At 46.2% G+C, this 72,089-nt stretch overlaps 2 protein-coding genes and 1 non-coding gene across 3 annotated transcripts; all 3 read right to left on the bottom strand.

Moving 5' to 3' along the window:
• Positions 1-12,171: 12,171 nt before the first annotated feature.
• Positions 12,172-15,001, bottom strand: LOC123092528 (ABC transporter G family member 5). Its single transcript, XM_044514329.1, has one exon. It carries the CDS (start codon positions 14,774-14,776, stop codon positions 12,398-12,400), a length of 2,379 nt encoding a protein of 792 aa, XP_044370264.1. The 5' UTR covers positions 14,777-15,001; the 3' UTR covers positions 12,172-12,397.
• Positions 15,002-20,872: 5,871 nt separating this feature from the next.
• Positions 20,873-20,944, bottom strand: TRNAD-GUC (transfer RNA aspartic acid (anticodon GUC)). The gene has a single exon. It is a non-coding gene; the product is annotated as a tRNA-Asp (tRNA).
• A 357-nt stretch (positions 20,945-21,301) lies between these two features.
• LOC123092527 (uncharacterized) lies at positions 21,302-26,264 on the bottom strand. The gene is made up of 4 exons (XM_044514328.1): positions 25,986-26,264; positions 22,307-22,479; positions 21,983-22,169; positions 21,302-21,770 (listed from the first exon to the last, which is right to left on the bottom strand). The coding sequence occupies exons 1-4, from the start codon at positions 26,059-26,061 to the stop codon at positions 21,541-21,543; spliced, it is 666 nt and encodes a 221-aa protein (XP_044370263.1). The 5' UTR covers positions 26,062-26,264; the 3' UTR covers positions 21,302-21,540.
• Positions 26,265-72,089: the final 45,825 nt, after the last annotated feature.

Genomic DNA, 72,089 nt, shown 5'->3' with positions numbered 1-72,089 from the left:
CCCTCCTCCTTCCCCCTTCTCCTATTCCAACTAGGAAAGAAGGGAGTCCTACTCCCGGTGGCGCGCCCCTCCTTGGCCGTCCGCCTCCTTCCCCTTGGCTCCTTTATATACGGGGGCAGGGGGGCACCTCTAGACACAACAATTGATCTCTTGATCTCTTAGCCGTGTGCGATGCCCCCCTCCACCATAGTCCTCGATAATATTGTAGCGGTGCTTAGGCGAAGCCCTGCGACGGTAGAACATCAAGATCGTCACCACGCCGTCGTGTTGACGGAAATCTTCCCCAACATTCTGCTGGATCGGAGTCCGGGGATCGTCATCGAGCTGAACGTGTGCTAGAACTCGGAGGTGTCGTAGTTTCGGTGCTTGATCGGTCGGGCCGTGAAGACGTACGACTACATCAACCGCGTTGTTCTAACACTTCCACTTTCGGTCTACGAGGGTACATGGACAACACTCTCCCCTCTTGTTGCTATGCATCACCATGATCTTGCGTGTGCGTAGGAAAATTTTGAAATTACTACGTTACCCAACAGTATGCTTAGCAAACAAAGGAGTGAAACCTCCAACCGAGAAGAACCGGCATACCCTCCAACATCGAAAACATCATAGAAGATGCATGAGAACTCCGTTTTCGATGAACTCGAGCTTGTCATAAAAATGACCATAAGCTCCAAATCTCACAAGGAGAAGACCCAAACAAGAACCAAAAAGATGATGCAAGGATGCAATGGTTTGAGCTCTCTACGAACGATACGATCAAGCAACTCATCGAGAGCCCCCCTTGATAGTACGGCAAACGATCCTATAACCCGGTCTCCCACAACTACCATGAGACCGGTAAAATAAAAAACCTATCAAGGGCAAACCTTTGCCTTGCACATGGTCCACTTGAGCTAGATGATGACGATCTTGACTCCCTCAAGTTGGACCACCTTTCTTGATTGCATTGGCTCGAAGAAGACTAGTTGATTGCTCCCCATTACTCCACTATGGGTGAGCCACTCTTCTGCACATCTTCACAAGTCCATTGTCGCCACAATGGACGGCAAGCTTCAAGCATATGATCTCTTCGTGATGATTCAACTTGATCTTGCACACCGCAACCTAACCCCACAAAGAACTCTCACGAAGACCATGGGTTAGTACACAAAGCGTAATTGACCATGCTTACCATACCATGGGATCGCTTGATCCCTCTCGGTACATCTTCTATGCTTTGTGTGTTGATCAACTTGATTCATTCTTTGACTTAGTCTTGATCAACCTTGAATCTTTCCAACTCTCTTCATTTGGATGATGTCTTGAAGGTAAACATGAATGATCACACAATCTTCTTCTTCAAGACATGCTTGCAATAAGCTCAACACTCATAAGACCAATCTTTGGATAATTCCTTAATAGCAACTTGGTCATCACAAACTCTCCTTGAAACCAACAAATGGACTCCAAGAAAAGCCTATGGACAAACCCTTCAAATATAACTCAAGGCAACCATTAGTCCATAGAGATTGTCATCAATTGCCAAAACCAAACATGGGGGCACCGCATGTTCTTACAACCGGAAATAGTTCTAGGTCATGTCTACATAGTTCTCGAACTCGTAGGGTCCGCACGCTTAAGGTTTTGATGACAGTTATATTATGAGTTTATGAGTTTTGATGTACCAAAGTTTGTTCGGAGTTCGGATGAGATTACGGACATGACGAGGAGTCTCGAAATGGTCGAGACATGAAGATTGATATATTGGAAGCCTATATTTGGATATCAGAAGTGTTCCGGGTGAAATTAGGATTTTACCGGAGTACCGGGAGGTTACCGGAACCCCCCGGGGGCTTAATGGCCTACATGGGCCCTAGTGGAGCGGAGGAGAGGAGGCAAGGGCTGGGCCGTGTGCCCCTCCCCCTAGTCCGAATAGGACAAGGAGAGGGGGCGGCGCCCCCCGTTTCCTTCCTCTCTCCCTCCTCCTTCCCCTCTTCTCCTATTCCAACTAGGAAAGAAGGGAGGCCTACTCCCGGTGGGAGTAGGACTCCCCTTGGCGCGCCCCTCCTTGGCCGTCCGCCTCCTCCCCCTTGGCTCCTTTATATATGGGGGCAGGGGGGCACCTCTAGACACAACAATTGATCTCTTGATCTCTTAGCCGTGTGCGGTACCCGCCTCCACCATAGTCCTCGATAATATTGTAGCGGTGCTTAGGCGAAGCCCTGCGACTGTAGAACATCAAGATCGTCACCACGCCATCGTGTGGACGGAACTCTTCCCCGACATTCTGCTGGATCGGAGTCCAGGGATCGTCATCGAGCTGAACGTGTGCTAGAACTTGGAGGTGTCGTAGTTTCGGTGCTTGATCGGTTGGGCCGTGAAGACGTACGACTACATCAACCGCGTTGTTCTAACGCTTCCGCTTTCGGTCTACGAGGGTACGTGGACAACACTCTCCCCTCTCGATGCTATGCATCACCATGATCTTGCGTGTGCGTAGGAAAAATTTGAAATTACTACATTCCCCAACACTTGATTCCTCCAATAACGAAGGTGAATATGAAGCACTTTTATACGGGTTGCGTATGGCCATTTCACTCGGCGTCCGTCGCCTTGTGGTATACGGCAACTTGGATTTAGTGGTTAATCAAGTGATGAAGGAGTGGGATGTTAGGAGCCCAGCCATGACTGGTTATTGCAATGTGGTAAGAAAGCTGGAAAAGAAGTTTGAAGGGTTGGAGCTACACCACATACCCCGACTGAAAAATCAAGCTGCAGATGAATTGGCAAAGATAGGTTCTAAGAGAGAGGCCATTCCCAGCAACTCAAGATGTTATGAACGCTTGGCAATCGTGTAGTGATGATTACTCCCTAGTTCAGTGCGGCATGCTTTACAGCTTAGAACCGGGGCTCCAAAAGTGTTTTGAGCAGCACGGAGCATATGAGATGTTCCAAGAGCTGAAAATGGTTTTACAAGCTCATACCCGGGCCGAGAGATATGAAGTCTCCAACAAGTTCTATAGTTGTAAGATGGAGGAAAATAGTTCTATCAGCGAGCATATACTCAAAATGCCTGGGTTGCACAGTCGTTTGTCTCAGCTAGGAGTTAATCTTCCAGATGACTCGGTCATTGACAGGATCCTCCAATCGCTCCCACCTAGCTACAAGAGCTTTGTGATGAACTACAATATGCAAGGGGTGGAGAAGTCCATTCCTGAGTTATATTCAATGCTGAAATCAGCGGAGGTGGAAATCAAAAAGGAACATCAAGTGTTGATGGTGAATAAGACCACTAGTTTCAAGAAAGGCAAGGTGATACATCTCCGTCGTATCTATAATTTTTGATTGTTCCATGCCAATATTCTACAACTTTCATATACTTTTGGCAACTTTTTATATTATTTTTGGGACTAACATATTGATCCAGTGCCCAGTGCCAGTTCGTGTCTGTTGCATGTTTTATGTTCGCAGAAACCCCATATCAAACGGAGTCCAAACGGGTTAAAAACGGACGGAGCTAATTTTTGGAAAGTAAAATCAACGCGAGACGGTGCCTGAGGTGGCCACGAGGGTGGCCCGCGCGCCCACTTTCACTGGGCGCGCCCTTGACCCTCGTGGGCCCCTCATAAGGTAGTTGACGCCCTTCTTTTGCCACAAGAAAGCTAATTTTTGGAAAAATATCTGGGCGAAGGTTTCAATCCAATCGGAGTTACGGATCTCCGGATATAAAAGAAACGGTGCCAGGGCGGAATCTGAGAGCACAAAAACAGAGAGAGACAGAGAGATAGATCCAATCTCGGAGGGGCTCTCGCCCCTCCCATGCCATGGGAGCCAAGGACCAGAGGGGAAACCCTTCTCCCATCTAGGGAGAAGGTCAAGGAAGAAGAATAATATGGGGGGCTCTCTCCCCTTGCTTCCGGTGGCGCCGGAACACCGTCGGGGGCCATCATCATCACCGCGATCTACACCAGCACCTCCATCATCATCACCAACATCTCCATCGCCTTCCCCCCTTCTATACTCAGCGGTCCACTCTCTCGCAACCCGATGTACCCTCTACTTGAACATAGTGCTTTATGCTTCATATTATTATCCAATGATGTGTTGCCATCCTATGATGTGTGAGTAGATTTTCGTTGTCCTACCGATGATTGATGAATTGCTATGATTGGTTTAATTTGCTTGTGGTTATGTTGCTTCCCTATTGTGCCCTCCGTGTCGCGCAAGCGTGAGGGATTCCCGCTGTAGGGTGTTGCAATACGTTCATGATTCGCTTATAGTGGGTTGCTTGAGTGACAGAAGCATAAACCCGAGTAAGGGGGTTGTGGCGTATGGGATAAAGGGGACTTGATACTTTAATGCTATGGTTGGGTTTTACCTTAATGATCTTTAGTAGTTGCGGATGCTTTCTAGAGTTCCAATAATAAGTGCATATTATCCAAGAAGAGAAAGTACGTTAGCTTATGCCTCTCCCACATGAAACTTGCTATCGGTCTAGTAAAGTAGTCAATTGCTTAGGGACAATTTCACAATTCCTACCACCACTTTTCCACACTCTCTATATTTACTTTATTGCTTCTTTATCTAAACAGCCCCTACTTTTTATTTACGTGTTCTTTATTATCTTGCAAACCTATCCAACAACACCTACAAAGTACTTGTAGTTTCATACTTGTTCTAGGTAAAGCAAACACTAAGCATGCGTAGAGTCGTATCAGTGGCAGATAGGACTTGAGAGAATATTTGTTCTACCTTTAGCTCCTCGTTGGGTTTGACACTCTTACTTATCGAAAGAGGCTACAATTATCCCCTACACTTGTGGGTTATCACAAGGGTAAAAAGAACTTTAAGAAGGACGGCAAGGGAGTTGCCGCGCCCGGTAAATTAGTTGCCAGGAAGAAGCCAAAGAATGGACCCAAGCCCGAGACTCAGTGCTTTTATTGCAAGGGAAATGGTCACTGGAAGCGGAACTGCCCCAAGTACTTAGCGGATAAGAAGGCCGAAAACACCAAAGGTATATGTGATATACATGTTATTGATGTGTACCTTACCAGCGCTCGTAGTAGCTCCTGGGTATTTGATACCGGTGCGGCTGCTCATATTTGTAACTCAAAACAAGAGCTGCGGAATAAGCGGAGACTGGTGAAGGACGAGGTGACGATGCGCGTCGGGAATGGTTCCAAGGTTGATGTGATCGTCATTGGCACGCTACCTCTACATTTACCTACAGGATTAGTTTTAAACCTCAATAATTGTTATTTAGTGCCAGCTTTGAGCATGAACATTGTATCTGGATCTCGTTTAATGTGAGATGGTTACTCATTTAAATCCGAGAATAATGGTTGTTCTATTTATATGAGAGATATGTTTTATGGTCATGCCCTGCTGGTCAATGGTTTATTTTTATTGAATCTCGAACGTGATGGTACACATATTCATAGTGTGAATGCCAAAATATGTAAGGTTGATAATGATAGTCCCACATACTTGTGGCACTGCCGCCTTGGTCACATTGGTGTCAAACACATGAAGAAACTCCATGGAGATGGACTTTTGGAGTCTCTTGATTATGAATCATTTGACATATGCAAACCATGCCTCATGGACAAATGACCAAGACTCCATTCTCTAGAACAATGGAGTGAGCAACCAACTTGTTGGAAATAGTACATACTGATGTGTGTGGTCCAATGAGCGTTGAGGCTCGCGGTGGCTATCGTTATGTTCTCACCCTCACAGATGACTTAAGTAGATATGGGTATGTCTACTTAATGAAACACAAGTCCGAGACCTTTGAAAAGTTCAAGGAATTTCAGAGTGAGGTAGAGAATCAACGTGACAGGATAATAAAGTTCTTACGATCAGATCGTGGAGGAGAATATTTGAGTCACGAGTTTGGTATGCACTTAAGGAAATGTGGAATTGTTTCACAACTCATGCCGCCTAGAACACCTCAGCGTAATGGTGTGTCTGAACGTCATAATTGCACTCTATTGGATATGGTGCAATCTATGATGTCTCTTACCGATTTACCGCTATCATTTTGGGTTGTGCTTTAGAGACAGTTGCATTAACTTTAAATAGGGCACCGTCTAAATCCGTTGAGAGAACACCTTATGAATTATAGTTTGGGAAGAAACCTAAGCCATCATTTCTAAAAGTTTGGGGATGTGATGCTTATGTCAAGAAACTTCAACCTAAAAAGCTTGAACCCAAGTCAGGAAAAATGCGTCTTCATAGGATACCCTAAGGAAACCATTGGGTATACCTTCTACCTCAGATCCGAAGGCAAGATCTTTGTTGCCAAAAATGGATCCTTTCTAGAGAAAGAGTTTCTCTCGAAAGAAGTAAGTGGGAGGAAAGTAGAACTTGATGAAGTACTGCCTGTTGAACCAAAGAGTAGTGCAGCTCAGGAAGATGTTTCTGTGGTGCATGCGCCGACTGGAGAGGAAGTTAATGATGATGGTCATGAAACTTTGGATCAAGTTGCTACTGATGAGGATACAGACCTGGGGTTGGGTCATGGGCCTGACCCATACGTCCTACCCAAGGTCACTACCCTGGAAGATAAGAAGCCCAAGAGGCAACAAGAGACCCCCGGTCAAAGATGTCGAGTGCAATCCACTCGACCAGTCATATCACTCGGGCGACCCCCTACCTATTGCCACTCGACCATGCAAGGAATCACTCGATGCTAGCTTTGACACAGACCTGGATGACTCCAAATCACAAACTGGATACGTGTACATTTTGAATGGTGGGGCAGTTAGCTGGTGCAGTTGCAAGCAAAGCATCATGGCAGGATCTACATGTGAAGCGGAGTACATGGCAGCCTCGGAGGCAGCACATGAAGCAATCTGGATGAAGGAGTTCATCATCGACCTAGGAGTTATTCCCAATGCGTCGGGCCCGATGACTCTCTTCTGTGAAAACACTGGAGCTATTGCCCTTGCCAAGGAGCCCAGGTTTCACAAGAAGACCAGGCATATCAAGCGTCACTTCAACTCCATCGTGAAAATATTCAAGATGGAGACATAGATATTTGTAAAGTGCATACAGATCTGAATGTCGCAGATCCGTTGACTAAACCTCTTCCACGAGCAAAACATGATGAGCACCAGAACTCTATGGGTGTTCGATTCATCACAATGTAACTAGATTATTGACTCTAGTGCAAGTGGGAGACTGTTGGCAATATGCCCTAGAGGTAATAATAAAATGGTTATTATTATATTTCCCTGTTCATGATAATTGTCTGTTGTTCATTCTATAATTGTATTAACCGGAAACGTAATACATGTGTGAATACATAGACCATAATATGTCCCTAGTAAGCCTCTAGTTGACTAGCTCGTTGATCAATAGATGGTTGTGGTTTCCTGACCATGGACATTGGATGTCGTTGATAACATGATCACATCATTACGAGAATGATGTGATGGACAAGACCCAATCCTAAGCATAGCACAAGATCGTGTAGTTCGTTTGCTAAGAGCTTTTTCTAATGTCAAGTATCATTTCCTTAGACCATGCGATTGTGCAACTCCCGGATACCGTAGGAATGCTTTGGGTGTACCAAACGTCACAACGTAACTAGGTGGCTATAAAGGTGCACTACAGGTATCTCTGAAAGTGTCAGTTGGGTTGGCACGAATCGAGACTGGGATTTGTCACTTCGTATGACAGAGAGGTATCTAGGCCCACTCGATAATGCATCATCATAATGAGCTCAATGTGACTAAGGAGTTAGTCACGGGATCATGCGTTACGGAACGAGTAAAGAGACTTGCCGGTAACGAGATTGAACGCGGTATTGGGATACCGACGATCGAATCTCGGGGAAGTAACATACCGGTGGACAAAGGGAATTGTATACGGGATTGATTGAATCCCCATCATCGTGGTTCATCTGATGAGATCATCGTGAAACATGTGGGAGCCAACATAAGTATCTAGATCCTGCTTTGGTTATTGGCCGGAGAGATGTCTCGGTCATGTCTGCATGGTTCCCGAACCCGTAGGGTCTACACACTTAAGGTTCGGTGACACTAGAGTTGTTATGGGAAATTGTATGTGGTTATCGAAGGTTGTTCGAAGTCCGGATGAGATCTTGGACGTCATGAGGAGTTCCGGAATGGTCCGGAGGTAAAGATTTATATATGGGAAGTCCAGTTTCAGTCACTGGAATGGTTTCGGGGGTTATCGGTATTATACCGAGACCACCGAAAGGTGTCCGGGGGTCCATCGGGTGGGGCCACCTGCCCCGGGGGAGTTAATGGGCTGAACAAGGGTGGGAACCAGCCCCCTAGTGGGCTGGTGCACACCCCCAAGGGCCCAAGGCGCGTAGGGTTGGAAACCCTAGGGGGTGGGCCGCCTCCCACCAAACTTGGGGGGCAAGTCCCCCCCTTTGCCGCCGCCACCCCTTGTAGATGGGATCTAGGGGGTCCGGCCCCCTTCCCCCTTCCCCTATAAATAGTGGGGGGTGGGTGGGCTGCCACACCCTTCCCCTGGCGCAGCCCCTCCCTCCTCCAACACCTCCTCCTCCGTAGAGCTTGGCGAAGCCCTGCAGGAAAACCGCAAGCTCCACCACCACATCGTCATGCTGCTAGAGATCTCCCTCAACTTATCCTCTCCCCTTGTTGGATCAAGAAGGAGGAGACGTCCCCGGGCTGTACGTGTGTTGAACGCGGAGGCGCCGTCCGTTCGGCGCTAGATCGGATCTTCCGTGATTTGAATCGCCGCGAGTACGACTCCATCAACCGTGTTCTTGTAATGCTTCCTCTTAGCGATCTTCAAGGGTATGAAGATGCACTCCCTCTCTCTCTCTCTCTCTCTCTCTCTGTCATTGCTAGCATCTCCTAGATTGATCTTGGTGACACGTAGAATTTTTTTGAATTATTACTACGTTCCCCTACAGCTTTCCCCTTCCTCTACCGCCCTTGCTTTCCAAATCTACTGAGTTCCAACGCCCTGACCCATCCTTCTCCAAGAACCTCCTCCTAGCCACTCCCACAATTCGGCCATGGCCGGATCTGGTTCGAAAGGCAAGTGGGAGTCCTCTAGCTTCACCAACGACGACATTGAGGACCTGATGCGTGTCGGTTACCTCACGGTGGTTTTCACTAACCGGACTCCAGAAGAGGGCCAAGTTATCCCCACGCCCCGGCCAAGCGAGAGGGTGGTCTTCATCACCCACTTCATATGGGGGTTGGGCTTCCCGCTCCACCCTTTCGTCAGAGGTTTGATGTTCTTCTCTTATCTTGACTTGGAGGACACACCAAGGATCCATAGGTTTCATGTCCGGATACGAAGTCGCCTTATAACCCGACCTTGTAGTAGTTGCCGAGCAGCCCACCTGTCCGGCCCATAAGAGATAGGCTGACAGCCCGAGGACCCCTTAGTCCAGGACTCCTTCACAAGATATTAAGAATAAGTAAAGTGATTAATTTAAACGGTCTAACAAAGAAACAAAGGTAATATATATGAAAATATGAATGAATCACAAATGATTGGAAGAAGTCTTCTATCTGTGAGGAAGGAAGTACATGGATTATTAAAATAGAAGGAAAAGGATCCAACAATGATATCATGTTGCATTAGAAAGAATTTCTAACTTTTGCAACCAATGATGTGCATTGATATTCTTTTGCCACAAAATATTACAAGAGCTGCATATCAGAGCTTTTCTTGGTTGCTTTCGTAAATGAGCTGTTTGAGGACAGGTTGCACTGGTATGACCTTTCTCACGTCAAATTGTGCAGAATTTAGTTCATTGTGTGTTCTTCTCATAAGGTGGTCTTGAACGTGATGATGTTGGACATTTAGATCCAAGTTTTTTGGGAGGAGATAAAATGTCAATGGGTTCATCTGATTGTGGTCCAGGTGTGAATTCATGATCTGAAGACTCTTTGTCAACCACTATTGCATTTATTTGGTCGAGAGCATTTTTCTAGTCTAAAAGGCCTTTGCCATCTATGTCTACATAAGGGCAAAGCGTAGAATCGAGTTTGCGAAAACCATGCATAGCAATATTGTAAGATTCTGCATAAGGGCTATCACCAAGTCGAACGACCTCAAGGGCTTTCACATAAGGTGCCCGATGATTGAATGAATTGTGTGCAGGTAAAGCATGATCCTTTTGGTACATGACTAGATCACCAGGAAGAATGTCACGAGCGTTGACTGTTCATCTAATATTATGATTTTTTGATATGTTAGAAATATCCAAGTAGTTATCACCTGATAGTAGAATATAGGGATATAATTTGTAATGTTAGCGAATGAATATATGCGTAAAGATTGAAAAGAATGGACCTTGGAAATATGAGCGCAAAGAAGACTCATATGTTCGTGCTGGACGCATTCACAACTGAATATTTGAAAGTAATTAGTAGTTGATACGGTGTAAGAAGGGCGACACCACTTCTCTAGATGTATGAGTTTTTTGTGAACCATCTTGTATTGTTTGTTTGCACCATCAAGGGGAAATGGTTCCACCATATTTTCGTGCCGCACATACTGTATTTTGGGTCGTATTCGCCTACATGTGCATGGCACAACATGCCCATGGCCTGACCGACTTATATGGGTGAGCCCCCTAGTTTTCTCAAAGGGAGTAGTATGACTACCATGGAGGAGTGCACGGTGTGCAAGGCCAGAAGATTAGGAGGATGGTATGACAGCCACCAACCGAGACCTCTATATAAAGGCATCTGACCAAGACGAGGGATCTCACTCCACACTCTTCTGAAGCCCCAGCTTAGCACATCTAACTTGCCGATCACGTTGTCGTCCACCCACATTGTAATACTTTGGTCATATAATCCCATAAGAATGACGCAGGGATTTTACGTGCAACAAGGGCCTAAACTTGAGTAAAACTTGTGCCTCGTATCCATCTGGTAACATAAGGTAATGCCCCACAGTCATATAAATCTACTGCGACCACTGAACTACTATTAGGTACTACAGAAAACACCCTCGACATGCGCATTCATTGAATTTTTTCAACCCATGCAGGAAAACCGTGTGTATTCATTTAGATAGATAGAAAGAAGTTTAGATCGTCAAAAATGGCATAACAGATGCAACCTTAAAGATGGCATGCCCTCAAAGTAGCCACAACATAAACAATGACATGTGACCTAAGGATCGCCGGTGAAACCACCAACGACCTATGACCTAGATAGACACTAGCAACCCAAGCTAAGAACAAAGCATGGGACAACAAACATGCATAAAAGCATTAATCATACACTGAAAGGGCTCGCAACATCTAGGAGCAATGATCACGATCACGATAGTAGAAGCACAAGTCCATCACTTGCACAAGGACGAATGCTAGGTTTAAGTTGACTACAACAACGTCGTGCGGCGCGACTAGCATGGTATCATATCATGGCCGTCGTCATCCAAACAACAAGAGAAAAAATATGTGCCTGTGCTAGCAAGTTAGAAATAGGATGGAAGCTTGCCGACAAAGACTACAGAACGACTAAACAGGGAGAAGGCGACGGACAGCCAAAGAGCTACATCCGGCAATAAAAGCATTGAATTTGAAGGCAAAGCATCATATCAAACGGAGGAAGATGAAGTTGGGGTGGATGACTCAAGATCCGCTTTGAACCGAAACATCGGGGAAGAGGAGAATCACGTAATTGAGCGGGGAGGGGGGGGGGGGGGGGGGGGGGGGGTGGCACCGCCTCATTTACTCCAAACAGCCCCTGCCAGCGGAGAAAACAACCAAGATCAGCACGAAAATAGGCATATACATACGCGAACATACCGGAACAACCCTGCTGCAACAATGGAGAGGGGGTGAATCAATGCTCTAGGCGGCGGTGCTATGGTTTGTGTGGGTCACCTCCCCAACAGCCCAAACAAACCGACGCAGGTGCCAACTTCATGAACTCATCCGCCGAGAATGTCATACATATGGCAACAGGAGCAACCGAGTAGCTACAACTACCAAGGGCTGCCAAGCGTGTTTGTTCCGTGTTTCCATGCATCATGTTGGTAGGATTTGGTTGCTAAGTCGAATTTCTGCTCACCAAACATATGTGTGCCTGCTTATATGCGTCACAGCAATACCTTTCCCATCGTTCTTCGTCATGGAGCACACTATACCCGAACAAAGTCGACGCCTCTGAACTTGAAGTTTCAAATGTAGAGGGGAGATGGCGGATCATATAGTCGGACTACAGTTTCAACTTTCAACTTGCCATGATATCGTTACAACTTGGAAACAAATTTACACGCAGCAAACATCTCCCTTCCCATCTTAATCACACGCGGTTAAGTAAAAATCGAAAAAAATTGAACAAAGAAAAATTACAGAAGACTGAGAGACAGTCCCACATTGCTCGCGCCAGTAAAGCCGAGGGATCCAAGAAGATGATCCGCTCGATCACGCGCTCTACCTCCTCTTGTTCCTGCTCCCGAGCAGCAGCGAGATGTAGAAGAGGATGCGGAAGAGGAAGCCCCAGGCGACGGTGATCCAGAGGCAGTCCCACTTGGTGAGGTCGGTGACGGCCTGCTGCTTCAGGAAGTCCGGCCCCGTGGTGATGCACGTCGCCGTGCCGATGTTGATGCCGAGGGACGAGCTCATGGCCCGCAGCACCCGCACCTTAATCGCCGCCGGCAGGACGGACAGCGGCGTGTTGTCGAACATCTGCACCCCGCGCACGAAGCACCGCCCGGGGTCGCTGAACTCGTTGATCATCACCGCCTCGTACGGGTACTTGACCAGCGACGCGTAGTGGAACCACAGCCAGTACTTGGGGATCCTGTCCCGGTTGATGAAGAAGCCGCTGAAGAGCAGGAAGTAGGCCAGCGTCGACACCACCACGGGGAACCCCAGCTGCACGTTGGTCACCACGCCCGACAGGAACGTCGCGAACCCGCTTCCGGCCCAGAACGAGGCCAGCACGATGGCCACGAAGAAGAAGAACCCCTCGGCGCCGCCGGCCAGCCCCACGGCGAAGAATGTGGTCACCGCGAAGGCCAGGGAGAGGACGATGAGCGAGGGGAAGCCGACGATGGTGTGGGAGAGCACGTACGAGGACCGCCGGTACGCGTTGTAGGCCGTCTCGCGGAGGAAGATGTAGCGCTCGTTGAGGAACACGGGCAGCGCGTCGGAGCAGGTGTAGAACATGGTGGACATGGCGATGGCGAAGAAGCCCAGCCGCTCCTCCACGCCCTTGGGCGAGTCGTCTAGGCGCCAGAAGATGGTCGCCAGGATGAACCCCGTGATCAGCACCGCGCCCAGGCGGATGACGAAGATCTCCGGCGTGCGCTTCGTGTTGAGGAACGCGCGACGGGTCAGCACCCCCATCTCGATCCAGAACGGGTTCGCGAACTTGGCCACCGCGGACGCCGGGGCGGACGACGGCGAGGGCACCGTGACATTGCCGTCGGTCGCGCCGGACACGAGCTTCCCGCGAGAGATGCTGGCGCTGATGGCCTCCTGAAGAGAGAGCGATGGCTTCCCCCCGTTCCCGTCGTCGGCGTGTTTCATCTTCGGGCCCATGCGCTTCTGCCACGACTTGTTGTGCTCGACGAGGTCGCAGGCCCCGTTCGGCATGGTCTCGAGCTCCCTAACGAGGTCGAGCGCGAACTCCGTCGGGTTCTCGTTGTCATGGATGGGCTTGCCGAAGTCCGAGAAGAAGGACGACAGCGAACCAGGAGGTCCGTAGTACACAGTCTGGCCGCGGGACAGGAACAGGAGGCGGTCGAGGAGGCCGAGGATGCGATAGCTCGGCTGGTGGATGGACATGACCACGACGCTGCCGCTCTGGGCGATGCGCTGCAGCACCTTCACCACCATGAAGGCGCTGGTGGAGTCGAGCCCGGAGGTGGGCTCGTCGAGGAACAGCACGATGGGGTCGTGGATGATGTCCACTCCGATGGACACGCGCCGGCGCTCGCCGCCCGACACGCCGCGGTGTCCCTCGTCGCCGATGATGGTGTTGGCCGCGTTGCGCAGGCCGAGCTGGTCGATGAGCGCCTGCACCCGCTTCTTCTTCTCCTTGGTGGGGAGGGAGCGCGGCAGGCGGAACTCGGCGGAGAACATGAGCGTCTCCTCCACGGTGAGCATCGGGTACAGGAGGTCGTCCTGCATCACGTACGCCGAGATGACCTTGAGCAGGTTGTTGTCCATGGACTCGCCGTTGAGCGTGACGGAGCCGTGGAGGCTCTCCTTCCTGATGCGGTTGGCGAGCGCGTCGATGAGCGTGCTCTTGCCGGACCCGCTGGCACCGAGCACCGCCATGATCTCGCCCTCCCGGGCCTCCCCGGAGATATTATCCAGCAGCGTCTTCATCCGCGGCGCCTCGGGCTCCGCGTCCCCGCGACGGAACGGCAGCGCGGGCAGGCAGGGGCCCTTCTTCCTCTGCTTGACGCTGTACGTGAGGTCGGTGAACTTGAGCACGAACGGCAGCAGCGTGCCGTCGCCGACACCGGTGAGGCTGGTGTGCTCGCTCTCACTGCCGGTGGAGCCCGGCATGGAGGCTCCGAGCTCGATGGTGTAGTGGGACGGGGACGAGTTGGGCGACGAGGCGTCGCTGCGCGCCTCGTTGACGCGCTTGAGGAGCTGCGCCAGAGTGGAGGAGGACTGCTTGGTCGTGGGCGGGGACGGCTCGGGCGCCATCAAGGCGGTCTGCGGCTGGTGGTGGTGCTGGTAGTGGTGGTGGCCGCCGTGCAGGTGGAGGAGGCCGCTGCGCGGGATATCGTCGGCTTCCTCCATCGGCGACGCCCTCCGGTCAAAGAACGGCAGCTTGTCGACGAACCGCGACATCTTGCTCGGCTCAGCGCTCCCCGCGTACAAATCTAGCTCGCACACTGGGCCGGGCCACCTCGCCGTGTCTGCCGCGGCGAGAGAGAGAGGGGGGGGGGGAGAGAGGTCGATGGAGCTGGTTGGACTCTATGGATCGTACCAGTAACCATTCTTATAGCTCCCCATTTGAGGAGTCAACCCGAGAGGAGCATGCAATCAGATGAGGTTGGCGAGCGCGGGGGGGGGGATCGAGATTGGCGTCTTCGTGGGGCTTCTTGCTGTTTGTTGGATTCGGTTAAGTTGCCACGGAAGCGAGGCCGGAGGAATCTGAGCGGGAAACCGGCCGCGGTAGCTTGGGTTTAGGAGGGGGTCAAGAAGGTGGTTGCGGTGGGTGGAGGGCTCTTGCGCTGTGCGCGCCCGCGCGCAAGAAATGGCGCCGAGGTGGTTAAGTGTAGCTCAGCCAAAGCTCACCAAATGGGCAGCTAACGCTGACACCGCTGGGGAGGTTGGGGGAGGTGGTGTTGGCCAGAGTCAGGAAATGTGGAGGCGGAATTTAAATCAACTGTCAGTCTTTTTGGACTACCTTCTTGGATGGTTTCGGTTCTCACCGGCAACTTCTCTGCTCTTGCTAAGATGGAAATATCTGACATGTTTGTGTGGCACATCATGTTGGGTTTATTATTTGCAGCGTTGTACAGTAATAGTAATTACTTAATGCATAATAAGCTGTTGACCTCTCTTGCGATTGCAGAACTAGCACATACGTTGATATCGTCATTATCCATCAATAGCACTGAAAAATCCTGGTAGGTGCAACCAGCAACCAAGAGGTAATTACAAATAACCATCACATTTGGGTCAACTCACACTGCACCATGAAGTTGAGTTCTTTGGTTGCTTTGAGACATCTGGTCGATGGGGTCTACTGAGATGGAACGTAATATTGGGGCTCGCCCCGTATCATCCCGTCGGTTGTGGGGCTCGTCCCTTGCTCTTGGCTATTGGCGGCATGGCGATCATCCAGCGGCACTATGAGTCTATGACGGCTACACGCGGGCAGGGGCGTAGCCAGGGAGATGGCACGAAGCTTGGAGCTGACTTTCTTCGTTGATTGTAGCTACAATAGCTTATTGTAGCTACAGTGGCTATTGTACATACAAGGTTGGCCTGGGGCATGGGTGAAACCTGGCTACGACACTGCACACAGGAAGCCGACCATGCTCCCGACAGAGGCGAATTGCTCGGCGTGGCTTTCAAGAAACCAAGATGGAGCATGAAGTAGAGATGTTGGTTGACCAGGATGAAGCTAGAAGAGTGTATACTAGATTGTCAACTCACAAGCGCAAGCATTGTACCATGTCGGATCAAGTGACCTATGGTATGGTAAGCAATTATGAATTGCGCTCTATGAACTAAACCCCTGCTATGTGTTTGTTGTGTTTATGTGGGTTGGGTGTTATCTCATGGGCTTGCATCAAAAGAAAGGTTTCATGTATTTTATGTATTGATGACATCAAGTTGTGATGGTCATAGAGTTCGAGTAGTGCAAGTGCAGGATGAGCATTTCGAGATTATATGCTTTGAAGCTTGAGGTACACATGGTGATAATGTACATGTGAAGATGTGCTCACAAGTGCTTAAGTGAAGGCTTCCCTCATTGCATTATGGGGTGGAAAATCTAGAATCTTCACCGAAGCGATCGTGATTAAGAAAAGGATTCCAACTTGAGACAAGCATTAATGTCATCATCAAGTTCAAGTGGAATGCACAAGGCAAAGGTATAACTTAGCTAGGTTTTCCTAGTTTTGCCGGTCTCGTGGTACTTGGTGGGTGACCGGATTATAGGTCTGACAGTCGTACTATCAAGAGGGACTTTCGGGCGAGTAGATTTCTCACGTGGTATGTACAGTGCTCAAACCTTTGCATCTTTTGCATCATTCTTTCTTATTGATCTTAGGTTTTTCTCTATATGAGGACCTTGGGCTTGTACATAGCTTTAAACGATTCCATGATCATCAAAATCGGAGTTCGTATGGCAAAGTTATGGATGTTTTGGTTTTCTGATGTGGGTGGTTTATAGGTCAGTCGTACGCATAGGATTTGACGCCGTGGGCGCTAGGTGTACAAGAATGTGTCATTTGATTCCGACGGCTATTTTTTGGGGTTGGCTATTTATGGATTCTTCTTGTTAGAAATATGCCCTAGAGGCAAGAATAATTGTGTTATTATTTCTTTCCAAGTTTATAATTAGTATTTATATTGTATGTTTTAACTGTTATTGTTCTTGAACCTGCAAAAATCAAAAGGTTTAGAGGAAAATTTAGGTGCACGCGTACTTAAAAACGGTAAAATAAGATTCCTAATCTTGCCTCTGGGACTAGCTCAAGTGTTACATGATGATTCTATTTTCCTGGATCATGGGCATAGTTAAGTGTAACGATGATGCCGACAACACTGACGACACTATTTTGAAAGTACATTTGTGTTGAATTGACCCAAGTTGTATGTTATACTAAGAGATGATTCTGTCACAAGTCTATAGTCCATAACACGGGAAAGTTAACATATACACAATTCCTTAGACCATGAGAGTATCAAGTCACGCCATACTGGATGGTGCACTTTGGGTTGTTCTAACATCAACCGTAATATGGTGATCACAACGGCAACTTGCATGTTCATTAAAACGTATGACGAGAGACTGGAAAGCTTGAGACTAGGGTTTGCTCCTCCGACAAAGGAGAGATATTCTTAGGCCCCTCTCGTTGTGACGACATTCATCATTGTCTGGCTAGACAAAGCGTGACTTGATCACGGGGATGCCAGAACACAAGAACAAGAAAAGAGAACAAAACCGGTTACAAAGAGACTAGCATAGTGCCAATGTTTTTGTAAAGTATCATGAAGCAACTGGCATAGTGCCAATGTGTTTGTAAAGTATCATGAAGCAAAAGGAATAGCATATGGTAGCCACAGGTTCACTCAATAATCATTCGTGTGGGTATAAGGGTCAATATGGATGTCCACGGTTCCGCTATTGATCATTGATCGAAAGATATTTCAATCATGTCTATATTTCACCGAACCTGCAGGATCACGCGCTTAAGAACCTCTGATCCGTTGAGTATTAGGAGTTAAGAGTTTAGGAGAATATCGCCGAAAAAGTTTCAGAGGTAACAGAAATTGTTTCGAGAGAGAACCGAAGTGTTTCGGAGAACAACGAATAAAACCGCAAATGTGGAAATGTTCCTAAGGAGATATTAATTATATAGGAGGGATCTGTATTTACCAAGAGCCCCCTAGAATTATTCTAGGTGCCCCGGGCTAGGCAAATAGGCTAGGGCCTATTAGGGGCATCCATATGGGCCTTAGGGCCCAATAGGGTGGCACCCCCTCCCTTGGCCACCAAGTCCCTACTTGGTGTGGCTAGGCTTGGTGGGGCGGGTCCCATCCCTTGGCCACCGACACAAGGGGGGAGGCCCCTCCTCCAAGTTGGCCCCCCTCCCTCCACCTACATACCCAAGGTGGCGCCCCCTATTGAGACATAAGTTCCCTCACTCCCTCTAGTTCTCAAGAAAATTGTGAATGCCACAAGAATGCTCCTCCCTCCTCTTCTACTCTGATATCGTCAAGCTCTGGACGGCTAAGCGCTGGTGGATCCCTGGTGTCGTGCGTGTGCAATCTACAGAGGGATCATGCATTCGGTTCTTATTTCAGGGAATTGTTCGTGTTTGAGGGACTTCAAGAATGATCTTCACCCACTCTTCTTTCGATGCAACTCATTGTTGGTAAAGATCAGATCTAAGCTTGTATGTACATCTTCATAGTGATCTGCGTAGGATGATTTTTTTTTGTTTTCTACTATGATTCCGAACACTTCTTTCCCACCGGTTTGGGAGATGTTCATACATATTTCTACCACTCTTTTGAACCACAAACCATCTCCCCCAAAACCCTTATCGCCCCTATATGTTAAGGGGGAATTGTGGATGGATCTTGAAGCCTATTGTTGATCTCCTCGATTGTTTCCCTTCTCTTCTATCTCCTACTTTCTTGAGTTGCATCTCGTGAGATTGAGAGACTAGTGATTAGTGATGTGTGGAACCTTCCCATGCCACTAACTGTAGTTGGTCGGTCAGATAGTTGAGTCCAACCAACTACTGACTACGAGCACCGGCACGCAGCCATGAGTACACGAATGTCGTTGATATTTTGAAAAGAGCAGTGCTAGGCAGACGGCAAAAGTTGGACGACCAACGCAAGACGATGAAATCCAGCTAGCGAATCTCGTCCATAGCCATGCAACGTCCGTTGGATTGCTGGTCATGCATAGATCGGCCACACTGTGTCGTGTGTGGATAAATTCTGTTTTGAAGAACTATCGGGAACACTCCAGATTTTGAAGGTGCCACTAATTATCTATTTCTATAAGGGTTTTTCTACCAATGGCTTACATGAGTTTTGGCCATCGGCACCCGCCTCGGACGTTCACACAATCATTTGTCCCTTCGTCATCATCTCCCCGTTCTCTCATTGTCTCCGACGGCCCCCTCGCCCCGTAGAGCTGCCAACGAGTCGAGCTCGAGCGAGTTGGACTAGGCTCACATCAATTTATACTAAAGTTTGAGCGAGCACAAACTAAGCGAAGCTCAAGATCGAGTTGTATAGAAAGTAGCTTATGCTTAGCTTGTAACAACCTCGAGCCTATCTAGATAGTTTTGAGCTAAATAAGATGTTTTTCTTTATAATCTAAGCCAATTTTTCCAACAAGATAGAACACAACACAACATAAAAATCAATTATAAAATATGACTTATTCTCTGCCAACTGGAAACTAGTGCTTAATAGCAAGATATCGTGGATGAACTAGAATGGGAAGAAAATGAAGGTGCATTTGCTCTCAAACTTTATTAAAAATAACAGGATATTTAATTGAGGCTAATTTGTCTTCATGCTTAATTAAGCTTCCATGCTTTCTAGTGATAAAATGGAGAAAAATCATACACAATATATATGGCAATAAATTATCCTATTTTCTTTTAATATATATCAAGATTATTTTATGTAATTACATGATATCGAGCAAAAATCGAGGGAGCCAGTGTTGGCTCAAGATCGACTACTTTCTCGATCAAGCTAAATAAAAGTGCCCATACACAACTCATTTATTTTTGAGTCCATCTCGAGTAGAGCAAACGTATGAGTCGATCTCAAATGGCTCATGAGCATCGAGCTTTTCTTGTAGTCCTAGCCGCGCAGCCGTTGAATTAAGCTTCGCCTCAGACAACCGTGATCACGCCCCTGCCTTCTAGTTCCCCCACTCGCTTGTGTCATCTTCCTTCCCTCTTCTCCTTTTCATGCAAGTTCGTTAGTGAAACCTTAGCATAGTCGAGAAAAATGTGGAAGGCGGTTGTGGGGCACACTTAAAAAACTGCATTTGTCGCCCAATAGTGCGATGTGTCTGAGCGCCCGAGTATGCTGTGCAAAGAAAGCGCACAACGCCTTTTAGCATTTGGGGCAATACAAATGCCCTTTCGTAAAAAGAAGGAAACCAGAAACAAGTTCAACTGGTAGGCAAGAAAACAATGCAAAGGTAAAAAAAGGGAGCACTATTGAGGAATTCAGCTTCGCCTTGGACAACCGCGACTGCGCCCCTGCCTTCCAGTTTCCCCACTCACTTGTGTCGTCTTCCTTCCCTCTTCTCCTTTTCACGCAAGTTCATCAATGAAAACCTAGCAGAGTCGAGAAAAATGTGGGAGACGGTTGTGGGGCACAATAAAAAAACTGCATGTGCCGCCCAATAGTGCGATGTGTCCAAGCGCCCAAGTGTACTGTGCAAAGAAAGTGCATAACACATTTTAGCATTTGGGGCAGTACAAATGCCCTTTTTCATAAAAAAGAAGAAAACGAGAAACAAGTTCAATTGATACACAAGAAAACAATGCAAAAGGTTAAATACAAAAAAGAAGCCCGAGTGTACTGTGCAAAGAAAGTGCATAACACATTTTAGCATTTGGGGCAATACAAATGCCCTTTTTCATAAAAAAGAAGAAAACCAGAAACAAGTTCAATTGATACACAAGAAAACAATGCAAAAGGTTAAATACAAAAAAGAAGCGCCGTTGCCGGGGATCGAACCCGGGTCACCCGCGTGACAGGCGGGAATACTTACCACTATACTACAACGACTTTGGTGATTACACATTTTTGGGGCCTTATAATTAGCTTATAGTAACTAGTTAACAGTGCACAGTTGCTCCTAGCATGAGGAACGTGCAGATTTCAGTTCCTAATGCGACCCGACGTATGATCAGCTCGCCTCAATAGCGGAGCTAAAAGAATTTACCCAACTGTATGTATTTCTCGAGATCGTTTTCTTGCTCATGCTGAGGTTTTCGACCCAGCAGTAGAGCCGGCGGCACTGGAGAGCGTCGTTGGCCAGCTGATCGCCGGTGGCTCCCCTGGTAAGCATTGTAATCCGACAGACAAGGGGAAATGCGAGGGATACAAATAGAATGAAGACTAACATGTGATGACCCACTCATATAACTGAATAAGCAACGTTAACCGTTGCCAGATCTTATGAGGGGGAAAAGTGCGACGAACCAAAGAGTTGTGCTGTTGCTGTCAGAGTTGTGTCTTTCAACCGTGGAGGTGCTGTACATCACAAGAATTTGAAGCTAAAACTGAAAAGAGAGATGGAAAGAAGAAGAACATTTTATACACGGTGACGTGAACTAATCTGAGATGATTGGAGATCGGGGCGTCAGACTGTATTCGCTATCTTAGAGTTCATTGCTAAGGCCCAGTTCGTCGTCCATGTCGTCTCCCTCCTCGAAGAGCTTGAGAAATCGTAACTGATCCCGCTCCCTCTTCTTCTTCAGCCAGTACTTGTAGGCTCCGAACAAGGCGAGGACGACGATAACGGAAGCGAGAACGCTTACTATTATGATAACAGCAACAGATGTCTTTTTGGCTTCCACCTCTGAGCTAGAGTGATGGGCTGCAGCATCACCTGGCAATGGTAGAGAAACAAAAATCTTTGAGCAATAGCCATGTGGAGCTCAAACACATAAAGTATCTCGTTAACAATCTACCAATTCAACAGAGCAAACTCGACATCAAATATGCTGCAATGTTGTTACCATGATAAGAGAAAAGCAACCGCAAATCATATAAAGAAAGTTTTGAAGAACAGAAACCAGAGGTACTGAATATGAGCCGTACCAACAGAGACAGTACAGTTTGGGCACAGGAAGGTCGCATTGAACTGCCCTTCCTTGAAGTGTGTGTACTTGCCATCTTTGAAGTCACTAGAACACAGCTCCCATTCATCAAACACATCATTTCTAAACATATCCTCTTCGTACAAACCACATCGCTTGCACTTCTTTTCTGGAAGTTCCGTTAAGGGCTGCCAACATGATGTAGTAAGGAATTCAGTGCTTAGTAAAGAAGATAAACGCAAACACCACGATTACTGAAAACCGGTATCAGGTGTGAACCAAATGAGAGGAAGCCACCAATATCGTAAGTAAAAGTTAGACTGACCTGCCATGATTCTTCACCCTTAAAGGTATATATCATGTTTGCGTCCTTCACGTCAGGCAAATGTGTCTTGTTATCTCCACTGCAGCGGAAAAACACAGTTGGTCTGGAGAACCATTCATGAGTGGTAAATATATCAATGGTATCAAGTGTGACAAGCCTCGAAGAAAAAGCCCCTACAAATTAAGCATAATCAGTCGTGCACAAAGAATTATTAAGGGCAATAGAAGAAATATTATCAAATTTTATATCCTGTTCAACTACATACACGAGAACACAAAAAATGCAACAGATAAAGCATACATGAATTTTAGTTCTATGCATTCCCACTTCAGCAAGGGTATACTCATAATTCATATGGTATTTACCCTACAATTTTTTCTCAACTCGAACCACACAAGGATTACTATCCAGTATTCAATGTAAGAAGTACAAGGCTTTGATTATGCTCTTTTCTTTCTTTACCTTTATGTTTCTCTAAAGCTTGTTAAGTAGGTTACTAAGAGCAACTCCAATGGGGCGACCCATTTTGTCCGCCTGCGTCCGTTTGGTCGGCGCGGACAAAAGTGGAGGCCCAACGTGCCGACCCAAACCCAAATCTCGTCCGCCTGGCGTCCGCACCGACCCATTTTCGGCCCAAAATTGCACCTGAAATGCGTCGGCACGGACGCGAAGCGGACGTGCCGTGCGTCTCCTCGGCGTCCGCCGCGGCCCCACCTGTAGGCCACCAACTACCGCATGTCGTCTTATTTATAACAACCACTGACAGCGGGCCCACTAGTCAGCCAGTGGAAGCGTCCTTTTTTAACCACGCGTGCGGCGGGGGCCGGCCTCATCCACTTCCGTCCACATCTGGCCCCCCACCACCCCCTTTGCTTCCTCGCCGGCGACAGCAAACCCTAGCAAGCAATGGGCCTCTTCGGCAACAGCAGCGACAAGGGCAAGGGCACCCCCGGCGCCTCGTCCTCCCGTGCTCCTCCTCCACCTCCTCCGGCGCCGGCGCGTTTCCGCCCAGGTCACCGGCGCCTGCACATCCCGGTGCACCAAGCGCGGTGGCACTGGGAGTACACGCAGCGGCTGCCCTACCCCGACGTCACGCTGCCGCACAACTGGCACCTGGATCCGCAACGGATCCCGGTGCCGGCGGTTCCGCAGACCCAGCGGGCGCACGGCAAGGAGGTGCGCAGGCGCCACACGCAGCCCACACCGGAGCAGCGGCGGATGCTCGAGTACACCACCGACTCTCCCAATTGGGAGGCTTGGTTTGCCCTCGAACACGAGGAGCAACGGCGTGTAGGCGTCGACCCCGTCCCGCCACCGTTTCCACCGCCGCCCCCGCGGGTAGAGCTGAATGAAATGGAGGCGGAGGCGGAGTACCAAGCCGCCCTCGAGGAGGCCCTGCAGCACGCGCTGGAGGCTAGCCGACTCGAGGAGGACGCGCACTGGGATGGGCTGGAGCAAGCCCTTGCCTTGTCGGCGGCGGGGGACTCCGTCCACACCCCGCTCTTCGTCCCGCCTCCGCCACCGCCGCCGTCCGTTGAGCCCAAGCCGGAGCCGACGCGGAAGCGCTCAATGCCTCCACCCACTTGGTCGGAGGAGGCCTACACGTGGACGGGCCAGTATCGCGAGTGGGTGAGCGCGCCTCCTGTCCACTACGCCGCGATGCCGGAGCAGGAGGCGGCCCACCTTGAGCGCTGGAAGGCGCACTGGCTCCGCCAGGAGGAGGCCGACGGCGAGCGGCAGATGCGCTACGAGCAGATGCTGCAACGCGACGCGGAGGCACTCCGGCTTGAGGAGGAGGAGGAGGAGCGCGCGGCTAGCCGCAATGCCGCCGCCCCAGCAGACGCCGGAGGAGGCTGCCCTGGCAGCGTACCAGGCGGCGTTCGGGTGGGCTGGCCCTGCTCCCGTCTTCATCGACCTCACCGGCGATGGCGACGTCGACGTCAAGGGCAAGGGCAATGCCGACGACGTCTAGGGCAGCGTGCGGGGCGGCAGCGTGCGGGCGCAGACTTTATTTTATGTTTTATTTAATGTTTAATTAGGTTTAAGTGGACTTTGGCTGGCGGTTGACCGGGAACTTATGTTTAATTATGTTCATTTCTGCGAGCTGTTTTTTTTCCACGCCGACACTTTTGGCTCCGCCTCCTGTTGGGCGGTCAAGCCGACCCATTTGAGAATGCGGACGCGCACGTCCGCCTGGCCGATCCAAACGGACGAAAAGCGGACAAAGCGCGCGTCCGTTTGGGTCACCCTGTTGGAGTTGCTCTAACATGAGTATGCTATGTAATACAGTAGCAGAGACAGTCTAATCAATCAATCAATACCTCTTTTCTATGATATTTGCATTAGTCTAATGCGCAACTTGAAATATTATCATACTGAGAATACAATCTATTACTCAAGTTACTAGCACAATATAAACTCACCCCAAGTCTTATACTCCACACACCAGCTACTGCTTTCACATGGTCAAACACGGCACTTTTTTATACCATAGGCAGTGAGAACATACCCAGTCCTTCCTCCTCATACAGCGCACCCATGCTACCAACATGAGAAGCACACTAGAAAGTGCTAAGAACCCATTTCAAAGGAAAAAAGGTCAAAAGAAAATTATGTTCACAAGGTTCAAATACGATGCCACAAAGTTACAAGAAACAAAATAGATACACACATGAAGAAACAAAAATGAGAAATTCTGCTGTTAATATTAATAATGCACAAAACTATTTTCACCTCTGAATTTGAATTAGCTACTACCAGAGCAGAATTTGTCATTCTTGTTTCTCGACGTGTGGATCAAATTGTGTGGCATCATAGATGAATCTTGTATCGATGTTCGCACTTTTCACCAGACCTTTTCATGTTTTTTGGTGGTAGAACGGAACCACTGTAAGGTAAGGAAGCACCAGATATCCCCTCAACAGGAAGTAACCCAGTTTAATTAGAAAGCAGGCCGCAGGGTCAAGAACTGCTCCGAGTACATATTGATCCATATCTAAAGAGACACCTTCAGCTGAACAACTACCACCAGCTCCACCAAATGTTCAACAACGGGAGCATGAGATTTTATTTCTAGTAACAATCCTCGTTTCTACAGATAGAAAACTAGTGATAATCCTACTTTCACTAGACTAATGTGCTCAGACAATTCCATAGCAGAGTTACCAAGAATATGGAACATGCACAGAATTTGATGGTTTGACTTATGATTTGCATTGAGTTATACTGATAGAAAACAAACTAATTATGAAGCCTAACCAAAATATTTTTTCATGGTGAAACCGAAAAGGGGCCACACTAAAGATTGCTGGACTAGGACAATCCAAATTAAACCAGCAGAACATCCAAATAGTATTAATTTTTTTATAACACTTGCTTTCAAGGCTCTATACATCACTAATGCCCTTTCCCGCACGACATCGCCAATAGAAGTCAAGTTGATGAACTGGTAAGCGCTTAGATTGCAGCCAACTTGTTAAGCAAACAGCCAACGCATTCGAATAATACAGATTAAAAATGGACTGTTTCCTATGGAAGCAACTACTCTCCACGGACAAAATAGGGTAAACTGCCCGTAAAAAAAGGTAAACTAGATTCGGTCAAATGTCCACGCGGAAGGACTGGCTGCTTAAATCCGAAGAAGAAAGCAGCATTGGGAGAGGTAAGAGCCGGATCTCACCAGGAATCGAGCAGAGGGCGACGAATTGGACGACAAGAAGGAGGCGGCCAGGCGAGATCGGCGGCCGCCAACTCATGCTACGGCTGCGGTGAGCGCTACGGTTCGCCGGTGAAGAATCAGAGCCCCGGACGCAGCTCCCCTAGCGTCTGGCCGCCGTAGGCAGGCAGGTGCTCGCTGCGTCGCTCTTCTTCTTCCTTTTCTTCTTCTTCGCCGTCGAAGTCCCCGGAGAGAGAGGAGAGGACCTTTCTCCCGTGGCCACGCGTAAACCCACTACCATTTCTTTGGAACAGGAAAATGACTCTAAATATCAATAAGACCAAGTATGCAATATAAATCTATACACTATACCTACCTACTAATAAAGTCATTAGGATGTCAAAAAAATACTTCTTGTCGTCGCCGTTGTTCTCCTTGAGTGTGTCCATCATGTATACATCATACGAGGAGGTGGTTGTCCAACGCCCTGTAAGCGGCGGTTTATGTGCCTGCTCCTCTCCGGCATCGTCGTCCATGCCGTTGATGTCTTCGGAGTGGTAATCAAGCATGTCGGTTAGGTCTTCGACATAGGCTATGAAGTGGGTGGTGGGTGGGCAGCGAAGTTCTTCGCCCTCAGCTTCCAAATCGAACCGGATATAGTTCGGCTGCGATTCTCCTGATAAGGAGAGGCTCTTAATGAGTTCAGCACATCGCCAAAAGGCGAGTGTCGGAAGATGTCCGCGGAGGTGAACTCAACGATCGGCGCCCGATCAGGTTCGATGGGCGCGGATGCACGCGGTTCAGAACCTATGGCCGGAGACGAGTCCGAGGTTCCTATGACACAGGGCCCACTCGAGGTTGGGTCTGTGTGCGGTTCTATCACCGCTGAGTCTGCGGCTTCCGTGGCGGGGTTAAGCTTCCCGTCCTCGGACGACGCAATCTGCTCCGGGTCTAAGCCCAGAATGGGTGCAGGTGCCCCCTGAGTGCGGTAGATGACAGATTTAGGTCATGTTCATCAAGGCGGCGGGGAGCGGATGGCAAGGGCTCGAATCCGTCGAAGATCAAGTCTCCGCGGATATTGGCGGTATAGTTCAAACTCCCAAACCTGACCTTATGGCCAGGGGCATAGCTGTCGATCTGCTCCAGATGGCCAAGCGAGTTGGCTTGCAGTGCAAAGCCGCCGAATACAAAGATCTGTCTGGGGAGAAAAACCTCCTCCTGGACTGCATTGTTGTTGATGATTGAAGGAGCCATCAAACCTTTTGGTGACGATGCAACGGAACTCTCAATGAAAGCACCAATGTCGGTGTCAAAACCGGTGGATCTCGGGTAGGGGGTCCCGAGCTGTGCGTCTAAGGTCAATGGTAATAGGAGATGGGGGACACGATGTTTACCCAGGTTCGGGCCCTCTCTATGGAGGTAATACCCTACGTCATGCTTGATTGATCTTGATGAATATGAGTATTACAAGAGTTGATCTACCACGAGATCATAATGGCTAAACCCTAGAAGTCTAGCCTGTATGATTATGATTATCTCCTATGGACTAAACCCTCCGGTTTATATAGACATCGGAGGGGGCTAGGGTTGTACAAAGTTGGTTACGGAGAAAGGAATCTACATATCTAAATCGGCAAGCTTGCCTTCCACGCCAAGGAGAGTCCCATCCGGACTCGAGAAGAAGTCTTCTATCTTGTATCTTCATAGCCCAACAGTCCGGCCCATGTATATGGTCCGGTTGTCCGAGGACCCCTTAATCCAGGACTCCCTCAATCAGACAGTTAACCAAACTAAGCATGCTCAAGAACTTGGAAATACAGCAATTGTATTTGTTTCTTATGTATTTTGTAAAGAAAAAATCGATTTATTTCTCACATGGAAGACAATACAAAATTGCACCCTGAAGAATTGAACATCACATTTTCAGAATTGAACCAAACAGTTTGAACACGACAACTAATTAACCAAACAATTAATAAGTGAGCACCACATTGCACGATATATAGAACATATACACTAGAGCAACAGATTGCATGGTAAAAGTAGATAGCACAATTCACTAGGATTTGTTAAGGAAAGGCAGTAGCTAGCAAACTGAACATGGGTCCTTACAGTGAGCTAAAAGTAGATGATGATTGGCTCCTTGGACATGGAAGAGGGCGAGGCCTCCGCATCGTGGGTGCCCTCGTCGTAGTGGTGAGTTGCCCGATCCGCTCCGGGCTCCAACCTGCTGGCTCTCGAGTTGAGGTAAGCACGTGCACGCTGAGAAAACACCTTGTAGTCTTTGTCAAAGGAACCGAGGGTGGCCTTGAGAAAACGCCACGAACTGTCATTTAAAGTAGCCAACCGCATCACGATGTTGTTGCGCGAGGCGTCAACGGTGGCCTCGACGGTGAGGTGCTCCTCCAAGATCTGGGGGTCGGCACGAGTGGCAGCCATCGCGACCTCATCCACGTGTGCGGTCGCGATTTGCTTCTCTGCTGCCAAATGCTCCTTGAGCTCCTGGCTATACTACGTGCACCATGGCTTAGGGTGGCGCTTATTTGGTGGAGGGGTCGGTGATTTGGGTGGAAGGTGTTGCACCGGCGGTCGGGGCAGTGGGATGTGGAAGGAGGAGGAGGATGGGGGTCGGGTGTAGATTACCTGCCTCGATAGACGAGGCCGAGCGGCGTGAAGGAGGGTCGCCGGCGAGGGGGTGGTGCTGCAAGAAAGGAGTGAAGGTTTCAACTTGGAAAGGAAGGCGGAAACAAGGGAAATGTGGCTTTTTTTAAAGGTGAGGGGGCGGGGAGGTAGATATTTCCACGGAAGCCGAAAATTTTGAATCGGTTTAGCGAAAAAACTGGCGCGCAAAGTGTGATCAGACACGGTCCCTTATTCAGAACTGTGTACGATATGTGAACATCACAAACGATTCAAATATCTTAACCCATGTGCGATGAGTTTGAACGTCAAAATTTTTGGTTCCAATTTCCCTGGTTATAGTGGTCATCCACGTCATTGCATAATTTGGGTACACAAAGGAGACTACAGCACACCCACACTTCTTAATCGAGCAAGTTCAACAATTAAACAGAGCTAGCTGACCTAAACATTACTCTAACAAATTAAAGGTCGGCGCTCTTAATTAAACAAAACAAAGAGTACTACTACAGCTGGTGCTTGTCGATCTCCGCCGCCTCCTCCATGTCCAGCTCGCGCCAGATGGTCTCCTGTGGAAGGGGCGCCATGGCATCTATCACACCATACTCGACAAGCATCTCGAAATCCGCGTCTGCCATCTCTTTGGAAAAGGCCACCATGAGCTAGGCGTGGGCGGCCGCGATCTTGGCTTGGGCGAGCTTCGTTGTGGCAAGGTATGTCGCGCAGGAATGAGCGACTGCTCGAACGCTCTCGGTGATTCCCAAGTCTTCGGCCATGGGTTACCGATCGTTGTCGGAGAAGCTTCGTTCGATTTGTGCGGTGACCACCATGAGCTGGGTGTGGGTGGCCTCGACATGGTTGTGGTCGGCCTCCAACAGGGCTAAGGCCGCCACTACGGGACGGACATCTGTTGTGCCACTCTCACCAGTTGCTATCCCCGAGGTAGATGTTTGCTGCCGCCACCTGAGAAGCAACATCAGCTGTTTGGGCTACCTTGGTCGCCCGATCGCATATTGCGGCTGCGCTCATGAAGTTTGTTAGCATGCGCCTGGCGGTTGCGGCCGCACTCTCGCCGGAGTGGGCCGTCGAAGTTGCCCTCATGAAGCGGGTCCACGTCCCCATCTTTCACCCGCGACGATTGAACAATGAAATGATATTTGGGGAGCGAGCTAGTGTGCTTGACACGCCGTTGTGGACTGTAGCCGATGCACCTTCTTGCATGAGTCGTATGCGTACTATACACCAATCGTGCTCCATGATATTTTGTACTGCATCTCACATGGTTGGTGATAATAAATTGTGTGCGATCTACTTGATTTTTTGTCTTGATTTGAATTACATAATGGGGTCACAGCTGCAAAGGATCGTGTTTGAATTGCTAGAACTTTTATCTGCAGTGAACATGCAACTATAGGTGTGTCGTCAAAAAAATTGGAATTATTTAGGGTTCGTTTGGACATTTTATACATTAACTTGGTTTTCTAGGCATTTCAGGCGCACGATTCAAAATTAAACTACATGCACATGCTCCCGTGCACCAAAATGGGTTGTAAAATGATATATGTGTCCATGGGTTGATGTTTATGTCCCATTCAAGAAATGGGGATGAATTTCAAACACCATGGCACGGTGGCTCTCCGGCAAACTTTGAGGTGCTTGCTTTTGTAATTCTAATAAATACAAAAGTCATCTGAAATTCATGAACCTTGGCATGCTATCATGGAACGACATCAACATGCTGGGGTAAAAAAGTATTGTCCCATTTGGGCCAGGTTATGGTATAAGCTTCTCGCAACCAGAGCTTCTCTCGCAACAAGCCTGATGGTTTCGCTAGGGAATGTGCCACCTTGGGGGACAAAACGATATTTTTTGCCTCTTCTTACTTTCAAAAAATTTCTCGTGTCAACATAGAACAACAGGAGTGTTGTGCAACTTTTGGAAATTTTCAGGGTTTGCTTGGACATTTTTATACATTACCTGAGTTTTCTATGCATTCATGTGCATAATTCAAATTTGAACTACATGGACATGCTCTAGTGCATATAAACGGGTTGAAAAATCAAATGGGTGTCCTTGGTTGCAACCTTAGGTCCCATGCAAGAAATGAGAATGAATGTCAAACACCTTTGCCATCGTCGCTCGGTCGCTAACATTGAAATACATGATTTTAAAATTCTAGTAAATCGAAAATTCGTGTGAAATTCATGAAACTTGACATGCTACCATGGAACGACATCAACATGCAGTGGTAAAGATATTGTCCCATTTGGGGCAGGTTTTGGTATAAGCTTCTCACAAACCAAAGCTTCTCGCAACAAGCCTCATGGTTATGGTAGGGAATGTTTCACCTTTGTGTACGAAACGATATCCGTTGCCTCTTCTTGATTTCAATTTTTTTGTCTAGTGCCAACATAGAACAATAGGAGTGTTGTGCTAAATTTTGGAATTTTTCGGGCTTTGTTTGGACATTTTTATGCATTAATTGAGTTTTCAATGCATTTATGTGCATAATTCAAATTTGAACTACATGCACATGCTCTAAAGCATATAAATTGGTTGAAAATTCAAATATGTGTCCTTGGTTGCATGCATAGGTCCCATGCAAAAAATGGGAATGAATGTCAAACACCCTGCCACCGTCACTCGGCCGCAAACATTGAGATACCTGGTTTTCAAATTCTAGTAAATCCAAACTCGTCTAAAATTCATGAAACTTGGCATGCTATCATGGAGCGGCATCAACATGCCATGGTAAAAATTTTGTCCCATTTGGGGCAGGTTTGGGTATAAGCTTCTCACAAACCAGAGCTTCTCACAACAAGCCTGATGGTTTCGGTAGGGAACGTTTCACCTTTCTGGACGAAACAATATCAGTTGCCTCTTCTTGATTTCAATTTTTTCTCTAGTGTCAACATAGGACAACAGGAGTGTTGTGTTAAATTTTGAAATTTTTTGGGGTTCGTTCGGACATTTTTATGCATTAATTGAGTTTTCAATGCATTTATGTGCATAATTCAAATTTGAACTACATGCACATGCTCTAATGCATATAAATTGGTTGAAAATTCAAATCTCTATCCTTGGTTCCCATGCAAGAAATGGGAATGAATGTCAAATACCCTGCCACTGTCACTCGGCCGCAAACATTGAGATACCTGGTTTTAAATTCCAGTAAATCTAAAACTCGTGTGAAATTCATGAAACTTGGCATGCTATCATGGAGCGGCATCAACATGCCGTGGTAAAATTTTTGTCCCATTTAGGGCAGGTTTGGGTATAAGCTTCTCACAAACCAGAGCTTCTCACAGAAAGCCTGATAGTTTCGATAGGGAACGTGCCACCTTTGGGGACGAAACGCTATCCGTTGCCTGTTATTGCTTTCAAAAAAATTCTAGTGTCAACATAGAACAACAGGAGTGTTGTGTTAAATTTTGGAATTTTTCGGGGTTCGTTTGGACATTTTTATACAATAACTGTGTTTTCTAGGCATTTTATGTGCATAATCCAAATTTGAACTACATGCGCATGCTCCAGTGCATATAAATTGGTTGAAAAATCAAATCTGTGTCCTTGAGTGCATGCTTAGGTCCCATGCAAGAAATGGAATGAATTTCAAACACCAGGGCACTGTTGATTGCCGGCAAAACGTTGAGATACTTTGTTTTTAAATTCTAGTAAATCCAAAAATCATCTGAAATTCATGAAACTTGGCATGCTATCATGGAATGGCACCCGACATGCTATGGTATTTTTTGTGTCCATTTTGAGAGAAGGCGCACTCGAATAACAACCAACAAAGGCATTTTGAAACAAATAGCTGCCACTCTAACATCCAAAGGTTTTAGATAGAACACCCGTATGTAAACCGACAGCTTCCCCAATAAGCCAAGGGAAAATGTGCCTAGCAGGATTTGTGAAGCTCTTCATCACAAATGTTTTAGATAGAACACATGTATGCAAAGTGAGAGCTACGATCATGTCGGGGGGGCCATATGCATGTGGTTGCCGCGCACATTGCCACGCGATGCAGTTACATGCGGCACGATGGAGTTATGCGCTACGAATTAGAACTGTCATAGGGCGTGCCAATATTCCAGGCCGTCCAGCTTCCCCTTGAACTCCCACGGCCATTATAACCTTAGTATCTTCAACCTTTCGATCGCGCCCCACAACACAACAAGCACACCCACGACGACACATAGAGAGGGGATGTCTAGCGGCGCTCCAGTGGAGTTGGGGGAGCATAAAGTGGAGACCCACGCAAGGGAGACAGATCTCTCGGTGGTGTACACAATCGACCCGGCCGTGGTGGATGACTACATCAACACCGTTGAGCAGTTGCTTGCTCGAGACAAGTACAAGGTGGTCGGCATCGACATCCAGTACACTGTCGGTCGTCCCAACATAAATTAGAAGGTTGTCGTTGCCCAGTCGTGTGTGTGCCATCATGTCCTCACCTACCACTACTGCATGGTCACAGAGCCTTCCGACCATTTCACCAGGTTTGTCAACAGCACCGACTACAAGTTCGCTATGATGGAAACCACTGACGATGTAAAAGCGCTCAGGGTTACGGGCTTGGCCTGCAAGAACCTTGTCGAAATCCTGAGCACTACAGGGTCTAGGGCAGCATGAAGAAGGACTCCCTGGTTGAACTCGCCTCGGCCATCATCGACCCATACTACAAAAAGATGAAGTAGGATGCCAACAGAACACGTCCTGTATCCTAGCACAGGGCCTGGATGCGACAACTGGATGAACCTCACCTCAGGTTCGCGGCCAAGAGCGTGTACACATGCTACGAGATGCATAGGCCGGCGGATCGTTGACATGAGGAAGTGCCTCATTACCCAAATCGACGAGCCCGGATCGAGCCACAAGCAGAGCAAGCGTCACAAGAAGTAGATGATGATCAGATGATTGTTTATGCTAGTTAATCATGCATGTAATATATAGTTTACTTTGGTGTGTGGAAATGTCATGTGTGTAGTAGCCACCTATGTCATTATGCATGTAATAGTTTACTTTGGTGTGTGCAAATGCCATGGTTGTAGTAGCCATCTATGTAAGTGGATGTTTAATTTGGTTATGCAACCATGTCCTTATAAGTGTGTGTGTGTGTGTGTGTGTGTGTGTGTGTGTGTGTGTGTGTGTGTGTGTGTGTGTGTGTGTTGTTCTGTATGCAATCCCATCGCACAACACACACGTCTTATTAGCATCAATCGTCTATGTTATTATCGGTCCTCGCACACATTTCTGATTACAAACCTGTTTGCCGCGTATCACACACATCTTGTTATATTGAACCGTTTCTTTTCTCTTGTCTCAACGCAAACAGTTCATCCAAGTGAAATGCATGACATATATCGTACACACCTAGATCTGGCTGACCGTTTCTTTTGTGTTGCCTAATAACAAACATTTCATCTGAGTGAACCATATGTTGTATATCATACAGGCCTTCATCTGGTTGCCCATTTATTTTGTTCCTCCTCATCGCAAATAGTTAATTGCTGAAAGCACAAGTGCTACCTGGGTGATTTTGGTAATTAATGTCAACATATCTCTTGTTGGACTAATACTCTTACCTAGTATGTTTCAGATAAGTTCAACAATGAAGTGGTGTGGACTAGAGGATGTGGAACCCCTTCAAGATGCTAAGGACAAAGGATTGGCTCAAGCTCAAAGCACAAGACTCTACATTTTACTTTTAGTGATCCAAGATCACATTGAGTCCATAGGAAAGCCAATACTATTAAGAGGGAATGAGGTGTTGCTTAATGTCTTGCTTGCTCAAGGTGCTTAGTGATATGCTCCAAATCCCTCAACCACTTTCTCACATCCACATATGTCCCAAACCAAAAGTCAAACTCGTCCCTACCGGAACTTTCTATCCGGCGCCACCGAGTTCTCTTGACATAGCCACTGCCAAAAACCCTAATCAAGTTGGTCTCACCAATGGGATCTCGGTCTCACAGAGATGGGCTTGCAAACTCTCTGTTGCCTATTGCAATAATTTCGGTCCCACCGAGTTTGCCTGGCCAGCTCTCTGTTTCGCTTATTACCCAAATTGGTCCCACCGAGTCTGTGTAATCGGTCAAACCGAGTTGAGGCTTTACCCTAACCCTAGCACATCGGTCCTACCGAGTTGATCATATCGGTCCCACCGAAATGCCTAATGGTCACATTATGAACTAAATCGGTCTGACCGAGTTTCACGATTCGGTCCCACCGAGTTTGGTAAATTGTGTGTAACGGTTAGATTTTGTGTGGAGGCTATATATACCCCTCCACACACTCTTCATTCATGGAGAGAGCCATCAGAACATGCCTACACTTCCAACATACATTTTCTAAGAGAGAACCACCTACACTTGTGTTGAGGTCAAGATATTCTATTCCTACCACATAAATCTTGATCTCTAGCCTTCCCTAAGTTGCTTTCCACTCAAATCATCTTTCCACCAAATCCAATCCTATGAGAGAGTTGAGTGTTGGGGAGACTATCATTTGAAGCACAAGAGCAAGGAGTTCATCATCAACACACCATTTATTACCTCTTGGAGAGTGGTGTCTCCTAGATTGGTTAGGTGTCACTTGGGAGCCTCCGTCAAGATTGTGGAGTTGAACCAAGGAGTTTGTAAGGGCAAGGAGATCGCCTACTTCGTGAAGATCTACCCGAGTAAGGCAAGTCCTTCGTGGGTGACGGCCATGGTGGGATATACAAGGTTGCTTCTTCATGGACCCTTCATGGGTAGAGCCCTCCGTGGACTCGCACAACCGTTACCCTTCGTGGGTTGAAGTATCCATCAACGTGGATGTATGATAGCACCACCTATCGGAACCACGGATAAAAAATCTTCGTGTCTCCAAATTGCGTTTGCACACTCCAATCTCATCCCTTTACATTCTTGCAATTTGCATGCTTTACTTTCCACTGCTCATATACTCTTGTCATGCTTGCTTGATATGTATTATGAATGTTAAAACTTGTGCCAAAATTCCACTTCAACTTAAAGAGATTAAAAACTGCAACTTTTCTTACTTAGAGTCTATTCGCCCCCCCTCTAGACACCTCTTCTCGATCCTTTCAATTGGTATCAAAGCTTTGGTCTCCATTGCTTTGGTTTAATCACCATTGGAGGAAGATGGATGAGTCTATTGTGGGGAGTCTTAGACATAGAGTGCCTATACTTGATAGAGAGTATTTTCATGAGTGAAAAAATGAGATGCTTGTGATTTTCAATGAATATCATTCGAACAAGTACATTACTAGCCCTTGTGCACCTCATGTTGATCCTATGCATCCCACCCTTGATGAGTCAATTGACATGATTCGCAATCTTAGAACTATTGATCTTATCACTAGAGGTTTGCCTAGAAACTTGATAGGTTGCTTGCCTACTCTTAAGTGTGCCTACACCATATGGAAATTTCTTGAGGAACGTTTTCCAAATTATTCCTTGCAAAATCTAGATGAAATTCTCCATAAGTCTACTGCCTTGAGTAAGATGAATTCCAATGATCCTAAGTTTGGTGATTATCTATTTGAGCTTACAAATCTTATGCGTGCCAAAGGAGATGTTGGAATTATTAGCAATATTATTTCCGAAGCTATTAGAATTCATAAAGAAGATCATTGTCAAACTCATTCTAATGAATCACCCTCTCTAGGAATTGATCCATCACATGACGATGTTGAACATGGATACTATGATGAGGATGATGATAGTGACTTTGATCGTGATGATGCAATGAGACACTTTGGTCTTATGGCAAATCTTTGGGGATACATGGCAGGAGGAAAGGAATGGGTTCTTGATAGTGGATGTACCGATCACATGAGCAGAGATAAAGATATGTTTTGTGAGCTTGCTGAAAACGACGGCCCTCGAAAGTATGTCACTTTTGGTGACAACTCAAAGGGTAAGGTGGTTGGCCTCGGTAAGGTGGCCATCTCACATGACAGCTTCATACAAAACGTCATGCTCGTTGAATCTCTTGGGTACAATTTACTTTCAGTATCTAGACTTGCTGATTTCGGTTTCAATGTCCTATGTACCGAAGTAGATTGCCAAGTGTTTCATAGAGATAATCATAAAATGGTATTTACCGATATACGCAAAGGTGATCTATACATTGTTGATTTCACTAAAAAGGCTCAACCTAGAACTTGCTTAATTGCTAAATCCTCTAAAGGCTGGTTGTGGCATAGATAGTTAGGTCATGTGGGCATGCGAAACCTTGACAAGCTTATTAAAGGTAATCATATCATCGGCGTTAATGATGTCATATTTGATAAGGATAGACTTTGCAACGCTTGTCAAGCAGGTAAACAGGTTGGAGGAAGGCATCCCGTGAAGAACATCATGACCACAAGGAGTCCGCTCGAGCTACTTCACATGGATCTTTTCGGTCCCAACACTTACAAAAGTCTTGGTGGAAATTCTTTTGGTCTAGTTTTAGTTGATGATTTTTCAAGATTTACGTGGGTGTTCTTTCTCGATGATAAATCGTAGGTCCAAAAGATCTTCAAAAACTTCGCTAGGTAGGCCCAAAATCAATTTGAAGTGAAGATCAAGAAGGTTCGCAGCGACAACGGAACGGAGTTCTAGAACGCAAATGTGGACACCTTTCTTGACGAAGAAGGGATTTCAGATGAGTTCTCGGCTACGTACACACCTCAACAAAATGGATTTGTTGAGAGGAAGAACCGTACGCTCATCAAAATGGCAAGAACGATGCTTTATGAGTACAAGACGCCGAAGCACTTTTGGGCGGAAGCGGTTGAGACAGCTTGTCATGTAACAAATCGCTTGTATCTTCACAAGCTACTCGGCAAGACGGCATACGAGCTCCTCACCGGTAACAAACCCCAAGTTGGATACTTTTGAGTATTTGGCTCAAAGTGCTACATTCTTGATAAGCATCATTGTTCTAAATTTGCTCCTAAATCTCATGAAGGTTTCCTACTTGGTTATGGCTCAAACTCTCACACTTACCGTGTCTACAATAACTTCACCCGAAAGGTTGAAGAGACGGTAGATGTGAAGTTTGATGAATCTAACGGCTCACAAGTAGAGCAATTTCCAATTGATGTAGGAGACAAAGACCCTTCGGAAGCAATCCAAGAGACTTGTCTATTGGCAAGATTCGTCCAACGGAAGTGAAGGAGAGTACCTCGTCCGTCCAAGTGGAAGCTTCCACCTCACGACAAGGTGAACCAAGAGTTGATACGGAAGCATCCACAAGTGGGACACACCAAGACGAAGAAAACAAGGAAGTACACCAAGATGAACATCAACAACCTCCTTCTCCACCACGACAAGAGAACAACAATCTCAACAATGAAGAAGGCCAAGAAGAAGAACAAGATGAAGAAGATGTTCCACCCAGATCTAAGCATAAGCTTCCACAAGTTTGAGCAAGAGTCGCCAAAGACCATCCCGTCGAGCAAATCTACAATGATATCCAAACCGGGAGAATCACTCGCTCTAAAACTCGTTTGGCTAACTTTTGTGAACATTATTCATTCATCTCTAGCATTGAACCTATGAAGGTTGAAGAAGCATTGGAAGATCCAGATTGGATAAATACCATGCATGAAGAGCTACACAACTTTGAGAGAAATCAAGTTTGGACATTGGTTGAGAAGGCCGACAACAACCACAACATCATTGGTACCAAATGGGTGTTTCGCAACAAGCAAGATGAAGATGGACAAGTAGTTCGCAACAAAGTACGTCTCGTCGCCCAAGGCTACACTCAAGTCGAAGGTATGGACTATGGTGAGACATATGCCCCCGTTGCTAGACTTGAGTCCATTCGCATCTTACTTGCCTATGCTAATCACCATGATATCACCTTATACCAAATGGACATTAAAAGTGCTTTTCTAAATGGTGAAATAGAGGAGGAAGTTTATGTTAAGCAACCTCCTGGCTTTGTCAATCCTAAGAAACTTAATCATGTTTACAAACTTCACAAATCTCTTTATGGTCTTAAACAAGCTCCTAGAGCGTGGTATAAATGCTTGACCAAGTTCCTTATTGAAAAAGGCTTTGAAATTGGATAAATTGATTCTACTCTTTTTACTAAAAGGGTTAATGGAGAACTATTTGTGTGCCAAATCTATGTTGATGATATTATATTTGGTTCGACTAACCCTCACTTTAGTGAGAAGTTTGGAAAGCTAATGTCAGAGAAGTTTGAGATGTCTATGATGAGTGAACTCAAATTCTTTCTCGGCTTGCAAATCAAGCAAACTAAGGAAGGTACCTTTGTCTCTCAAACAAAGTACACCAAGGACTTATTCAAGAAGTTCAATATGCAAGAATGCAAAGGTATGACTACACCCATGCCTACTAGTGGACATCTTGATTTGACCAAAGATGGTGAACCAGTTGATCAAAAGGTTTACCGCTCCATGATTGGTTCATTGTTATATCTATGTGCCTCTCGTCCTGATATTATGCTAAGTGTGTGCATGTGTGCACGATATCAAGCGGCCCCTAAAGAATGTCATCTTAAGGCTGTGAAAAGGATAGTGAGATACTTAATACACACACCAAATATTGGCATTTGGTATCCTAAGAGGTCTTGTTTCGATCTTGTTGGTTACTCCGATTCGGACTATGCTGGAGACAAGGTTGATAGAAAGTCCACTTCGGGTACTTGTCAAATTCTTGGTAGATCTCTTGTGTCTTGGTCCTCCAAGAAACAAAACTCGGTATCCTTATCCACCGCCGAAGCGGAATACATTGCCGCTAGTTCATGTTGTGCTCAATTACTTTGGATGACCCAAACTCTCAAGGATTATGGGATATATGTGAAACATATTCCATTGCTTTGTGACAATAAAAGTGGTATCAAGATTGCTCACAATCCCGTGCAACACTCTCGAACTAAGCATATTGAAGTTCGTCATCATTTCACTCGAGATCACGTTGCCAAATGGGACACTGATCTTAAGCATGTTCACGCCGATAAGCAATTAACGGATATATTCACCAAACCGCTTGATGAGAAAGTATTTTGCCGTTTGAGAGGTGAATTGAACATCATTTATGTTTCAAACTTGGAGTAGGAACTCCATTTGGATACATGCAAGGCATGAGCCTTTGACTAATCCTTGATATTTCTTTCATGTTGCTATTTATATGTCTTGGATATATTTGCACCCTTGCATTTCATCTAACCCTTGTAGGTCTTGGATGAATCTAAATCTATGAGATTGCAACCCACTCACATCTTGAGCAAATTTCAACATCACCAAGTCTCTACACAATGGTGGTTGAAGACAAGGAAGCACGAAACCCTTCAAACATATCCTTTGACAAATTCTATATCGAGTTTTATGATTGTCATTTTGGATACACAAGTGCTCTTCCTTGCAAGACTAACCCTTGTAGGTAGATGAACTCAAATTCCAAGTGGAGCTCCCAACTCTTGATGAGCTACATCAACCTTGAGCAACCCACACAAGTTCAACTACATGAACACGATTAACACCACCACCCAAGGTATGTTATTCCATCTTAGAGAAGCTTTACTTCGAGTCATGAGTCAAAGCAACTCAACAAGATGTGAATACATCAAAATGCTTAAACAAAAAATGGTAAGCCCATTTTGAACTTAAACGATGAGTATGACCTATGATCAAGTGATCTCACTTGACTCCTAAGTCAATATACTCTAACATAGGTGACATTGTCGCCGATCAATTATAGATGAAGTTCTCTTGTGTTCTTTTCTATGCTTTTGCATTTGTCTCATGCATATTTGTTTCCCCTTACAAAAAAAACTTCATCTAGATTTCTTTTCTGTTTCTTTCTTGTTCTGCATTCCCTGCATCCAATTCTTTGCAAATCTTTCAGTTAATTCCTTGCAAATCCTTGTGAGATCTTACTTGACTAGTGAGCTTAGGTGACAAGTGTTTTCTCTGTGATGAACTCGGTCACACCAGTCTATTGTTTTCGGTCCAACCGAATTCTTTTGGTGCAACCGAAGCACACAACTCGGTGCCACTGATTTCACTGCAGGAAAGACAGCTTGCCACTTGTTCCTACATTCTTTTTGATCCAGATCCACTCAATGATTCTTGTCCTCTACCGCATCACATTCGACTTGTTGTTTGGTTCTGTGACTCAAGGACCAAACCCATTTGTAACAAAAATCCAGAAGAACCCTTCTTGGAAATTGATGTCAAAGGGGGAGAGAGAGATCACATCGAAGCTTAATCGTTTCTACAGGGGGAGAGAGTTCTTCTACAAGGAGACAGAAGTATCACTTCAAAAGACCCCAGATGCTTGGTGTTCAAGAGGAGAGAAGTCACATCTCTTTAAGAGGGGAAAGACATGTTCATATTTGATTGTTTGCATTAGCTCTGTTTCTTTTCTTTGCTCTGATTTTCTGTTCCCTATCTTCTCCCAGTATCCCATGCTAGATTCAGGGGGAGCAAGACGTCTAAGGTAAGGAAATCCTTGAATTCATTTGTAGGATCGAAAGTATGTCTAGAGGGGGGGGGTGATTAGACTACTTGACCAAATAAAAATCTAGCCTTTTCCCAATTTTAGTTCTTGGCAGATTTTAGCAACTTAGCACAAGTCAAGCAATCAACCTACACATGCAATTCTAAGAGTATAGCAGCGGAATGTAAAACAATTGCATATGAAGGTAAAGGGAGGAGTTTGAGGGAGCAAATGCAATGTTGACACAGAGATTTTTTAGCCGTGGTTCCGATAGGTGGTGCTATCGTACATCCACGTTGATGGAGACTTCAACCCACGAAGGGTAACGGCTGCACGAGTCCACGGAGGGCTCCACCCATGAAGGGTCCACGAAAAAGCAACCTTGTCTATCCCACCATGGTCGTTGCCCACGAAGGACTTGCCTCACTAGGGGTAGATCTTCACGTAGGCGATCTCCTTGCCCGTACAAACTCCTTGGTTTAACTCCACAATCTTTTCGGAGGCTCCCAAGTGACACCTAGCCAATCTAGGAGACACCACTCTCCAAGAAGTAACAAATGGTGTGTTGATGATGAACACCATGCTCTTATGCTTCAAATGATAGTCTCCCCAACACTCCACTCTCTCTCAACAGGATTTGGATTTGGTGGAAAGAATATTTGAGTGGAAAGCAACTTGGGGAAGGCTAGAGATCAAGATTTATGTGGTAGGAATGGAAGATCTTGACCTCAACACAAGTGTAGGTCGTTCTCTCTCAGAAAATGTATGTTGGAAGTGTAGGTACGTTCTGATGGCTCTCTCCATGAATGAAGAGTGGGTGGAGGGGTATATATAGCCTCCACACAAAATCTAACCATTACACACAACTTACCAAACTCGGTGGGACCGAATCATGAAACTCGGTTGGACCGATTTAAGAAATAATGTGACTGTTAGGATTTTCGGTGGGACCGACATGTCAACTCGGTGGGACTGATATGGTTAGGGTTAGGGCATAATGTAATCTCGGTGAGACCGATTACACAAACTCGGTGAGACCGATTTTGGTAATGAACACACAGTGGGTTGGTCAGGCAAACTCGGTGGGACCGATTCGCTCATCTTGGTTAGACCAAAACGTTACAAAAGGGAAACAAAGAGTTTGCATTACAATCTCGGTGGGACCGATCGCTCATCTCTGTTTGACCGAAACATTACGAAGGGAAACAGAGAGATTGCAATCCCATCTCGGTGAGACCGAGATCCCTATCGGTGAGACCGAAAAGACTAGGGTTTGTGGCTATGGCTATGACATCTGAACTCGGTGGCGCCGGATAGATTGTTTCGGTGGGGCCGAGTTTGACTTTTGGTTTAGGTCATATGTGGATGTGAGAAAGTAGTTGAGGGCTTTGGAGCATATCACTAAGCATCTTGAGCAAAAACCTCATTAAGCAACACCTCATCCCTCCTTGATAGTATTGGCTTTTCCTATAGACTCAATGTGATCTTGGATCACTAAAATATAAAATATAGAGTCTTGTGCTTTGATCTTGAGCCAATCCTTTTGTCCTTAGCATTTTGAGGGATCCACTTTTCTCATCCATGCCATGCCAATCACTGAGCGTTCCTGGAATATTTATCTTGAAATAACATTAGCTCAATGAGCTATATGTTGTTAGGAATTACCAAAACCACCCAGGGATAGTTGCACTTTCAATCTCCCCCTTTTTTGTAATTGATGACAACATATAGATCAAAGCTTCAACAAATGATAATAAGATTTGAAAGACATCGTCGCTTTGAGAAGTATGTGAAGTAAGAGCTCCCCCTAAAGTTTTGCACTATTTTAAAAATTGCTTTGGACTACAAATGCACAATGAGTTAGGATCATGGGTTACTCTTCCATGTCACATACATCTTGGTGGAGCGCTCAAAATGATAATAATTAAACACATTCACTCATCACCAAGCAAAGTGAATGATCATATAAGGATATAAAATATAATGTCATCCAACAAGCATTAAGGTAGCATATGATCAAACACATGATCATCCAAGTATCTCACAAAAGGCATAATGTATCAAGCGAAACACACATAAAGAAGTTCAACCACCAAAAGCAAGAGAGATAAAAAGCAACACTCTCTCTTGAAGCCTATGATCTATACATTCTTCTCCCCCTTTGGCAAAAAGTTACCAAAAAGTTCAAAGATACATAGTACTAATCGACTCTCAGGCTTGGTCTTCATGTGGTGGTGTAGAGATGACTCCAAGGATGAAAGCATCAGTTGATGTAGCTGGAGCTGGTGGAGTGGGTGCTGGAGCTGGAGGCACTGAGGCTGTGGCAGCTGGTGCAGATGATGTAGCTCTGGTGTCTGGAACAGGCACATCAGCATATCTCTGTCCTCTGGGCACTCTAGCAAATGCATCTATGGTAGACTTGCCCTTCTTCTCCTCCACTTCCTCCTGAAGTTGCTCAACTGCAGTTTGGATTTCTGTGGCCTTCACATCAAGTGCATAAAATTCTTCTCTATGATTCTCTCCAAGCTCTCCTGGTTTTGAGTCAGGGTGGCCAAGCCCTTCTCAATCCTCAAGGTGGAGGCAATCAAGTAGCCAAGTTGGTCTTGTTTCCTTTTCAGAAACACTTGAGATGCCTCTTCTGTAGCTGGCATCTTTGCAGCTTTCTCTGCCCTTGCTTTCTCTCTTTTCATGTGCTTGCACAGATGATAGTTCCTCCTCATTCATCTCAACAGTGTTGTCTTCAAATTCAGGGTATAGGGGTAGATGCTCCTTATCCAAAAGATATGTGCATGTGCCCATCTTTGAGTTGATGAGATCCTGAATGTGTGGAGCATACCCACAACTCCTCTTCTGATCAGCTGCAGTCCTCTTGATTGTTTCCACAATCAGGCTCATGACTTTGAATTTCTGAGGTATATCAAACAAGTGCAGCAAGTTGATAGCATGACCTCTGATCATCTTGTGATCTCCTGACTTGGGAAGCAATGTGTGCATAAGTATCCAGTTGATAGTAGGTAGACCAGATAACAAGAAGTGTACAGATCCAAGCTTGTGTGTTTCCAAAGCCTTTTCTGGGATCTCTCTGTACATGTGAGCCATAGAGTTGTGGTCTTTCTTCTTCTCTGCATACACATCCAAGTCATCTTCAGATTCTTTCGGAGCATTGATCAGCTCAGCCCATTCTTCAACTGTGGATTGATACCTTGTACCTTCAGCATCCAAACAATCTTCCCATCTGGGTAGAAGTGAGATGTGGAGTAAAACTGCATGATGAGTGAGGGAGTCCTGGATTAGGGGGTATCCGGACAGCCGAACTATATACTTTGTCCGGACTATTGGAGCGTGAAGATACAAGACTCAAGAATCTGTCCCGTGTCCGGATGTGACTCTCCTTTGCATGGAAGACAAGCTTGGTGATCCGAACAATATATTTCCTTCCTTGTAACTGACTCTGTGTAAACCCTAGCCCTCTCCGGTGTCTATATAAACCGGAGAGGTTGGTCCTTAGAAGGCCGATCACGATCACAATCATAATCATCATAGGCTAGCTTCTAGGGTTTGGCCTCTACGATCTCGTGGTAGATCTACTCTTGTACTACTCATATCATCAATATTAATCAAGCAGGAAGTAGGGTTTTACCTCCATCGAGAGGGCCCGAACCTGGGTAAACATTGTGTCCCTTGCTTTCTGTTACCATCATCCTAAGACGCACAGATCGGGACCCCCTACCCGAGATCCACCGGTTTTGACACCGACATTGGTGCTTTCATTGAGAGTTCCTCTGTGTCGTCGCTGCAAGGCTTGATGGCTCCTTCAATCATCGACAACACGGTCCAGGGTGAGACTTTTCTCCCCGGACAAATCTTCGTGTTCGGCGGCTTCGCGTTGCGGGCCAATTCGCTTGGCCAGCTTGAGCAGATCGATAGCTACGCCCCTGGCCACCAGGTCAGGTTCGAAAACCTGAACTACACGATGGATATCCACAGACACTTGATCTTCAATGGATTCGGGCTTGTGCCAGGAGCGCCGGATAGTCACGATGAGCACGGCTTAGACCCGCTGTCGGATAATGCTCGGGATATCACCCCCGCAGTAGCCCCGGACCTAAATCCGGAGCAGATTGCGTTGCCCAAGGACGGGTGGATGGACCCTGTCCCACGGGCCACACACCCATCGGTGGTAGAGCCGAACATAGGCCTCACCCCTAAGGAAGCCTGTGACACCGGACTCGTATCCGGCTATAGGTTCTAGTCCGCGTGCTCCCGAGCCCGCCGAGCCTGGTTGGGCTCCGATAATGGAGTTTACTGCTGCGGGTATCTTCCAGCACCTGCCCCTTGGCGATGTGCTGAACTCGTTAAAATCTCTCTCTTTGTCAGGAGACTCATGGCCTAACTATGTCCGGCTCGAGTGGGAAGTAGGCGACGAAGGAATTCTTGCCCACCCACCACCCACTTCATTGCCACGGGCGATGATTTAACCGACGTGCTAGACTTCGACTCCGAAGACATCGATGGTATGGACGATGATGCAGGAGAAGAACAGGAACCACCGCTCACGGGGCGGTGGACAGCCACCTCCTCATATGATATATATATGGCGGACACTCCGAAGGAAACCAATGGTGATGATGCAACGGTTCCCGCAGGGAAGAAAGCAAAGCATGGGCGTCGTCAACGCCGCTCCAAGCCCACAATACATGCACATGAGACGAAAACAATCCGGATGGCGCCAAGGATGAATACAACCCTGATCAGCCTGCCTTCAAGCAGGCCGGACTGGCCACGGTGGGATACTTGGAGAGGAACAACTATATGCCCCCCTCTGAAGACAAGGTAAGCCTCGGCAATGATGAATTCGGCATGCCTGAAGATTCGGTGGAACAAGTTCGCTTCAAGCGATGGCTCATGGCCACGACAAGGAGCCTGCAAAGGAAGCAACAACAGCTTAAAGCTGACCAAGATTTGCTCGTGGACAGGTGGACCAAGGTCCTGGCCACCGAAAAATACGGACTCGACCGCCCCGACAAAGGGCACACACACATAATTTGCTACCTCAACCTAAGCAGGAGAACCCAAGGCACATACCCCGATGTCAACACACCACCACGGTCCAAGACAATACGAAGGATACAGGAAGAGGCATCCTCAAGCCTCGGCGCAATGGTCATAAACGTCAAGTCAGGGAAGTTGGTGCCAAATCCAGCAGCTCCCAGTCCGGTCAGCGAACAAAGAACAATCAAGCCTATCCGGCCCGAGCCACATACTCGATCAACCATGTGAAATTCATGGTACTCCTAGAAGGACGGCCAAGCATACTAATAGAGAATGCCGGATCCTCAAAACAAAGCGGCCGATCGTGTGCCGGAAACAATGAGGGAAGGAGTCTAGTCAAAAGATCCTCCAGAGCATAAGAGTACGGCGGATCTCCCCCAATCATATCGACCGTCCGGACAGCATCAACCATAACAATTTAATTGCACTACCTCTAGAGACAGTAGTCTGGGGGCTCCATCTCACATAAAGCCCTCGCGGGTATGAAACCACAAATAACATCTTCTAAAAGATGCCAGGTGCAAAGGCCAAGTTTTATTGGCCCACCACTCTAATGGTTGTCTTCAGATCACCAAACAAATACCACGCCAAAGAATGAGTCTTCGGCTCTTTCCCCTCATACAGTAATTACCATATGTTAACGGGACGAACCACGTCGACTAGATTCCATGTGGTAAACCATTAGGCCAGCCCCATGTGATATAGTCACACCTATGGGCAAGGTCGAACCCGACCCTTCGAGCGGAAATCATACCACTGCCGGAGTAGCGAGTCATGCCTACCTATCAAAATTTTGATATGGCGGCCAACTATCCGGACACCAACTGAGGAGTCCGTGCTACTTCACGAAACAACGGATGGGTTAACTAGGCTCCGATCAGGCACCCTTGGTCCAACCACAAGAAGACGTTCAGCTGCCCTCAAGTATTTGCCTTTACAAACTAACTTTGATGCAGAACAAGATTGGCGACGTGGAATCAGCCCGGACACACAAGGGCAGGAACACACAAGCGCACCCCCCAAAGCAGGCAGTCCAGATTCACTTCAGATCCACTCACAGCCCCCCAGGCCGGCCATGACAGGTTTCGCCAAAAACACCTCTTTCCATAACCATAAATCGTACTCATATGCATAGACATATCATCCTACTATAGTGCGTAGATTTAAACAACACTTACCGGCTGTCATTCTTCATTAGACGCCACCTTTCCGCCCTAAACGGCACCCATACATCGTATTAGGCCCCACTACACCAGGGGATTCAGAATACTCCTAATATGACAAAGTCCAGCCACCTTCCCGGTCGCTTGGCACCCCGAACTTATAACACTATATGCATCAGCTCCGAATCATGTCTTGGGTCATTAGTTGGGTTTGCCCGGCTCGCATGTTTTGGTACCTTACGTTCCGCTCTATCGGCTAAGGTAGCGCTGGGAGAACTACTGCGATTGTGTCCCGGTTCTTCCGGACGAGCACCTTAGTAGAGAAAGCCGAAAACTGACTGTCATGATACGGCGAGAGCTGGTCAGCTGTTCGAGAGGTTATAAAATCCTCAAAGGTTTATTCCGCACAATGCCATTACAAATGCAAAGTGTGAAGGATCAGTTTTCCGATCAGGCGCCGATAGAGCCCCTAGTTCGGCCTTTCGAACACCAGGGGCTGCGCCGACCATACTCGAACTCCTATGGCTAAGTGAGAGTGGTAAAGCCCTATAGTCTGATTGCCTGGTTCGTAGCGAGGAACACCTCCTTAAAAGGACCCATCAATGGGATAAAGAGTGTTCAGATATGTCCCGAACACCCCCGTACTTTTAACGTGGGGGAAGAAGCCGACGACTGGCCAACTCTCAGGTTTTATGTACACTAAACGGCCGCACAGGAAGAACAAGCGTTCACATAAAAAGGGAATAATTAATAAAAGTGTCATTTCCCCGCATTACAACGGCACGACGGCCTTCAGGTAAATATAGTGTCTTTAGCACACTTGTCGGCCACAAGGCAGGCTCCTTTTAGTACACCCTCATAGTACAACTCGGGCTTGTGATGCTCCTTACCCTGCGGTGGCCCCTCAGTCATCAGCTTCTCAGCATCAAGCTTCCCCCAGTGCGCCTTCTCGCAGGCAAATGCCATGCACGCACCCTCTATGCAAACCGATCGCTTGATGACATCGAGCCGAGGGCAAGCACCAACAACCCGCTTCACGAGTCCGAAGTAACTGCTTGGAATTGGCTCTGCGGGCCAGAGCCAGACAACCAAGTCCTTCATGGCTAGTTCGGCCGCCTGATGTAGTTCGACCAGCTGCTTCAGCTGATCGATAAATGGCACCGGATAATTCGCGCCAAATACTGCGGCCAGAAATCCTTCTCCGCAGACTTCTTCTCCTCCACACGGTAGAATTGGGCAGCATCTGATATGCTGCGTGGCAGGTCCGCACACACACCTGAAGGAACAAGAATTCCGTCCGTCGCTTAGCGCCCTATTACTATGCAAAAAAATGGCTTTGAGTATAAAAGTCCTTACCAGCCGCAACCTTCCATGCCTCCTGAATGTCCTTCAGAGCACCTCGGGCTTCCTCCCGAGCATCCTCCGCGGCTTGGAGAGCTTGGAAGAGTTCGGATTCTTTCCCTACTAAACTCTGCTCCAAATCCTCACTCTTCTTCACCGCCTCCTGGAGCTCTCGCTCAGCTTCGATGACCCTGGCCTCGTGTTTCTCACGAAGAGCCTGTTCGATGGCAGCCTTCTCATTGGCTTTGGCCACAGCCTTCTTCAGTGCCTCAAATTCGGCACTCGCTCCTAGAGCATACAATACAAATACTTTTCATCAGGCACAATTACTCATTCGTGCCGAATTCAAGATAATGTTTCAACATACCTTGCTTGTCCTCCAATTGCTTCTTCACACGGCCAAGTTCCTCTTCGGCCCGTTCCAGGCTCTACTTCAGTCCGGACACCTCCGCATTATGAGCAGCGGTCTTCTCTGTAGACGCCTGTTTCAAACAAAGGGATATACATCATTAACAAAGGCTCCTGCAAAAGCAGATGATTTGATCCCCTGTCCGGTTTTTTCTCTCTTTCGCCAGACAGTGCATCAGGGGCTACTACTCATATTATGACAATTCCTCAAAGGTTTCTTAGAAAACATACCTCAAAGGCCTTTATAAGGCCAAGGCAGGACTCATTCAGCCCGCTCTCGGCGGACTGAATCTTTTGAATCACCGCACCCATGAGGGTCCGATGTTCATCGACGATAGACGCGCTCCTTAACACTGTCGATAGACCGCCAGGCAGCTCTGCTTGGACAGAGGTTGCCGGCGGAGTAGGCAAGCCTCCCCCCGTCGAAGGTGGCTGCTCGCCCGATCCTGGAGCCTTAAAAGTCTCCAGGACTGTGTCCGGCTATGGTCCAAACCCGAGATCGCCCCCGCCGTCGACACGCCTGGGGGCCACCGCAACCGTGTGTCCGGCTCCAGAGATATGCCCCCCTGGTCCGGGTCCCGTTGAGACAACACCTCAGTGTCACGCCTGGACTTTGGGGAAGGGGCCTCCGGAGGCGTCTCGCTCGCCAAAGCGTCTGAACTCAGCGAATCCTCCGATGAGGATTGTCCGGCGCGAGACCTCGCCGGGCTGTAATATGGCGACAGTTAAAACTACTATACCCAAGCAACCCCGGACGCATATGTGTGTTCGGGTTTCGTATACTTACGACTTTCCAGGGGCTGGGCCCTGGGATCCCATTCCGGGCTGCTATCAGCAGCCGTGGTGGATGCCTCTGGGAGGGAACCTTTCCCCCTCTTGGGCGAATTCGGCCTCTAGGGATGAGGAGGCCGTCCTTTTCTTCCCACCTCCTACGGGAGGCTCGTCTTCCTCCGCTTCCTCCTCTTCGTCTTCGGAAGAAGGATGGTCGCTGGAGTCTTCGGATTTTGCGTCCGAAGCATCGCGACGACGGAGGCCACTCCAAGTCTTTTTGACCTTCTTGGAGGCCTCTTTCTTCGGCGCCTCGTAAGGCATTAGGACTAACATCTTCGTTAGAAGAGGTCCAGCCGGTTCCTCCGGCAGCGGGGCCGGACAATGTATCCACTCCACCTTTTTTATCCATCCCTGGGGTCATGATAAAGCATGATGAAAATGTCTCCCTCAGGACATGCCAACTGAAGCATGGATGGACAGAGCGTAACAATAACTTACCGGGCTTGCAGAATGGGATAATTGATATCCACGGTCCTCAGCGGAGCCCGGCCATGATTTGCCGGACTTAAAGAGCACCTTCCAGATATCCTTGTGGGAGGAATCATAGAGCTCCCGAAGGGTCTGGTGCTCGGTTAGGTCGTATTCCCACAAATTGCAGGCTCGACGCTGGCAAGGGAGAACCAGGCGAACTAACATCACCTGAACTACGTCGACGAGTTTGACGTCCTTGTCGACCATGCTCTGGACGCGCGTCTGGAGCAGTGACAGCTCGTCGGACAAGGACCAGTTCAGGCCCTTCTTGGGCCAGGACATGAGCCGCAGTGGGGCTCCGGATCTGAACTCGGGAGCTGTAGCCCACTTTTTGCCGCGCGATTCAGTGATATAGAACCATTGCTGCTGCCATTCCTTGACGGAGTCGTTGAAGGCACCCGTCAGCCAAACGACCTTGGGCATCTTGCTCACCATGGCACCGCCGCACTCCGCGTGCTCGCCACTCACCACCTTGGGCTTCACATTGAAAATCTTTAGCCACATGCCGAAGTGAGGCGAAATCCGGAGAAAAGCCTCACACACGACGATGAACGTCGAGATGTTAAGGAAAGAATTGGGGGAAAGATCATGAAAATCAATCCCGTAATAATACATGACTCCGCGAACAAATGGGTGAAGGGGAAACCCGAGCCCGCGGACAAAATGAGGAAGAAACACGACTCTCTCGTGGGGCTCCGGAGTAGGGACGATCTGTCCCGCCGGTGGGAGACGATGGCCGATCTTCTTGGCCAGGTACCCGGCCTCTCGGAGCCTCTTGATATCCTTCTCCTGGACGGTAGAGGCCATCCATTTGCCTCCTGCTCCGGATCCGGACATCTTTGGAAAACCTCTCTTCGATGGAGAAGAAGAGTGCTTGGGCGCTAGGGCTCGAACAGAGGGGAATGGGCTAGCGGAAGGAGAAGGCGTGGGTAAAGAGGAAGAGACCTTATCTCTTTATAGAGACGGTAAAAGCTTTTTGCGCCTCCCCACTTGCCTGGTGGAACCCGCTCGTTCTCCATTCGCCGCGAGTAGTGGTGCGGTTGGATTACCCACACCCGTATTGATGAGAATCCTGCAATAAGGGGACACAATCTCTGTTGTGGCAAAACATGCAGAGGAAACCGCCTCACGATATGCGCTGAGGCTGGTTATGGGAAAACGGTTCGAATAATGACCCGACCATGGCGACATGTCACGTTGTCTAAAAATTGCCAGCAGATCAGATTTATGTTATGCTCCCTACGGTGGCGTGTGAAGATCATTTTGCAGATCCAGACACGATTCAAGTGTTCGATAATTACTTTGGAGTATTAGGAGAACCCGCCTTGCAATGCCGAAGACAAGACCACGTGCCGGACTCATCGTCATTGAAGCCTGGTTCAGGGGCTACTGAGGGAGTCCTGGATTAGGGGGTATCCGGACAATCGAACTATATACTTTGTCCGGACTATTGGAGCATGAAGATACAAGACTCAAGACTCCGTCCCGTGTCCGAATGGGACCCTCCTTTGCGTGGAAGACAAGCTTGGTGATCCGAATAATATATTTCCTTCCTTGTAACCGACTCCATGTAAACCCTAGCCCTCTTCGATGTCTATATAAACCGGAGAAGTTGGTCCTTAGAAGGACGATCACGATCACAATCATAATCATCATAGGCTAGCTTTTAGGGTTTGGCCTCTATGATCTCGTGGTAGATCTACTCTTGTACTACTCATATCATCAATATTAATCACGCAGGAAGTAGGGTTTTACCTCCATCGAGAGGGCCCGAACCTGGGTAAACATTGTGTCCCTTGCTTTCTGTTACCATCAGCCTAAGACACACAGATCGGGACCCCTACCCGAGATCCGCCGGTTTTGACACCGACAATGAGCTCATCATTCCACTTGGTGAGCTTCTGGGTAACAAAATCATCAACTCCACAAGACTTGAAGCTGTCATATACTCCTGGATAGTGAGCTTCATTCTTCTTGATGTAATCCCAGTTGATCCATCTCATGTCACACACAATGGGCTTCTTGTTAAGCAAGATAGTCTCATAAAAGTCTTGTTGCTCCTTGGTGTGAAATATGTAGTCAACTGATGTCCTCCTCCTCACAGCATAAGGATCTGACTATCTCCACAATCTCAGTCCAGCATCCTTTCTGATATGCATGTCTTTAGCTATAGGATGAGCATCATTTTGATTAGGAATCTTGGGCTTCAACTTTCTCAAAACAAGTGAATCATCTTCTTCTTTAGCAGCTTCAGGTACTGGGGCCTTGTTCTTCTCAGATGCAGGTATGTTTCTGGTGTTCCTCTTGGGTTTAGGTTTTGGTGCTGGAGCAGCAGCCTTGGGAGCAGCTTTGGGCTTAGATGGAGCAGCCCCTGACTTGATTACATCTCCCATTAGCTTCTAAGCTTTAGGAGCTGGTGCAGCATCCTCTTGCTCTTCTTCTTCTTCATCAGAATCTCTCCTCATGGAGGGCTTGCCAATAACTCTGGCCATGGTCTTCTTGACCCTTTCCTTCCTTTTCTTGCCCTCTCCAGTTTCTTTGGACTCAAGAGTGAACTCCATTGTTTCACCTGTGGTAACCTTCCTGGGTTTGGATGTGGGCACTCTTTGGCAGGTGCCTTCTTGTTCATGCCTGGCATGGTGGTAGCAGCTGTGCCATACTCCTTTTTCAGCACCTTCTTCTTAGAAGTGGCCTCATCCTCAACAGCAATATAGCCCTCATCTTCACAATCTGAGGTTTTCTTCTTCCTTGCCCTGGTTGCTGCCTTGGGCAAATTGCTGGGTGTCCTCCTACTGCCGTCATCATAACTGCTTGAGGGACTAGTGCCCTCACTCATCTGAGCTTGCTCCTCTGACTTGTTCTGGCTGTCACTTTGATCAGACATATTGCAAACTCTGACAGCAGACCCTGTGAATAGATATAGATGAGGTAGAGTGGATGAGAATCACAAAGCACAGAGGTTTTTGCAAAATAATTGAATCAAAAACTTAGTTTTAGTTTTCCACAGAAAGCATTTCGGAGCTACCAATTTGTAAACTCGGTGATACCGAAGCAGCTTTTGGAACCTAAACTAGTGAACTCGGTCAGGCCGAGTCACAGTTCGGTGGCACCGAAACTGCTAGGGTTTCACAAAGAATTGACCTCGGTCACACCGATTTGCAATTCCCGGTCAGATCGAGAATCACATGTGCAATGGCCTAAGCCAAATCGGTGAGACTGATTTCTGCAACTCAGTCGGTCCGAGATGAATACGACGGAAACCTAACCCTAAATTTTCAATCCGAATCTAATCTACAAAGTTCTTTCGCTGGATAGAGTGATTTCAAACGTGGCAAGATTCATGGCAATGCAATGTGCTAGGAATCAGAGTGAGGATAACACAAAGTTTCGAGTCCATACCCTAGTTCGGCGATGAACTCGCTACAGCGGCAACGGCGGGGCAGAATGCCATTGATGGCGGTGGAGACTAGCAGCGGGAGGTCGCTGGCGACGAGGAGGACGATCCGGAGACCCGATAGGTAGGGTAGGCTATGCGCGGGCGAAGGGGTTTTGGAAAAATTTCCAAACTTTGACCCGGGGGTATATATAGCCTGACCCCGTTGGTGTGACCGAGTGGAACAACTCGGTGGCACTGAGATGCGAAACTGCAAGCAGTTACTGCAACTCGGTGTGACCGAAAAGTTCTAATCGGTTGCACCGAGGTTGAAAACCTAGATCAACTTAGTGATCTCGGTGTGACCGAAAATGGTGAATCGGTCAGACCGAAATGCACAAAGAGGTTTTGGAAGTTTAAGTCTATGACGAATCGGGGACTCGGAGTGCTCCTCACACAGAGTGGTTCAAATCTGACTTGATCAAACTTTGTGATGTAGTATGAATAGAGTTTGAGACAAGAAGGGCATAGATAGATAGAGAAGGTTCTTAGGCATTCTTGTCCATCCACTTGGCAAAAAGAAAAGAAACCAAACAATCAAAACTACAAGTGGATGTCCTCGAATGAGAAAAATATGCAACCAACATGCTCACACAATAAGATGGAAAATGTAATATGTGGCAAAGCATGCACAACCAATTCTAGCATCTATCAAGCAATTGGCGATGACTAGTTCATCTATATATGAGTATATTAACTTAGGAGTCAAATGAGAACATTTGATCATAGGTCATACTCATCGTTTAAGCGCAAGTGGGGTTATCACTTTTACATAAAGCATTGTTGTGTTCACACCATTAGAGTTGCTTTAACTCAATACTTAGAGTAAAGCTCCCCCTAGATGTGAGATCACCCTAAGAGGGATGAACTAACCTTGGGTTTTGTCGATGATGACTTCATGTATGTGTTGAAGATGTGGATGCTCAATGTTGATGTAGATCATTTGGAGCAATCCATTGGAGTGAGTTGCACTTTCAATACCTACACGGGTTAGTCCCACAAGGAACAAACAAAGATATCCATAGACATAGAGTGATGCATACACAAGATGATGTCCATGAAAGCATTATGTTACCATGTCCCTTCTCTTATCAACAAGAGGGTTTGTGACTCGTTGAGCTAGTGCTAGATGTGGAAGTTGATTGCACTTGTTCTTGCCAAAATGATAAGAGTGAAGTACGTTGGCGGATTCACCCTCAAGATCTCTCTAGTTCTTATTCTTTGGGATCCACATCATCTTGATGGGAATCCTCTGAGTTGTAGTTGTACTTGTTGAGGTAGAACTTGTCGTAGTCTTGGGAACCCACTTGACCATGGCCTTAGGAGCTTCTTCAAATGCATCAATCTCCTCTTGAAGCTTGTCCTTGCCTTTTTGCTTGTGGTCTTGTGGTGGAAGATCATCTTGAGCTTGTGCCCCTTTGAAAGAAGTAGGATCATACTTCTCTTGTTGAGGAACAAACTTTGTCTTGGGGTATTGATCTTCTTCCCACTCAACTCCATTGGCATTGAACTTTCGTTCAAAACCAACACCTTGATTCTTCCGGTGCCTTCCTTGCTTGCGTACAATTTCCTCGAATTACTTACTTCCGGCAAGACTCTTCTAAACACCTTTCTCTATAATTCCCTTCAATAAGCTATTTTCTTGCTCAAGTGTAACTTGGCTAAGAGAATCATTAGTGGAATCAAGAGAACTACTAGAAGCAACAACATTGGATTTAGCATGATTATTGTTACTACTAGAAGAAGAATCTTTCTTATTCTTGTTATTAGACTTGACTTGTTGCATGTAAGTAGATAAGAGTAAACGCTTGGCAATGTAAGAAGAACTTTTCTTGCAAAGATCATCATTGATTGCCTTTAAAAACTCATGCTCTTGCTCAAGGTTGAGCTTTTCAAAGCGTAACTTCTCATGAGTCTTTAAAAGTTCTCGATGATCTTCTAAGATAGTTTCATGAGCTAACTTAAGAGTGTTTAGTTCTTTAGTTAGGCGCTCAATCTTCTCCTTATCATTGTCATTCGTTTTATCTTGATTAGCATGATTATTTGACGTTTCATCATAGTATTCATCACTAGAGTTGTCAACAAGTAAATCATAATCACCTAACAAGTCATCTTCATCACTATTGAAATCAACATACTCGGGGTGTGATACCTTTGGGCCTTTAGCCATGAAGCATCTTCCAAGTCCTTCATTTGGTGAGTCAAATATGTCGTAGGAGTTGGTTGACACAAGTGCTAGACCGACAACACCTTCATCTTGAGTATATTCGGAGTCAGAGTGATAGCTTCTCTCGGAGTGATTGTCGGAGTTGGAGCCGGATAGCCATTCACTAACATGAGCTTGATGTCTTTGTTTTGTGTAGCTCCTTGATGACTTGTCCTTTCTTTCTGAATCCTTGCTTCTCCAGGATGTTCTTCGTTCATAACGATCATCTCTACTCCTTCTTTCTCTTGATGGTGATTCTTCTCTTCTACTCCTTCTTTTTGGAGAGTCTTCTCTTCTTTTGTAGGGAGCCGTACACTCATTGGAGTAGTGTCCGGGTCTTCCACAATTGTAGCAATTACGCTCACGACTAGAATCTTTTGTCATTGTAGGACCTTGACTTGGAACTTCTTTCCTTGCTTCTACTCTTGTAGAACTTGTTGAAGTTCTTCACCATTAGGCTCAATTTTTCATTGAAGGTTTGTTTCTCACTTGATGATGTGGGAGCTTCACATGAGGCTTTGTAAGCACCACTTGACTTGTTGTGGAATTCTTCCTTATACTTGAGTGACATCTCATGAGCAACAATTCTTCCAATGACTTCCATTGGCTTGAGATCTTTGTAATTGGGCATCATTTGGATCAATGTGCACACGGTATCATATTTTCCATCCAAGGCTCTTAGGATCTTCTTGATGATGAATTTGTCGGTCATCTCTTCACTTCCTAAGCCGGCAATCTCATTTGTGATGAGAGCAAGCCTAGAGTACATTTCAGCGACACCTTCACCATCCTTCATTTTGAACTTGTCAAGTTGACTTTGAAGCACATCCAATTTGGATTCCTTGACGGAGTCGGTACCTTCGTGCATGTCAATCAAAGTATCCCAAATTTCCTTTGCATTCTCAAGACGACTGATTTTGTTGAATTCTTCGGGGCACAATCCGTTGAAGAGGATATCACAAACTTGAGCATTGTATTGCAGCATCTTCAACTCTTCTGCGGTAGCTTCACGGTTTGGTTCTCTCCCATCAAAGAATTCACCTTGCAAGCCAATACACACAATAGCCCAAACGGTGGGGTTATGACCAAGAATATGCATTTTCATCTTATGCTTCCAACTAGCAAAATTAGTACCATCAAAGTAAGGACCTCTACGGTGGTAATTTCCCTCGCTAGACGCCATACTCTCCTAGGTTGTGAAACCAAGGCTATTACCACCAAAAGCTATGGAAATCAAAGCAAATGGGGACCAAAGCTCTGATACCACTTGTAGGATCGAAAGTATGTCTAGAGGGGGGGGGGGTGATTAGACTACTTGACCAAATAAAAATCTAGCCTTTTCCCAATTTTAGTTCTTGGCAGATTTTAGCAACTTAGCACAAGTCAAGCAATCAACCTACACATGCAATTCTAAGAGTATAGCAGCGGGATGTAAAACAATTGCATATGAAGGTAAAGGGAGGAGTTTGAGGGAGCGAACGCAATGTTGACACGGAGATTTTTTAGCCGTGGTTCCGATAGGTGGTGCTATCGTACATCCACGTTGATGGAGACTTCAACCCACAAAGGTAACGGCTCCATGAGTCCACCGAGGGCTCCACCCACGAAGGGTCCATGAAGAAGCAACATTGTCTATCCCATCATGGCCGTCGCCCACGAAGGACTTGCCTCACTAGGGGTAGATCTTCACGAAGTAGGCGATCTCCTTGCCCGTACAAACTCCTTTGTTCAACTCCACAATCTTGTCGGAGGCTCCCAAGTGACACCTAGCCAATCTAGGAGACACCACTCTTCAAGAAGTAACAAATGGTGTGTTGATGATGAACTCCTTGCTCTTGAGCTTCAAATGATAGTCTCTCCAACACTCAACTCTCTCTCACATGATTTGGATTTGGTGGAAAGAAGATTTGAGTGGAAAGCAACTTGGGGAAGGCTAGAGATCAAGATTTATGTGGTAGGAATGGAAGATCTTGACCTCAACACAAGCGTAGGTGGTTCTCTCTTAGAAAATGTATGCTAGAAGTGTAGGTACGTTCTGATGGCTCTCTCCACGAATGAAGAGTGGGTGGAGGGGTATCTATAGCCTCCACACAAAATCTAACCGTTACACACAACTTACCAAACTCGGTGGGACTGAATCATGAAACTCGGTCGGAACGATTTAGGAAATAATGTGACCGTTAGGATTTTCGATGGGACCAACATGTCAACTCGGTGGGACCGATATGGTTAGGGTTAGGGCATAATGTAATCTCGGTGAGACCGATTACACAAACTCGGTGAGACCAATTTTGGTAATGGACACACAGAGGGTTGGTCAGCCAAACTCGATGGGACCGATTCGCTCATCTCAGTTAGACCAAAACGTTACGAAAGGGAAACAAAGAGTTTGCATTACAATCTCGGTGGGACCAATCACTCATCTCGGTTTGACCGAAACGTTACGAAGGGAAACAGAGAAATTGCAATCCCATCTTGGTGAGACCAAGATCCCTATCAGTGAGACCGAAAAGACTAGGGTTTCTGGCTATGGCTATGACATCTGAACTCGGTGGCTCCGGATAGATGGTTTCGGTGGGGTTGAGTTTGACTTTTGGTTTAGGTCATATGTGGATGTGAGAAAGTAGTGGAGGGCTTTGGAGCATATCACTAAGCATCTTGAGCAAGAAACTCATTAAGCAACACCTCATCCCTCCTTGATAGTATTGGCTTTTCCTATAGACTCAATGTGATCTTGGATCACTAAAATATAAAATGTAGAGTCTTGTGCTTTGAGCTTGAGCCAATCCTTTTGTCCTTAGCATTTTGAGGGATCCACTTTCCTCATCCATGCCATGCCAATCATTGAGCTTTCCTGAAATATTTATCTTGAAATAGCATTAGCTCAATGAGCTATATGTTGTTAGGAATTACCAAAACCACCCAGGGATAGTTGCACTTTCATCATTGCACATCTTTACCTTTGGGGACATGTCTATATCCAATTGGGTACTCAGTACTCACTATCTACATGTCATCCCAGTCTTGGTACTCTTGTGGTTTCTTTTGTTTGCTCTGGATAGTAGGTGTATATGTGTTATCTAACCTTGTTTACGCAGGTTCATTCCTTCCTAAGCCAACTCAAGATCACAAGGTAAGTATATGCATCACATTCATGTGTATGAGGATTTCTTGCTGATGTACATACTGTTTGCAAGAAGGACTCATGAGCATGAAGGTGCATTTCCTATATTCACATCATTTGCTCTGATGCATATAGCCAAGATACATGTAACACATTGCTTACTCTGTCATGCTTATGCATTCACATGCTCCTATATTCCATATTTACATGATTGCATACATGTAGGGGGAGCCTATGCATGTTACATGTCTTTCCAAAGCTTTACTTGTTATTCTCTATATCTTTATCTAAAGCTTTGATGTATGTTGTCATCAATTACCAAAAAGGGGGAGATTGAAAGCACAAGTGCTCCCTAGGTGATTTTGGTAATTAATGTCAACATATCTCTTGTTGGACTAATACTCTTACCTAGTATGTTTCAGATAAGTTCAACAATGGAGTGGCATGGACTAGAGGATGTGGAACCCCTTCAAGATGCTAAGGACAAAGGATTGGCTCAAGCTCAAAACACAAGACTCTACATTTTACTTTTAGTGATCCAAGATCACATTGAGTCCATAGGAAAGCCAATACTATTAAGAGGGTATGAGGTGTTGCTTAATGGCTTGCTTGCTCAAAGTGCTTAGTGATATGCTCCAAAGCCCTCAACCACTTTCTCACATCCACATATGTCCCAAACCAAAAGTCAAACTCAGCCCCACCGAAACTTTCTATCCGGCGCCACCGAGTTCTCTTGACATAGCCACTGCCAAAAACCCTAATCAAGTCGGTCTCACCGATGGGATCTCGGCCTCACCGATGGGATCTCGGTCTCACCGAGATGGGCTTGCAAACTTTCTGTTGCCTATTGCAATAATTTCGATCCCACCAAGGTATGCAATCGGTCCCACCGAGTTTGCCTGGCCAACTCTTTGTTTTTCTTATTACCCAAATCGGTCCCACCGAGTTTGTGTAATCGGTCAAACCGAGTTGAGGCTTTACCCTAACCCTAGCACATCGGTCCTACCGAGTTGATCATATCGGTCCCACCAAAATGCCTAACGGTCACATTATGAACTAAATTGGTCTGACCGAGTTTCACGATTCGGTCCCATCAAGTTTGGTAAATTGTGTGTAATGGTTAGATTTTGTGTGGATGCTATATATACCCCTCCATCCACTCTTCATTCATGGAGAGAGCCATCAGAACAAGCCTACACTTCCAACATACATTTTCTGAGAGAGAACCGCCTACACATGTGTTGAGGTCAATATCTTCCATTCCTACCACATAAATCTTGATCTCTAGCCTTCCCCAAGTTGCTTTCCACTCAAATATTCTTTCCACCAAATCCAAATCCTGTGAGAGAGATTGGAGTTGGGGAGACTATCATTTGAAACACAAGAGCAAGGAGTTCATCATCAACACACCATTTGTTACTTCTTGGAGAGTGGTGTCTCCTAGATTGGCTAGGTGTCACTTGGGAGCCTCCGACAAGATAGTGGAGTTGAACCAAGGAGTTTGTACGGGCAAGGAGATCGCCTACTTCATGAAGATCTACCCCTAGTGAGGCAAGTCCTTCATGGGCGACGGCCATGGTGGGATAGACAAGGTTGCTTCTTCGTGGACCCTTCGTGGGTGGAGCCCTACGTGGACTCGCGCAACCGTTACCCTTCATGGGTTGAAGTATCCATCAACGTGGATGTACGATAGCACTACCTATCGGAACCATGGATAAAAAATCTCCGTGTCTCAAAATTGCATTTGCACACTCCAATCTCATCCCTTTACATTCTTGCAATTTGCATGCTTTACTTTCTACTGCTCATATACTCTTGTCATGATTGCTTGATATGTATTGTGAATGTTAAAACTTGTGCTAAAACTCCACTTCAACTTAAAGAGATTAAAAACTGCAACTTTTCTTACTTAGAGTCTATTCACCCCCTCTAGACACCTCTTCTCGATTCTTTCAATTGCACTGAACCATATTCCCTGCATCGCACACGCAACTAAAATCTGAACCATGTTTGATGCGTCCATCATCGTAGACGTTTTGCACCTTTTTTGAAGGTTTTTTTACATCACCATTTGTGATTAATGCATCGCACACAGTTTCATCGAAGGGTCTCTGATCATAGTGTCGCTTTAGCAGCATGTTGCAGTAGTGGAAGGCCCAAAATCAATTTGAAGTGAAGATCAAGAAGGTTCGAAGTGATAATGGAACAGAGTTCAAGAATGCCAATGTGGATACATTTCTTGACGAAGAGGGGATTTCACATGAGTTCTCGGCTATGTACATACCTCAAAAAAATGGAGTTGTTGAGAGGAAGAACTGGAATCTTATTGACATGGCAAAAATGATGCTTGATGAATACAAGACACCAAGACACTTTTCGGCGAAGCGGTTGAGACAACTTATCATGCTATGATTCGACTATATCTTCACAAGCTTCTCGGCAAAACGGCATACGAGCTACTCACCGGTAACAAACCCCAAGTTGGATACTTTCGAGTATTTGTCTCAAAGTGCTACATTCTTGATAAGCATCGTCATACGATATTTGCTCCTAAATCTCAAAAGGCTTTCTACTCAGTTACGGCTCAAACTCTCACACTTGCTGTGTCTACAACAATTTCACCCAAAAGGTTGAAGAGACTGTAGATGTGAAGTTTGATGAATCTAACGGCTCGCAAGTAGAGCAATTGCCAATTGATGTAGGAGACAAAGATCCCTCGGAAGCAATTTCAAGATTTGTCTATTGGCAAAATTCGCCCAACGGAGGTGAAGGAGAGTACTTCTTCCATTCAAATGGAAGCCTCAACTTCATATCAAGGTGAACCACAAGGTGACATGGAGACATCCACAAGTGGAACACGTCAAGACAAAGGAAATGAGGAAGTACACCAAGATGAACCACCTCGACCTCCTTCTCCACCTCCACAAGCGAACGATAACACCAACAAGAATGAAGAAAAATAAGATGATGATGAGGATGTTCCACGACAACCCAAGCAAAAGCTCTCACGAGTTAGAGCAAGAGTCTCAAAGGATCATCCCATTGAACAAATCTTTGACAACATCAAAACCGGGAGAATTACGCTCTAAAACTCGTTTGGCTAACTTTTGTGAACACTACCCATTCATTTCTTGTGTTGAATCTATGAATGTAGAAGAAGCCCTTGAGGATCCAGATTGGATAAATGCTATGCACGAAGAGCTACACAATTTCGAGAGGAATCAAGTATGGGCATTGGTAGGAAAGCCCAACGATGATCAAAATGTCATTGGAACCAAGTGGGTGTTCCGGAATAAGCAAGATGAGGATGGACAAGTTGTGCACAACAAGGCCCGTCTCGTTGCTCAAGTCTACACTCAAGTCAAAGGTATGGACTATGGTGAGACATATGCCCCCGTTGCTAGATTTGAGTCCATTCGCATTTTACTTGCTTATGCCAATCGCCATGATATCACCTTATACCAAATGGACATTAAAAGTGCTTTTCCAAATGGTGAAATTGAGGGGGAAGTTTATGTTAAACAACCTCCCAGCTTTGTTAATCCTAAGAAACCCAATCAGGTCTACAAACTTCACAAAGCTCTTTATGGTCTTAAGCAAGCTTCTAGAGCTTGGTATAAATGCTTAACTAAGTTTCTTATTGAAAAAGGCTTTGAAATTGGGAAAATTGATTCTACACTTTTTACTAAAAGGGTTAATGTAGAATTATTGTGCCAAATCTATGTTGACGATATCACATTTGGTTCTACTAACCCTCATTTTAGTGAAAAGATTGGAAGGTTAATGTCGGAGAAGTTTGAGATGTCTATGATGAGTGAACTCAATTTTTTTTCTTTGGTTTGCAAATCAAGCAAACTAAGGAAGGTACCTTTGTCTCACAAACAAAGTATACCAAGGATCTTTTAAAGAAGTTCAACATGCAAGAAAGCAAATGTATGAAAACACCCATGCCTACTAGTGGACATCTTGACTTGACTAAGGATGGCAACTCGGTTGACCAAAAGGTTTACTGCTCTATGATTGGTTCATTATTATATCTTTGTGCCTCCCAACCCGATATTATGCTAAGTGTGTGCATGTGTGCACGATATCAAGCTACTCCTAAAGAATGTCTTCTTAAGGTCGTGAAAAGGATAGTGGGATATTTGATTCATACACCAAATTTTGGCATTTGGTACCGTAAGAGGTCATCTTTTGATCTTGTTGGCTATTCTGACTCAGACTATGCCGGTGACAAGGTTGATAGGAAGTCCACTTCGGGTACATGTCAGTTTCTTGGTAGATCCCTTGTCTCTTGGTCTTCCAAGAAACAAAACTCGGTATCCTTATCCACCGCCGAAGCGGAATGCATTGCCGCTGGATCATGTTGTGCTCAATTACTTTGGATGACCCAAACTCTTAAATTATGGGATACATGTGAGACATGTTCCATTGCTTTGTGACAATGAGTGTGCTATGGATTTCTCACAATCCCATGCAACATTCTCAAACTAAGCATATTGAAGTTCCTCACCATTTCATTTGTGATCATGTTGCTAAAGGAGATATCAATCTTAAGCATGTTCACACCGACAAGCAATTGCCGGATATCTTCACTAAACCGCTTGATCAAAAGATATTTTGTCATTTGAGGAGTGAGTTGAATATCATTGATGCCTCAAATTTGGAATAGAGATTCCAGTTGATACATGCAAGGCATGAGCCTGTGTGACTAATCCTTGATATTTCTCTTATGATGATTATCATTTATCTTGGACGTATTTGCACCCTTGTATGTTATCTAAACCTTGTAGGTATTTGGATGAGCCTCAATCTATGAGATTGCAAATCACTCACATCTTGATCAATCTCTACATCACCAAGTATCTATGCTTTGGTTGGCAAAATCAAAGAAGCATGAACTTATTCAACATATCCTTTGACAATATCTATATGATGAATTTCACTCTTGCCATTTTGGATACACAAGTGTTATTCCTTGCAAAACTAACCCATGTAGGAAGATGAGCTTCAAAATCCAAAGGATGTCCCAACTCTTGATGGACAACATCAACTTTGGACATCCACCACAAGTTCAATTACATGATCAAGTTCAACACCACAACCCAAGGTATGTCATTCCATCTTAGAGATGCTTTGATCTAAGTAATGAGCTAAAGCAACTCGACAAGATGATAATACATAAAGACACTTAAATGAAAAATGGCAACCCCATTTTGAGCTTAACGATGAGTATGACCTATGATCAAGTGATCTCACTTAACTCCTAAGTCAATATACTCTAACATAGGTGACTATGTTGCTGACCACCTCTAGATGAAGTTCTCTAGTGTTCTTTTTGTTCATTGCATTTCTTTCGCATTTCTTCTTCCTATTGAGTTTCCCTTCAACAAAAAAAACTTCATCTAGGTTTTCTTTATTTCTCTTTTTTTTTCTGATTTATATGTTCTAGTAAATTCATTGCAAATTCTATCAAATTTCTTGAAAATCTTTCTGAAATTTCATTTACAAGTGATCTGAGTTGACAAAATCTTTCCTCTGCATTGAACTCGGTTCCACCGATCCAAGCCTACCAGTCAGACCGAAGTGCAAGCTCTACTTGTACGCAGTCCATCGGTCCAACCGAAACGGACAAACTCGGTCTCTCTGATATGCTTAGCCCATGACCTGGCTATCTCGGAGTCACCGACTGAAATGAATCGGCGCCACTGACTTCACTACTGAGAAAACCTTTTGCCATTGTATAGTACCTATTTCTTTCAGATCCACTCAATGATTCTTTCCCTCTATCTGCATCTAAAGTTGCATTCTGCTTACTTGTGCCTCTCAAGGATCACACTCAGTTCACTCATATCCATGAATACTACCCTTCTTGGAAATTGATGTCAAAGGGGGGGAGACAATCAAAGCTTATTCTTACAGAGCTCTTCTAAGAAAGTAAGAGAGATGCACTGTCATAAGAGGAGAGAATTCACATGTCTTTAAGAGGGGAGATACATGTCAGTTAGTGGCCCTACTTGAGCCATTGTCTGCTTTGAGCTATTTCTGCTTTAGATTCTATTCTGCTCTGACTTTATCTCACCCTACTTTCTCCCATTATCCAGTGTTAGATTCAGGGGGAGAGGAAAACCTATGTTTTGGGGAGAAAAATCCTTGGAATTTATTGCAAATCCTTAATTCATTGGAGACATGTTCATATTCAAATGAAGTACTCACTCTATGATACTCACCTACTACATGTCATCCCAGTCTTGGTATTCTTGTGGATCTTGAAATCCTTCTTGTTTGAAGTTTTCTTGTGTTATTTAACCTTGTTTTCTCAGGTTTGCTTCTTCAAGAGACAACTCAAGAACCACAAGGTAAGTATATGCATCACACTCATGTGTATTATGATCTCTTGCTTTTGCACATAATGTTTTGCAAGAGGGATTCATAAACATTAAGGTACATCTCACAACACTTTTTTTGCTTTGATGCATATGGCCAAGATATATGTAACTCATTACTCACTCTGTCATGTTGTGCATTCACACGTCTTTCAGTTCTGTCATTACATGATTGCACACATGTAGGGGGAGCTCATGTAAGTTACATGTTCTTCCAAAGCTTTACTTACTACTCTTCATATCATTTACTTAAAGCTTTGATGTTTTTTGTCATCAATTAACAAAAAGGGGTAGATTGAAAGCACAAGTGCTCCTTGGGTGATTTTGGTAATTAATGTCAACTTATCTCTTGTTGGATATATTTCAGACAAGTTCAACAGTGGAGTGGCAAGGACAAGAGGATGTGAAACCCCTTCAAAATGATAAGGAAAAGGATTGGCAAAAGCTCAAGACTCTACATTTTTGTTTAAGTGATCCAAGATCACATTGAGTCCATAGGAAAGCCAATACTATTAAAAAGGGGGAAATGTGTTGCTTAATGGTCTACTTTATCATGTGCTTAGTGATATTGCTCCAAAACCCTCAACCATTTTCTCTCTCAAAATATGTCCAAGACCTAATTCCGAACTCGTCCCCACCGATATATGCCATCCGGAGCCACCGGGTTCATTTTGATGTAGCCACTACCAAAACCCTAATTGTTCGATCACATTGATACAGATTTTGGTCTCACCGAGATGGCCTTGCCAGCGCTCTATAACTTGTTGCAATCACTTTGATCCCATCGAGATTTTGCAATTGGTACCATCGAGTTGGCTCGACTGATTCTCTGTAGCTAATTGCATTCGCTTCAGTCCCTGATAACCCACAAGTATAGGGGATCGCAATAGTTTTCAAGGATAGAGTATTCAACCCACTTTTATAGATTCGGCACAAGGGGAGCCAAAGAATATTTGCAAGTGTTAGCAGTTGAGTTGTCAATTCAACCACACGTGGAGATTAAATATCTGCAGCAAAGTGATTAGTAGCACAGTAATATGATAGCTTTGATAGTAGTAGTAACAGTGATAGCAATGATTTTGTAGCAGTTGTAATGGTAATAGTAGCAGTAGTAACTTAGCAAGAACAATATGTAGGAAATTTGTAGGCATTGGATCGGTACATTCATTGGATGATATTCATCATATAATAGTCACAACCTAGGGCGATACAAAACTAGCTCCAGTTCATAAATATAATGTAGGCATGTATTCCGTAAATAGTCATACGTGCTTATGGAAAGAACTTGCATGGCATCTTTTGTCCTGCCCTCCCATGGCAGCGGGGTCCATAAGGAAACTAAGGGATATTAAGGCCTCCTTTTAATAGAGAACCGGAACAAAGCATTAACACATGGTGAATACATGAACTCCTCAAACTACGGTCATCACCGGAAAGTATCCCAATTACTGTCACACTAGGATTTGCGGATCATAATACGTAATAGGGGAATATGACTTGCTCGATCGGATCTAGAACATAGATATAATGGTGAAAACATAAACGATTCAAATCTGAAATCATGGCACCTGGTGTTGTGGGGGATCCACGGCCACCTATGGGGCTATGAGCCCCTTTTGGTTCGGCGGGGGTTGGACACGTCACACAAAGAGCAGAGAAGCGTAGTGTAGTGCCGCAGAGATCACACGGGCTATTTTTACCCAGGTTCGGACTACTGTCAAGACGTAAAACCCTGCTCCTGCTTTGGTGGATTGATGGTGGAAAAGGTGGTGGTGGTCGCAGCACACTTGCCCGGCAGGGTTGCCTCGGGGCGAAGTAGCTACAAGCGTATGGATACATGAAGGGTTGTGCTTGCCAACCTCGCGAACCCTTTCTACGGTTGCCACGTGCCTCCTTTTATACATTAAGGGGTCACCACAGTGGCAAATCAGTCTTTACATATTGATTAGATAGCAAACAGTGCTATCATACCTAACTCTGTAGGTTGACAGGGCGTGTTAAATGCGCTACCTAATGTCACATCACAACATGCCCGGCAGCCCTTGCCAGGCTATTTTGCTAGCTCCGTGCCTGCTTTCTTGACACGTCTCACGACGGGTGTCATATGGAGGTGTTTACTGTAGGAAGTAGCTGCCATGTGGCAAAAATCATCCACTCAGTCATCTTGGGGCTTGACAACACACCGATCTGTGACTTGCGTCGCTCATGAGGTGGAGCGGTGGAGTGGTTGCACTCCACAAACCCTGGCAGGGCCTATCGGGACGATCTGGAAGTATGCTTCTGCTACCTCTTGAGCTTGCGCTGGTTTTTCCCTTGAAGAGGAAAGGGTGATGCAACAAAGTAGAGTAAGTATTTCCCTTAGTTTGAGAACCAAGGTATCAATCCAGTAGGAGATAACGCACAAGTCACCCAATACCTGCACAAACAATCAACAAACTTGCACCCAACGCAATAAAGGGGTTGTCAATCCCTTCATGGTTACTTGTAAAAGTGAGACCTAATACAGATAGATAAACGGTAAAGTAAATATATTTGGTATTTTTGTTTTATAGATCGGAAAGTAAAAGACTACAAAATAGTAGATCAAAAACTAGTATGATGGAAAAGAGAACTTATATGATGGAAAAGAGAACTTATATGATGGAAAAGAGACCCGGGGGCCATAGGTTTCACTAGTGGCTTCTCTCAAGATAGCAAATATTACAATGGGTGAACAAATTATTGCCGAGCAATTGATAGAAGAGCGCATAATTATGATGATATCTAAGGCAATGATCATGAATATAGGCATCACGTCCGTGTCAAGTAGACCGAAATGATTCTGCATCTACTACTATTACTCCACACATCGACTGCTATCCAACATGCATCTAGAGTATTAAGTTCATAAAGAATGGAGTAACACATTAGGTAAGATGACATGATGTAGAGGAATTGACTCAAGCAAAATGATGAAAACCCCATCTTTTATCCTCAATGGCAACAATACAATACGTGCCTTGCTGCCCCTACTGTCACTGGGAAAGGACACTGCAAGATTGAACCCAAAGCTAAGCACTTCTCTCATTGCAAGAAAAACCAATCTAGCAGGCCAAACTAAACCGATAATTCAAAGAGACTTGCAAAGATATCAAATCATGCATATAAGAATTCAGAGAAGACTCAAATAATATTCATAGATAATTTGATCATAAATCCACAATTCATCAGATCTCGGCAAACACACCATAAAAGATTATTACATTGAATAGATCTCCAAGAACATCGAGGAGAACATGGTTTTGAGAATCAAAGAGAGAGAAGAAGCCATCTAGCTACTAGCTATGGACCCGTAGGTCTGTGGTAAACTACTCACGCTTCATCGGAAGGGTAATGGTGTTGATGTAGAAGCCCTCCATGATCGAATCACCCTCTGGCAGGATGCTGGAAAAGGCCCCTAGATGGGATCTCGCAGGTATAGAAGGTTGCGGTGGTGGAAAAGTTTTTTTGTGGCTCCCACTGATGTTTTTGGGGTATAAGAGAATATATAGGCGAAGGAACTAGGTTAGGAGAGATCTGAGGGGCCCACGAAGTAGGGGGCGCGCCCTACCCCCCTGGGTGCGCCCTCCACCCTCGTGGCCGCCTTGGTGAGTCTCTGACTTCATCTCCGTGTCTCTTGGTTTGCTTCTGGTCCAAGAAAGATCACCGCGAAAGTTTCATTCAGTTTGGACTCCGTTTGGTATTCCTTTTCTACGAAACTCTAAAACAGGCAAAAAACAGAAACTGGCACTGGGCTCTAGGTTAATAGGTTAGTCCCAAAAATAATATAAAATAGCATATAAATGCATATTAAACATCCAAAACAGATAATATAATAGCATGGAATAATAAAAAATTATAGATACGTTGGAGACGTATCAAGCATCCCCAAGCTTAATTCTTGCTCGTCCTCGAGTAGGTAAGTGATAAAAACAGAATTTTTGATGTGGAATGCTACCTAACATGTTTATCCATGTAATTTTCTTTATTGTGGCATGAATTTTTGATGTGGAACGGCGGAATATATCCACGTCCCTCTCTTCCTCCATCTTCTGCTTCATCTTGGGTATGCTGGAAGGAGGAGCCCGGGGCCAGGTCCCGGGCCCTAGCTTAGAGTTCCGTGCTGGCCTGGGGGGAGCGCTCGGGCGGCGCGGCGGTAGCACTGGAGGTGGTGACTCTGGCGCGCTTGTCGTCGGGTCGCCCGTGGCTCCAATTCTAGTGAGGGGCGACGCAAATGATATCATGCCAAAGCCCATGCTGGGCAGGGGGCGTGGTAGTCGATCGTGGCCTAATCCCCTTCTTCTTGTCATGTCGGAGGGAGGTCACAAAGGTGGTCCACCATTGAAGAGGGGGACTCTATCTCCTTGTGCACCGCCCGTCCGGCGCACGGGGGAGACTCCGATCCCCATGCAGGTTTCTTTAACGAGCGGTGGCTCTGCATCTCTGGGTTGTCGGGGACGACCATGCTCTCTGTGGGAGTACCCGAAGCATGTGGTGTCCCCATCAGTGGGTGTGGTGGGAGCTTCGGGCAACAGTGGTGTGAGATGCGGCAGCAACCCATGATGCGCCAAGAATGGAGGCGACCATACCGATGAATCGTTTTTGCCGGTGACTCCGCCATCCCCGCTGGAGCCTTCGATAGCGCCACCATGCCGGCCCTCCGGTTCCTTCCTCCTAGCCTGGGGGCGGCGATACTCTGATCCTTGGGTGACGCAGAATCCCAGCCAGGCCATCCTTCCACCTTCTTCGTTCCCTCCTGTAGTTTCAAATAAGGAGAGGAAAAAGTGAAGGCATCACAAGCATTTATATTTTTCAATCTTAAATATGTAGGCACTTGCCAAATTTTAGTTCAAATAATGTAATCTCTCTAATCCATGTTTGTGTCTTGTAAGGTCTGTACTTATTTGATTTGCATGTTTAATGAAAAAGATGAACCTTGTCGGGGGCTCGTGCATGTGTATGTCCATGCAGAGGCGGGATGTCTCTATATTTTTAAATAGACGAGTTCACCCAGCAGGCTATCCTGCCGGTACTCACTATTTTGTTGCCAGGTAGTAAGCCTACCGGGCATAAATTGTAAAGAGAAATCAGCCCCCTGCCGGGCCTTATCCATCAAAGGCTACTGCGATCACCCTGACCGAAGCAGCGTTCGAGTCAAAGGGTGGGAGCACCTATGTTTCAAAGGAGTAGTAGGATTTTCTTATGCAGTTCTCACTTACAGAACACATATGGATAAGAGGAAGAACTTATCTCTTTGGCTTGCCGGAGACCACAGTGCTGGCTTGCCTTCTTATCTCCTTCTTGAGGACTTAGTCCACAGCAGGAGCCTGCAGTTCATGCATATGAAGATGATGCCAGATGCAATCTTATGTACATGAACATGCAATGCTCATGATATGCTTATGCATGCATGCAACTTGTCGCCCCCCAGCGCTTCATTTATTTATCTATTGCGCAGGGTCTGCACCTGGCTTTGTACAAGGGGTTACATGCAACTGAGGCAAGGCCTGTAGAAAAGGATTACTGCCGGGCAGGGCTCGATAGCCGCGCTTTACAGGTAGAACTTGCGGAGATGCTCAATATTCCATGAGTTTTACAATTGAATGCCATCTCCGGTCTCTAGACGGACTGCGCCAGGTCTGGTGACTCGTACTACCCGGTAAGGGCCTTCCCACTTCAGCAACAACTTGTTTTCACCCTTGGCGGACTAAACACACCTAAGGACAAGGTCGCCTTCCTCAAAACACCGGGCATGAACCCTGCGGTTGTGATAGCGACACAGGGCTTGCTGGTAGCGTGCAGTACGCATAGTAGCCTAGAGACGGTTCTCCTCGTGAAGCACAACATCGTCACGCCGGTGCTGTTTCTGCGCTACTTCATCGTAGGCAAGTACTCGAGGTGACCCGTAAATGAGTTCTGTGGGGATAACTGCTTCTGCCTGGTAGCTCGATTTGGTGTCGTTCCGAGGGACCAAAGAACTACCGGCACCTCATTGATCCACTGCCTTCTGCACTTCAGCAGCTTATCAAACGTTCTTGTCTTGAGGCCTCACAACACTTCAGTGTTCGCCCTCTCAGCTTGTCCATTGCTTCTGGGATGTGCAACAGAGGAAAATGAGATCTTGCTTTCGAGGGCATGAACATATTGCATGAAGGCACAACTCTTGAATTGGGTGCCGTTGTCAGTGATGATCCGGGCAGGAACTCCGAAGCGCCACACCAAATCTTTCAAGAACGTGATAGCTGACTAGGCAGTCACCTTTCTCACGGCAGCTACTTCCGGCCACTTTGTAAACTTGTCGATTGTAATGAGCAAGAATTCAAGCCCCCGGTAGCTCGGGGGAAAGGGCCGAGGATATCGAGCCCCCAGACCAAAAACAGCCATGACAAAGAGATTGTCTGAAGTGCTTGGGCAGGTAGATGGATATTCTTGGAATGGAACTGGCAGGCTTCGCACTTGGTGACTAGCTCAACCGCATCTTGGAGGGCAGTGGGCCAGTAGAATCCTTGTCGGAATGCTTTCCCAACTAAATCCCTTGATCCAATGTGGGAGCCGCACATTCCTTTGTGTATCTCCACCAGTAGT

This window comes from Triticum aestivum, chromosome 4B (assembly GCF_018294505.1).
Source record: "Triticum aestivum cultivar Chinese Spring chromosome 4B, IWGSC CS RefSeq v2.1, whole genome shotgun sequence".
In the NCBI taxonomy this organism is placed as follows: Eukaryota; Viridiplantae; Streptophyta; class Magnoliopsida; order Poales; family Poaceae; genus Triticum; species Triticum aestivum.
The sequence above is the reverse complement of the archived record's forward strand: the minus strand, read 5'-3'. Positions and strand labels throughout refer to the sequence as shown.

Coding starts and splice junctions, on each gene's coding strand:
- LOC123092528 (XM_044514329.1), bottom strand. CDS start 14,776: ATGTCGCGGTTCGTCGACAAGCTGCCGTTCTTTGACCGGAGGGCGTCG.
- LOC123092527 (XM_044514328.1), bottom strand. CDS start 26,061: ATGAGTTGGCGGCCGCCGATCTCGCCTGGCCGCCTCCTTCTTGTCGTC. Junction 22,480..25,985: donor CGCCCTCTGCTCGATTCCTG/GTGAGATCCGGC, acceptor CTTAATTTGTAG/GGGCTTTTTCTTCGAGGCTT. Junction 21,771..21,982: donor AAACTGTACTGTCTCTGTTG/GTACGGCTCATA, acceptor TACCATTGCCAG/GTGATGCTGCAGCCCATCAC.